General features: G+C 43.5%; 1 long non-coding RNA gene across 1 annotated transcript; it reads right to left on the bottom strand.

The window, feature by feature from the left end:
* Nucleotides 1-41169: 41169 nt before the first annotated feature.
* On the bottom strand, nucleotides 41170-45397 carry LOC143839008 (uncharacterized). The gene is made up of 3 exons (XR_013231520.1): nucleotides 45374-45397; nucleotides 42655-42684; nucleotides 41170-41436 (listed from the first exon to the last, which is right to left on the bottom strand). It is a non-coding gene; the product is annotated as an uncharacterized LOC143839008 (long non-coding RNA).
* Nucleotides 45398-72089: the final 26692 nt, after the last annotated feature.

Below are 72089 nucleotides of genomic sequence, written 5' to 3'. Positions count from 1 at the left end.
CAGCTCTTCCTCCTGATGGATGGCCGCCCTGACTCTCCCCCAGAAGCATTAGCCAGCTGCCTAGAAGTAGTGACGAGATGGCTCAAGCAGAGTCATCTGAAGCTCAATCCTTCAAAGACGAGGTCCTGTGGCTAGGTAAGAAGGGCCCATGCGAGGAAGCACGCCTGCCTACCCTGGATGGCGTGCAGCTCTCTACGGCTCACTCCGCCAGGAACCTAGGCGTGATTCTGGACGCCTCCCTCACAATGGAGGCCCAGATCACAAAGGTAATGTGGCTGGCATTCTACCATCTCCGCCAAGCCAACCTACTAGCGCCCTACCTGGCCCCGGAACACCTAGCCACAGTGATCCATGCGACGGTCACCTCTAGACTGGACTTTTGTAACTCGCTCTACGCAGGCCTGCCCTTAGCCCTGACCCGGAAACTACAACTAGTTCAAAATGCAGCAGCCAGGATCCTCACAGCAACACCATGGAGGTCTCATACCCGTCCTATTCTCCATCAGCTGCAATGGTTACCAGTTGAATTCCGGATCAGACTAAAGGTTCTGGTAATTACCTTCAAGGCCATACGCGGTCAGGGCCCAGTGTACCTAAGGGACCGCCTCCCCGCCTATGCCCCCAATAGAGCTCTGCGCTCTACATCCTCCAATCAGCTAAGGATCCCTGGCCCTAAAGAAGTCCACCTGGTCTCGACCAGGGCCAGAGCATTCTCTGTTCAGGCCCATACCTGGTGGAATGAGCTCCCAGAGGAGATCAGGGCCCTGATGGAGCTTAAACAGTTCCGCAGGGCCTGCAAAAAGGAGCCCCTCCACCAGGCATTTGGCCGAGACCAGACATAATCAATCAGCGACCAAGGGCCCCTGTTCCCCCCTACCCCCCCTCAGAATCCCATCAATAAGCCACCCCCCTCAGAATCCCATCAATAAGCCCTGGACCTGTTTGTATTACTATATTGTTTACTGTTATACTGTGTTGTTATCTGGTTACAATTATTAGTTATCAGTTATACATGTTTTACAGACTGTTTTATTTATTGTTCTCTATTATAATGTAAACCGCCCTGAGCCTCCGGGGAGGGCGGTATAGAAGTATGATAAATAAATAAATAAATAAATAAATAAACAAATAAACAAATAAATAAATAAATAAATAAATAAATAAATAAACAAACAAACAAACAAACAAACAAACAAACAAACAAATAAATACAGTAGATGAGAGGACATGCAGTAATGGGTTTAAACTACAAGTACAACACTATAGGCTAGATATCAGGAAAAAAAATTTCAATGTCAGAGTAGTTCAGCAGTGGAATAGGCTGCCTAAGGAGGTGGTGAGCTCCCCCTCACTGGCAGTCTTCAAGCAAACAAAAATCAAAAGTGACTTATCTAATAAGTCCCCACAAGATAAGTTTCAAGGGAATTGGATCAAGACATTTGAATTTAGAGACCCAGTAAGTATATGGCTGATGTGCCCTATCCAGACTAAGATTGAAAACACAGAAATAAGATATGCAAAAATAATAGAATCATAAAGTTTTGAACTTTTTGGGATAGTAGTATATAAGATCAAATGAAGGATCTCTCTCTGTTAAGAACTCTTCTTCTATTGGTGCTCCTATAAAAACTTGTTTAGTAAATATCCCTTCCTTATATGCATATGTTACAGGAATGTTAGTGTGGTGCTTTTTAGAGTGATGTGATGTGATGGAGAACACTGAACACTCCCCAGATGCAATTGAAAGTACTGAAAATTTAGATTCTCTGTGGTATGCTAAATCTCTATTTCTCAATGGAATACTTTCCCTCTGAATACTGTGTCTTTGCTGAACAATGTTGAACAATGTATATTATTATTGGGCCTTCACCGAAACACATATACCCATATATATTGATGAATGTATACCGCTCATTCTATTTCTAGGATAGGAATTATATAATCTTTCCCCCCATTCATCCACACTGGGATAAATAAGGTGGAGTTGACTTTATGGAGGAACTGTATGGGTATCTTAGCATTATTTGTATTTTTATTCCTCTTATTCCACTTATATTCCAGTTATATTCTATCTTATGGGTATCCTCTAAACCCCAGAGAAATATAGGAAGAAAAATTACAAAGGATTTAAAATACTCACACTCATTACAGGCTAAATATAATGAGAGGGGAAAAATGCATTAGTTCATATATTTTTCACACATATTCATATACCCATGACAGATATTTAAGAAGACACCTGCACTTCTCATTCACCTAAGCTTTTAAAACTTTCATGAACAGTATTAGTAAATGTATTTGTTTCAGACCCTCTAACATAATTTTCCGGGTCTATACTAAGAGGAGAAATAGCGCTGAAGTTTATTTGAATTATCAAGTAAATAATCCAATGCAACTCAACTGAATATATTTGAACACTTTGTTGTTGTTATTGTTGTTATGTGCGAAGTCGTGTCCGACCCATCGCGACCCCATGGACAATGATCCTCCAGGCCTTCCTGTCCTCTACCATTCCCCGGAGTCCATTTAAGTTTGCACCTACTGCTTCAGTGACTCCATCCAGCCACCTCATTCTCTGTCATCCCCTTCTTCTTTTGCCCTCGATCGCTCCCAGCATTAGGCTCTTCTCCAGGGAGTCCTTCCTTCTCATGAGGTGGCCAAAGTATTTGAGTTTCATCTTCAGGATCTGGCCCTCTAAAGAGCAGTCAGGGTTGATCTCCTCTAGGACTGACCGGTTTGTTCGCCTTGCAGTCCAAGGGACTCGCAAGAGTCTTCTCCAGCACCAGAGTTCAAAATTCAATTCTTTGACGCTCGGCCTTCCTTATGGTCCAACTTTCGCAGCCATACATTGTAACTGGGAAGACCATAGCCTTGACTAAACGCACTTTTGTTGGCAGGGTGATGTCTCTGCTTTTTAGGATGCTGTCTAGATTTGCCATAGCTTTCCTCCCCAGGAGCAAGCGTCTTTTAATTTCTTTGCTGCAGTCCCCATCTGCAGTGATCTTGTAGCCCAGGAAAATAAAATCTGTCACTACCTCCATTTCTTCCCCATCTATTTGCCAGGAATTGAGAGGGCCGGATGCCATGATCTTTGTTTTCTTGATGTTGAATTTTAAACCAACTTTTGCACTCTCCTCCTTCACCCGCATCAACAGGCTCTTTAGTTCCTCTTCACTTTCTGCCATTAGAGTGGAACACTTTGTAACCATTTCCTAATATGTGTGAGAGTTTCTACCAAGGGATTCAGCTGATGATGCTTTCCCCATGCAATGAAAACGTGGAACCTGCCTTCCGTACACAATTCTGTTTTGAACTGATATATGCATAAAAAGAATCAAAGAGAAATCCCTCTTTTAAAAGAGGGGGGAAATGAAACAAAAATCAAAAGTGACTTATTAGTTAAGTCCCCACAAGATAAGTTTCAAAGGGAATTGGATCAAGACATTTGAATATAGAGACCCAGAAAGTATATGGCTGATGTACCCTATCCAGACTAAGATCGAAAACACAGAAATAAGATATGCAGAAATCATAGAATCATAAAGTTTTGAACTTTTTGGGATAGTAGTATATAAGATCAAATGAAGGATCTCTCTCTGTTAAGAACTCTCCTTCTATTGGTGCTCCTATAAAAACTTGTTTAGTAAATATCCCTTCCTTATATTTCCCTGTTAGTGTTAGTGTTAAGTACAAATCCTGTTTTTTTTTTCCATTTCTGTAGAGGCTATTGAAAGTATTGACTGATTTTGCTATTTTGACAACTGATTGATTCTGCCATCTAACCATTAGAAACAAAGGAAGGCTCTGACTCACCAGGGCTGTGGTTTGACAGGCAGAGGAGCTGGCACCAAAGTTAGAGCACTGAGGATGACCTGCAGTGGAACGTCAAGCTGGCTTGACACACAGGTGTCAGGCACATGGGTAAGGCAAAGAGGCAGGCCATTAAATATTGCCACTTGCAGTGGCCTGGCCTCTTTTACCCAAAGCTGCAGCGAAAGAGGGATGCCCTCCAAATCGCCTTGTAATTCTGGTTCTATGTCAGCAATATGTTATTCTTCTTTCTGGGTGGTTAAGTGTTTTATTTTGTATCTTACTTGTTTTGCCATTGTCATAGCTTGTGGGACAGCATAGGGGGAGTCAGATTTTCTGGGGAGATCCGGCCTATGTCCCGGAGTCCCAGGATTGGGGGCCTCCTAAGTGATGGCAGGGAGTGACGGGTCCTGGCACTTGGTAGGCAGGCCAGGGACTCACACCACTGGTTTGGCCAAGGTGGGCCAATGAGTATGTGTGCCCCTAGAGGTAGTTTGTGTAGGAAACATACTTTAAAGGTGATCCTAGTTGAAAAGAAACCCATGTTTCTGGCTGGGAGGACAATCCTTTGTGGGGCATTAAGATCTAGGTAGTGGGGAGGGGTGTGGTCCCCTGAACTCTGCTCTATGTCAGAACCAACACTCCTATGTGCAATTAAAAACTGTGGCCTGGTTATGCCAACATAACAAAAAGATACAATACATTTTTTGAATCAATGATGCCCGATTGCCTGTTAAAGTCATCTAGAGTGGGCCATTACTTTTATAGTGTGCTTTAATTGACTTTTTTGTTAATGGTCTAATTCTTGAAAATGCATTAATTTTTAATAGTTCTTTACTAACCTATAATTAATTGAGTGATATAATTATTTACAGTTGATGATTAAATGAACTAGATGATTATGATGGTTGATGAATAAATTAACTAAATCCACTACAGTTGATGATTAAATGAATGAGATTAAAAGAACTAGTTCATTAAATGAACTAGATATTTGAATAGATAACTAGTTGATTGTTGTGAGATAAAATAATAGCATAATATTGAAAACAGAATTAGAAGAATATTTTTAAGGTGCTAAAAATACAATGCATGGTAAAATGATCTAATGATGTTTGAACAGTTGTAACATGATTCTTTCAATGCTTTCCAGATGCTTTTGAGAATGTTATTATTATATGCTTCCTATGTGTAAGTCTGCCATATGCTGAATCTCTCCCTTTTGCCATCATAACTGTATATCTAGTTTGTCTGTCTGTCTAAACATGTTCTCCTGAAAATTGTGCCTCTGCCATGCTTTCACTTTAGGTCTTTATTTGTTGAAGAAATATAGAAGGACACCAGAAGCCGATTCACCATTCCCCTTGGAGCAAGATTTAGAGGGCTCATTGTCTACATTTCAATCATATGCAGGATGGTCAATGTATAAAGAAGATTTACAGTGCTTTGTAATAGGGGAAAAATTTCTTATAAGTTGAATCTTGCCCATCTGCACAAAGTGTTCTTAATGGATATACAGATAGCACATTTCCTCAACAGCCAAATCTTTACTTTTTTATTAATTTGCCATTTTCAGATAAACTAAATTATCTAATCCAGGGTGGGAAATGATTGGACATAAATCTTTCTAAAATGAGGGCAATATCACCAACATATGTGGGGGCTTTTAAAAAGCATTTAAAATACTCACACCTATGACTGGAACTTTCCATATTTAATGAGAGAGGGGGAAATGAATTAATTCCTGCATTTCTCAATTTGACAGCCTTATCCACAAGAAAGATATTTAAGTTCATTTCTAATTCAGTTAAGGTGTTAAATCCCTCATAACGACTGTCCATAAATATATTAGTTTTAGCCCCTCTAACACTATTATTTCCCAGGTCTGTATGAAACAGACTAAATGAAACAAAATCAAGACTATTATCTAAAATATGAAATTTTTAAGATATTCCATCTCCCCCCTCCAAAAATAGTTTTGAGGGAACTGGATAATTTAGAGACCTGGAGGAATTTGACTGAGGTGGCCCTATCCAGACAAAGATCCAATAACTACAATCTGCACATATGGTTTGGTTACTGTTTAAATGGGGTTAAATACCAGGACTAAAGGGAATTAGTGCAGCTCACCAATCTATTGTGCATATGTTACAGGAATGTGAGTGTGGTGCTTTTTAGAGTGTTGTGATGTGATGGAGAACACTGAACACTCCCCAGATGCAATTGAAAGTACTGAAAATTTAGATTCTCTGTGGTATGCTAAATCTCTATTTCTCAATGGAATACTTTCCCCCTGAATACTGTGTCTTTGCTGAACAATGTTGAACAATGTATATTATTATTGGGCCTTCACCGAAACACATATATCCATATATATTGATGAATGTATACCGCTCATTCTATTTCTAGGATAGGAATTATATAATCTTTCCCCCCGTTCACCCACACTGGGACAAATAAGGTGAAGTTGACTTTATGGAGGAACTGTATGGGTATCTTACCATTATTTGTATTTTTATTCCTCTTATTCCACTTATATTCCAGTTATATTCTATCTTATGGGTATCCTCTAAACCCCAGAGAAATATAGGAAGAAAAATTACAAAGGATTTAAAATACTCACACTCATTACAGGCTAAATATAATGAGAGGGGGAAAATGCATTAGTTCATATATTTTTCACACATATTCATATACCCATGACAGATATTTAAGAAGACACCTGCACTTCTCATTCACCTAAGCATTTAAAACTTTCATGAACAGTATTAGTAAATGTATTTGTTTCAGACCCTCTAACATAATTTTCCGGGTCTATGCTAAGAGGAGAAATAGCACTGAGGTTTATTTGAATTATCAAGTAAATAATCCAATGCAACTCAACTGAATATATTTGAACACTTTGTAACCATTTCCTAATGTGTGTGAGAGTTTCTGCCAAGGGATTCCGCTGATGGTGCTTTCCCCATGCAATGAAAACGTGGAACCAGCCTTCCGTACACAATTCTGTTTTGAACTGAGATATGCATAAAAAGAATCAAAGAGAAATCCCTGTTCTAAAAGAGGGGGGAAATGAAACAAAAATCAAAAGTGACTTTTTAGATAAGTCCCCACAAGCTAAGTTTCAAGAGAATTGGATCAAGACATTTGAATTTAGAGACCCAGTAATTATATGGCTGATGTACCCTATCCAGACTAAGATCGAAAACACAGAAATAAGATATGCAAAAATCATAGAATCATAAAGTTTTGAACTTTTTGGGATAGTAGTATATAAGATCAAATGAAGGATCTCTCTCTGTTAAGAACTCTCCTTCTATTGGTGCTCCTATAAAAACTTTAGTAAATATCCCTTCCTTATATTTCCCGGTTAGTGTTAGTGTTAAGTACAAATCCTTGTTTGTTTTTTTTCATTTCTGTAGAGGCTATTGAAAGTATTGATTGATTTTGCTATTTTGGCAACTGATTGATTCTGCCATCTAACCATTGGAAACGAAGGAAGGCTCTGACTCAGCAGGGCTGTGGTTTGACAGGCAGAGGAGCTGGCACCAAAGTTAGAGCACTGAGGATGACCTGCAGTGGAACGTCAAGCTGGCTTGACACACAGGTGTCTGGTGCATGGGTGAGGCGAAGAGGCAGGCCATTAAATATTGCCACCTCTAGTGGTCTGGCCTCTTTCGCCCAAAGCTGCAGCGAAAGAGGGATGCCCTCCAAATCGCCTTGTAATTCTGGTTCTATGTCAGCAATATGTTATTCTTCTTTCTGGGTGGTTAAGTGTTGTATTTTGTATCTAACTTGTTTTGCCATTGTCATAGCTTGTGGGACAGCATAGCGGGAGTCAAATTTTCTGGGGAGATCCGGCCTACATCCCAGACTCCCAGGATTGGGGGCCTCCTAAGAGATGGCAGGGAGTGACTGGTCCTGACACTTGGTAGGCAGGCCGGGGACTCAAACCACTGGTTTGGCCAAGGTGGGCCAATGAGTGTGTGTTCCCCTAGTCGTAGTTTGTGTAGGACACATCTCATGCTTCTGGCTGGGAGGGCAATCTTTTGTGGGACATTAAGATCTAGGTCGTGGGGAGGGGAGTGGTCACCTGACCACTCCAGTAAAACTCTGCTCTGTGTCAGAACCAACACTCCTATGTGTAATTACAAGCTGTGGCCAGGTTATGACAACATAACAAAAATGTAAAATTCATTTTTTGAATCAATGATCCCCAATTGCCTGTCAAAGTCATCCAGAGTGGGCCATTACTTTTATAGTGGGTTTTAATTGATGTTTTTTGTTAATGCTCTAATTCTTGGAAATACATTGGTTTTTAATAGTTCTATAGTAACCTATAATTAATTGAGTGATATAATTTTTTACAGTTGATGTTTAAATGAACATGATTAAATGAAGTAGTTCATTAGGTTGATGATTCAATGAACTAATGGCTTGGTTTAATCCCCACTGCGATGCATGCAACCAGCTGGGGACTCTCTTCGTAGCACTGCACAGATCTTCAGACCGAGCAGTGAGAACAGGGCTTTATTAGTTTCTTCTACACCAAGACACAGCTTGGTTTAGTAATTAAGAGTACAGACTTCTAATCTGGTGAGCCGGGTTTGATTTCCCACTTCCCCACATGCAGCCATCTGGGTGACCTTGGGCTTGCCACAGCACTGAGAATGCTGCTCTGTCAGAGCAGGTATATCAGGGCTCTCTCAGCCTCACCTCCCTCACGGGAAGTGTCTGTGTGGGGAAAGGGATGGAGATTGTAATCCGCTGAAAGAATTCTTCCGTTAGAAAAAAGTAGCATATAAGAGCCAACTCTTCTCCTCTCCTCAACAGGGCATCTGTTTTGGGGAAAGGGAAGGGAAGGGGGGTGGCAAGCTGCTTTGAGACTTTGAGAAGGGTAAAGCGACATATATGAGACCCAACTCTTATCCCCAGAGTCTATTTCGTTCAGACATGGGGAAGGTAACTGAAGCCTTGGGAATATAACTTGCTTCTTGCCCCAGAAAAAAGGACGAGGGGCAAGCATAGAGCCTCTGCCTCAACCCCTGGAGAGCTATGGCCAGCTGGAGCCACAAGGTCGGCATTTAAAGCCGAGGATATCCTTCCAGGGCAACACATCATGGGGACCCCTGGTGAAGTGGAAATGCCAAGCCATGGGAGGACCGTGGGGACAAGGGTAGCAACTGGGCCCTGGGCCTCCGCACTAGGCATGTTTGTTCATCAGTATCCATGCAGGTACATTCATTAACAGTATCCAGGGCAGCTGCCCTCTTTGTACACAGGTAGTTTCCTATAGGACCATGGCAACCTTCAAAGCAAGGCCACTCAGTTCGTGCCAGTTTGGAGCCTAGGAGAGGGGACCCCAAATGGGGAGCTGTAAGTACTGGGAGGCAACATGGTGCCTCATCATCAGGTAGGTGCTCTTGAGATAACGGGAAGGACACAAGCACGGCATGACAGCATTAGCATGCTGACAAGTCAGCCCCCTAATAATAATAATAATAATAATAATAATAATAATAATAATAATAATAATAATAATAATAATAATAATAATAATAATACAAAGTGTCCTGGAAATACAAGCAGCTGGCTCGGTGACTCCAGGACTGGCATACAGCTCTGCAGAGTGGCATGCCTACGGAGGGGGCGGCTCAGCAGCCAGTGTCAGGCTTCATGCCATGGCCAGCTGGGATGGGCATTATTACTTATCACGTCTTAGCTGGCTGGTCCTTTATCCAGTGGTGGTTGGCTCAATCGTGGCCAGCAGGTTTTTCACCCCTCCCCCTTTTTTTGCCACCAGCCGCAGCATTGCCAAGCATGGTGCCCCAATCTTGCTTTCTTCCAAGAGATGGTGAGTCTCCCTGGGGTCAAGCCGAGACCTGGAAAGGGCCAGAACACTTGAGGTCTGAGGACAGGTTAATACAACAGAGGCTGCGTGGTATTGGGGCACCTCCTACCCACCCGGCCATGTGTAGCCGCAAGGGGTTGGGTTTAGTGCAGGCTGAGATCACTTGTCACCTTGTCTGATGGACAGCAACAATCATCAGGGGTGCCAGCTCAACAACAGGACAATAACAGTTCGCCCAAGGCCTCAAGGGGGATGCAGGGCAGCTCGACCAGTCTTGGCATAGTTGGGCATTCCTTTCCCAGCCCACAGACCTGGCACAGGGCCATGGTGAGGGAGGAACCCAGCACACAGGTCTCTGGGGGACACAGGGCATCATGACTACCCACAAGCCTGTGGCACAGTCTTGAACCACATGCCTCAGTTCACAAGCATGTGTTTGAGTCAAGGTGTTTTTCACTTTGACAGTTTTGAGGATATTTCGGTCTTAGTGGCAGCTCTTCCCCCTGTCCGGATGGAAAGAGGGGTTTCACTGCACCTGGGCAGATGGAGTGCTGCTTGATTTCCTTCCTTGCTCCCCAACCTCATTGGCAGATGGCATTCATGGGAACTTGGGTCATATGATTACTGTGTTTCCCTCCACATCCCCTAGCAGTCCAGCGGGCCAGGGGATGGCCTTCACTTAGTATGAAGCTTGTATGCAGGTCTAATCCCTGTGTCTACCTTTTGAACTGTTCTAGGTTGGATGTCAATGATGTCAGTACTGGACGCGCGGGCAGGGTGTCATATTCTGGACGAGCTGTAGATGCTGCAGGCTCAGGCTGTATGCCTCCCCACCGGGGTGTGGGAGATCGCCTTTGCGTCACCTGGTCAGACACCATGGCAAGGCATAGCTCGGATTCTAGGACACCATTAGGAGGAAGGCTACTCATAACAGTGCCCTGTTGATGATTGAATGTACTTGGCTGCAGTTGTTCCCTTGATGTACCTGATAACCCATGGCAGGGCCTCCTGAAACACAGACAGTTGGGCCAAACTGTTGAACATCATGTACAGGGGAGTGCATGTCATCCAGGACAATGCTGCGTGCGGCTGGTGCTGACCATGTAGCAGGATAGAAAGAGGTCATGCACCTGGGTCTTCGAACCAGCATCTAGAAACTTGGCCAGGATATTGTGGCATGGGGTGGCCAGACTCTCTGGCACATTAGAGTCCCAACGCCCGGGCTCCCTGGATTATCTCAGTTCATCTGAGGCTAAGTCTCCCTGGAACGATGGGAGGATAGGAGTCTGATCATCAAAGTGTGCTGTGATCCAAGGGTCAAGATATTTTGCCTGCCCTGCAGGCTGCTTGTTCTCACCAAGTAATGGGGTCCGATTGCCGGACCTGGGAGCATCCAAGGAATGCAGGGGAAGTTCAATGCCCTGCTGTTACGGAAGTGGCTCGGGGAGGGTTGGCAGGAACAGGGCCTGTTTGGCCTCGTTCTGTGGCGGGTTTGCATGGGATGGAGCCTGTTGGCAGGGAGTCCGGTGTGCGATCGGACTCCCTGGGGTTTGGGGCCTCACTACGAGGTGGCGCGTATATGAGCGCGGCTTACCCAGCTGGGAGGCCAGGGGCTCGTTTGACAGGTGGCCTGGGGGCAGTCAAAGTAGGTCGACGCCTGGTGGCTCCCCCGCATAGGTCGCTTCCCTTAGTGGCGGACTTCAGTAGGCAAGGGGATCTGCTCTCCCAGCGGGGAATGGTGCGGGTGCCCAGGGCGCCTCTGGACCCCGTGGGTTGTTGGTGCAGTCTGCTGACTGCTATGTCAGGCTCCCTCTCCCATGCTGTGCCAACCCTCCCGTGGGGAGGTAAATAAAGCTATGGCCTTGTTTATCCCAACATTGGTGTCGCATCTTATTCCAGCACATAATGCCCTCCTGCAAGTCAACGGCAATTATACATGCACCCACAAAATATCTGCATCTTTTTCCTTAGATTATGAAGCCCTTGAGTCAAATGGGGCTGTCCTGTGCAAGGATACATAAGGAGAACACTTGGTGAAATCTGACAGGCAACACACACATGCGAGAACGAAGTACGATGTTTCATGCAGTAAAACAAAAAGCATTTAAAATACTGACACCTACGAGTGGGAGACCTTAAAGTCAATGAGAGGGGGATAATGCATTAATTCCGGCATTTCTCAAAGTGGCAGCTTTATCCGCAAGACAGATATTTTAAAAAGATGCCTGCACTTCTAGTTCAATTGTCAAAACCTTTGTAACGACTGTCCATAAATATATTAGTTTTAGCCCCTCTAACACTATTAATTCCCAGGACTGTATGAAATAAACTAAATGAAGCAAAATCAAGACTCTTATCTAAAATATGAAATTTTTAAGATACTCCATTTCCCCCCTCCAAAAAATAGTTTTGAAGGAACTGGATAATTTAGAGCACAAATGCTTTGGTCACTGTTTCAAAGGGGGAAAATACCAGGACTAAAGGGCCACCAATCTATTATGCCTGTGTTACAGGAATGTGAGTGTGGTGCTTTCTAGAGTGATGTGATGTGATGGAGAACACCGACCGCTCCCCAGATGCAATTGAAAGTACTGAAAATTTAGATTCTCTGTGGTATGCTAAATCTTTATTACTCAATTGAATAATATTTCTGCTCTCTGACAAAGACCCAGAGATAACCATTTTAGTTGCCAGAGTTTTAACTAAGATGCTTTTATAATAAGCTGCCTACCTTGTATTTTATCTTTTATAGTTTATTTAATCATTTTAAGATCTGTTTGGTTATGTAACCCCATCTTACTATTTTGTTGAAATTTTAAACCCTATTTTTATATGTCTTATACATTTTATGCCAATAAAAGGTTACTGACTGACTGACTGACAATTGAATACTTTTCCCCTGAATACTGTGTCTTTGCTGAACAATGTTTTCTGAATTGTTTTGTTTCTTTGTTGAACAATGATATAATTAATTCATATATTTTTCAGGGTTGAAGCCTTATAAGCATGACAGATATTTAAGAATATACCTGCACTTCTCATTCGCTTAAGCTTTTAAAACTTTCATGAAGAGTATTAGTAAACATGTTTGTTTAAGAGCCTCTAACATAATTTCCCAGATCTATACTAAGAGGAGAAATAGTGCTGAAGTTTATTTGAATTTTCAAGTAAATAATCCAATGCAACTCAACTGAATATATTTGAACACTTTGTAACCATGTCCTAATGTGGGGGAGAGAGTTTCTGCCAAGGGATTTAGCTGCTGATGCTTTCCCCATGCAATGAAAGCTTGGAACCAGCCCTTCCCTACACAATTCTGTTCTGAACTAAGATATGCATAAAATGGAATCAAAGAGAAATCTCTCCTTTAAAAGAGGGAGGAAATGAAACAAAGTACGATTTTGAAGTCCCACCTCCAAACCTCCAGGAATATTTCCAACCCAGGGGTAGCCAACCTCCAGGTGGGGCCTGGAGAGCTCCTGGAATTACAGCTCACCTGCAGAGTATAAAGATCAGCTCCCCAGGCAGAGAGGGCTACTTTGGACAAGGTTGTGGTAGAGAAGAAACATTTAAGGCCTCCCACACAGGTTGTTGTTGAATTGAAAGACTTGAGGCCTACTGCACAGGATTGTTGTACACATGAAACAGGAGCCAAAAGAACCAGTTTTGTCTGCAGAATAATGCTGTGCAGTGGCCTCAAATCTGCAGAGAGTTGCAAAGAAGAAAGAAACAGCTCTGTCAGGGTTCTGAGGTAATTTGCAGTTGGACTTGACAGTTAGGACAGCATTGGGGCGAAAAGGGCTGGCACAGCCTCTGTTCTCATTCCCCTTGGCAGCCCTGCTGACCTCCTCTCCGTGCAGTGGTCAGGACCAGACTGGAAACCATGTCTCCAGATTGCCCTGGAACTCCAATCTGTCCTGGTGAGGGCACTTTGCACCTTCCAATTGTCCCCTCCGCTTGTCAGTCCGGGGCCAAGAGGCCAATCCGGGAGTTTTGATCATGGACACAGCCCACCCCAACACCCCTTACTGTTTTATTGTTACTGTTTTATTAAGAGGGAACAGATGCTTCTTATATGTAACTCTGCCATATGCTGAATCTCTCTTTTGCCATCTTATCTCTATCTCTTTGTATCTATCTATCTATCCATCTACCTAAACATGTTCTTCTGAAAATTGTGCATTTGCAATGCTTTCTACATTGGTCTAATTATTTGTTGAAGAAATTATAGGAGGAGAACAGAAGCTGTTCCATAATTCCACATAGATCAAGTTTTGGAGGGCTCAGTGCCTCCATTTCAATCAGATGTTGGATGTTTAACATTTAAATATTTACAGTTATTTGTAACAGTAAATATTTTTCTTGTCATCTGAATCTTTCATCTCTGCACAAAATGTTTTTAATAGATGTACAGAGAGCACATTTCCTCAACAGCTAAATCTTTGCTTTTTAATTACTTTGCCATTTTCAAATGAAAAACCAAATGATCTAATCCAGGGTGGGCAATGATTGGACATGCATCTTTCTAAACTGAGAGCATCACCACCATCGAACGTGGGGGCATTCTGTCTTATGAGCAGGGAGCAGAAAGCTTGGGTTTAAAAAGACTCCAAGACATTTATTTCAATTAGAAGTGCTCCTTAGGGGCTAAATGTCTAACTTTCCTTAAAACAAAAACAATGGCAAATATACATGCACACCTAAATTATCTGTATGTTTTTCCTTGGGTTACGTAGCCCTTGAGTTAGATGGGGCTGTCCTGTGCAAGGATACATAATGAATACACTTGGGGAAATCTGACAGGAAACATATACATGTGCGAGAACAAAGTACGATGATTCATGCAGAAAAACCAAAAGCATTTAAAATACTCACACCTACGAGTGGAACTTTCCAAATTTAATGAGAGAAGGGGAAATCCACTAATTCCTGCATTTCTCAAAGTGGCAGCCTTATCCACAAGACAGATATTAAAGAAGATGCCTTCACTTCTAATTCAGTTAAGGTTTTAAAACCTTCAGAAAGACTGTCCGTAAATATGTTAGTTTTAGCCCCACTAACACTATTATTTCCCAGGTCTGTATGAAACAACCTAAATGAAACAAGTCAAGACTATTATCAAAAATATGGATTTTTTAAGATAATCCATCTCCCCTCCCAAAAGTTTTGAGGGAATTGGATCAAGAAATATGAATTTAGAGACCCTGGAGGTATTTGACTGACGTGGCCCTTTCCAGACTAAGATCCTAACTACCAAAACTACGATCTGCACAAATGCTTTGGTCACTATTTCAATGGGGAAAATACCAGGCCTAAAGGCAATTATAGTGCATCCCACTAAACTATTATGCATGCATTACAAGAATATGAATTTGGTGCTTTCTGGAGTGATGTGATATGATGGGGAACACTGAATTCTCCCCAGATGCAATTGAAAGTACTGAAAATTTAGATTCTCTGCAGTATGCTTTCCCCCTGAATACTGTGTGTTCGCTGTGCATTCTGCATTGTTTTGTTTCTTTGTTGAACAATGTATATTATTATCGGGCCTCCACCTACAAACATTTATCCGTACGTATTGATAGATGTATACCACCCCCTCTATTTCAAGGATAGGAATTTATAATCTTCTCCCTAGGTCACCCAGTTCATCCACGCTGGGACCAATGAAGTGGAGTATACTTTATAGAAGAACTGTATGGGTATCTTACCCCGTTTAATATTTTTATTTTAATAATATTGTATTTTACAGGAATCCTCTGAACCTCAGAGCACAATATATTATGAATCATGAATCAAAAATATGAAAATTTTAAATACTCACATACAACATTTCCTAAATTTAATGAGAGAAAGAAAATGCATTAGTTTATGGATTAGAGATTACTTCCTAGTGCTAAAATGTCCTGACTACACCTCCTTCTATTGGTCAATCAAAAGTATCCATCTAGGTTTTTACATATAATATTACCCTGATCTTGAGGACCTGAATAGATCTTGAAAGGCTACTAAAGAACTTGGATCCTTTTTGTGAACAAGAGGTCCTAACTAGACATGACTTAAAAACTAAGGTCTGTGGGAGAGAGCCAAAAAAATTTCCTGGATCATTCTAGGTAAACCTGTCAAGCAATGCTGCACATCTGAGTCATTCTTTGGACCAAGGATGCCCGACCTTCTGTCAAAGTAATCCAGATTGGAGCATTAATTCTGTTTTGTGCTGTACTTGAAATTTCTTGTTATTGCTTTAATTCTTGGAACTGCATTGGTTTTTAATAGCTCTAACCTATAATTAATTTAGTGATAATTATTTACAGTTGATGATTAAATGAACTAGATTTGGGTAATATGAATAAATAACTAATTGATTTCTGTGAGATAAAGTAATAGCATAATATAGATAACAGAATACAAAGAATATTTTTAAGGTGCTAAATATTCAATGCAGAGTAAAATGGTTTAATTAATGTTTATAAAGTAAAGACATTTTCTATGTTTCTTGCAGTGCTTTTCTGATGCAATGGAGAATGTTATTATATGCTACCTATGTGTAACTCTGCCATAAGCTGAATCTCTCTCTTCGCCATCATCTCTTTGTATCTATCCATCTATTTAAATATGTTTTCTTGAAAACTGTACCTTTGTCATGCCTTCTGCATTGATCTATTTATTTGTTGAAGAAATACTCAGTCCTTCACCAATCTCGGACCCACAAGAAGGGAGGGGGGTGGCTATCATGGTCCGGGAGGTCCTCACCTACAGGGCTGCCCGACGTCGGAAATCAAGGGAGTGGAGTGCGTCAGTATTGGATGGGACTCGGTCGAGAGTGTGGCTATCTGGTTGGTATACCGTCCGCCCAATGCACCGCCAGATGTCCTGCCCTGACTGCTGGAGGCGGCAGCCGCCTGGGCATTGCAGTACCCCAGGCTTTTAATCCTGGGTGACTTCAATGTCCACGCGGAGGCGCCCCCTTCAGTCCATGGTGGAGACCTGGTGTCATCCATAGCGACACTGGGACTTTCACAATTTGTTGCTGGGCCCACCCATCATGCTGGCCACACACTTGACTTGATCTTCGGCGCTGGGATAGAGGTGTATCTGGATACAGCTCTAGCTGTGCCGTGGTCAGACCACTATGCCCTGTGGACCCGGCTTAGGATACCACCCCCCCAATTGGTCGGCGGGCGTATTTTAGCCCACCCGCGGAGACTCATGGATCCAATTGGATTCCGGAATGCTCTGCGGGACCCGATGCCTCCTGGCGACTCACTAGCGGCCTTGGTGGTGGATTGGCAATCCCGCCTGATGGCTGCTATAGATGAGATCGCCCCTAAACGTCCTCTCTGTCCTCGACTCAAACGGGCTCCCTGGTGCACCAGGGAACTTTGGGAGAAGAAAAGGGAAGTGAGACGACTGGATTGAGTGTGGCGGAAGACTCGCGACAAAGCTACGAGAACATCTTATTGCACGCTTATGAGGGCGTATGAGATGGCGGTGAAAGTGGCAAAACGTGAATTTTTTGCCGCAGAAATCGCGTCCGCAAGCTCTTCCCCGGCCCAATTATTTAGGGTAGTTAGATCTCTTACCGCCCTTGAGGGGCGCCAAAATAGTAGCATATTGGAACTAGGCTGTGAGTCATTAGCTAGCTATTTTGTGGACAAAATCTCGTCACTCCGCCGCAATCTTCCTGCCACAGTTAATACAGCAAACGAACTGGAGACCTGTTGGCCACCTTTGGAGGTGACGTTTGATGGCTTCAGATGGCTCTCTTTACCCGAAGTGGACAAGTTGCTAGGTTCAGTTAGGGCGACCACTTGCCCCCTTGATCCCTTTCCGTCATGGCTCCTCAAGGGAGGTGGCCAGAGGATAGGAGGCCAGATCAGGGACATTATCAACCTCTCCCTAGATTCCGGGGAGTTCCCTGAGCAGCTGAAGGGGGCAGTGGTTCAACCTCTCCTGAAAAGATCCATGGAGGACCCGCGGGACCCCATCAGCTACCGCCCAGTGTCGCACTTGGCGTTCCTGGGCAAGGTGGTTGAAAGGGCCGCGGCAGACCAGCTCCTGGCATTCTTGGAAGAAACTTCGGCACTCGATCCATATCAGTCTGGCTTTCGACCTGGCCACGGGGTGGAGATGGTGCTGGTCGCCCTGTTGGATGACCTCCACCGCCAGCTGGATAGGGGTGGGTTGACAGTGCTGGTTCTTCTGGACCTGTCAGCCGCTTTTGACATCGTGAATCACGAACTGCTGGTCCACTGCCTCGCCAGCACGGGGATACAGGGCACAGCTTTACGCTGGATATGCTCCTTTCTCCAGGACTGGACCAAGAGGGTAGCAGTGGGGGATGAGTTTTCACGCTCTTACAGACTCACTTGTGGGGTCCCCCAGGGTGTGGTCCTCTCCCCCACATTGTTTAACATCTTTATGTGCCCTCTGGCCCAGCTGGTGCAGAGTTTTGGGCTGGGTTGCCACCAGTACGCTGATGACACCCAGCTCTCTCTTTATGGACAGCCGCCCAGACTCCCCCCCAGAACCATTTGCCAGATGTTTGGAAACGGTGACGGAATGGTTCGAGCAGAGTCGCCTGAAACTCAACCCCTCCAAAATGGAGGTCCTGTGGCTGGGACGTAGGGGGCAGGACCAGGAAGCGTACTTACCCTGCCAGGGTGGGTAACTTACCATCGTGTCCCAGGCCAGGAATTTGGGTGTGATCATTGACGCCTCCCTGACCTTGGAGGCACAGGTCAAAAAAGTAGCAGCTCAGGCATTTTTCCACCTGCTCCAGGCCCAACTACTAGCGCCCTACCTGTCCCCCGAACACTTAGCCAAAGTGATCCATGCAATGGTCACCTCCAGAATAGATTTCTGTAACACGCTCTATGCGGGCCTTCCCTTGTCCTTGATCCGGAAACTTCAGCTAGTGCAAAACGCAGCTGCTAGGGTCCTCACTGACACACCTTGGAGGGCCCACATCCAGCCAGTGCTGAGGCAGCTGCACTGGTTGCCAATTGCTGCCTGGATCCGGTTCAAGGTTTTGGTTTTAACCTTCAAGGCTTTATGTGAGTTGGGACCCACATACCTGAGGGACCACCTATCACCCTATGCCCCTCGCAGGGCCTTGCACTCTGCGGGGGAAAATCTGTTGGTCGTTCTCGGCCCTAGGGAAGCACGCCTGGCCTCGACTATCAGGGATTGCCAGTCCGCCACCAAGGCTGCTAGTGAGTCGCCAGGAGGCATCGGGTCCCGCAGAGCATTCCGGAATCCAATTGGATCCATGAGTCTCCGCGGGCGGGCTAAAATACGCCCGCTGACCAACTGGGGGGGGTGGTATCCTAAGCCGGGTCCGCAGGCCATAGTGGTCTGATCACGGCACAGCTAGATCTGTATCCAGATACACCTCTATCCCAGCGCCGAAGATCAAGTCGAATGTGTGGCCAGCAACAAATTGTGAAAGTCCCAGTGTCGCCATGGATGGCACCAGGTCTCCACCATGGCCTCCGCGTGGACACTGAAGTCACCCAGGATTAAAAGCCTGGGGTACTGCAATGCCCAGGCGGCTGCCGCCTCCAGCAGGCAGGGCAGGACATCTGGCGGCGCATTGGGCGGACGGTATACCAACCAGATAGCCACACTCTCAACCAAGTCCCATCCAATACTGACGCACTCCACTTCCTTGATTTCTGACGTCGGGACAGCCCTGTAGGTGAGGACCTCCCAGACCACAAACAACATCAGGACCTGAAATAATTACTCCACCCGCCAGTAGTGGGAAGGGGGGGAAGTTGAGTTGCCGATCTTGCCATGTTGATAATGTTGGGAATGAAATTATTGTTTTAATGGAGTTTTAATGGGGATTTTAGGATGTTGTAACCCGCCACGAGCCTCAAGGGAGTGGCGGGGAATAAATCTACTAATAATAATTATAATATAGAAGGAGAACACAAGCTGTTCCATAATTTGGAGGGTTCAGTACCAAATCTTTAATGAGATATAAGATGTTCAACGTAGAATGATTTACATTTATTTGTAACAGTATATTTACAAATATTTACAGAAATAATTTTTTCTTACCAGCTGAATCTTGCATCTCTGCACAAAATGTTTTTAATGGATATACAGAGAACACTTCACTATTTATTGTTTGCCATTTTCAAATGAAAAACCAAATGATCAAATCCAGGGTGGGCAGAGATTGGATATACAACTTTCTAAATTGAGAGCATTACCACCATCAAATGTGGGAGCATTCTGTCTTGTGAGCACGGAGCAGAAAGCATGGGTTTAAAAGGACTCCAGGACATTTAAACCCATTACAAGCGCTCCTAAGGGGCTAACTGTCCTTTAAACAAAGAAATGGTAGATATACATGCATGCACAAAATATCTCTATGCTTTCCCTTGGGTTCGGTAGCCCTTGAGTCAGATAGGGGCGTACTATGCAAGGACACTTAATGAGAATACTTGGTGATATCTGTCAGGCAACATATACATGTGCAAGAACAAAGCACGATGATTCATGCAGCAAAACACAAAAGATTTTAAATATTCAAAATGACGACTGGGAGATCCTAAATTTAATGAGAGGGGAAGATGCATTACTGAATACTGTGTGTTTGCTGTGGTTTCTGCATGGTTGGGTTTCTTTATTTAACAATGTATATTTTTATCAGGCCTCCGCCTAAACACATTTATCCATATGTATTAATGAATGTATACCCCCCCAATCTATTTCGTGGATAGGAATTATATAATCTTCTCACCAGTCCTCCCACATTGGGACCAATGAAGTGGAGTTGACTTTATGGAGGAACTGTATGGATATCTTACAATATTTTGTATTTTTATTCCACTTATATTCCATCTTATGGGTATCATCTAAACCACAGAGAAATATATATTATGAATCAAGAAGAAAAATTACAAAGGATTTGAAATACTCACATTCACTATACCCTAAATATAGTGAGAGGGGGAAAATGCATTAATTCATATATTTTTCAAGGTTCCAGCCTTATACCCATGACATATCTGTGTCTTCTTTAAGAAGACACCTGCACTTCTCATTCACTTAAGCTTTTAAAACATTAATTTTTGTATTTTTTACATTTTATTATGCTTATGAACTTCTACAAATAACAACATCATCACTGAAGAAAAAGAAACCCAACATAAAACACATACAAAAATAACACAAACATCACAATCACAACTTAAAATTTGACTTCCCACCCAGCTCACCTTCCTGGACAAATAAACTCTCCTCCTGCGCTAAGAAAAATTAATTAGAGTTATCTGCTGCTTCACTTTCTTTATGTTTTGTAAAATTTTGCAGAATCTGGAAAGATTTTCTTCATTTAGTTCCAGAAGACTCTTTAGGCCTTCTAACATAATTTCCCATTTCTATAGTAAGAGGAGAAACAGCAATGGAGTTTATATAAATTCTCAAGTAAATAATGTAATGCCATTGAACTGAATTTAATTGAACATTTTGTAACCATTTCCTAAAGTATGTCTGTGAGTTTCTGCTAAGGGATTTAGTTGATGATGCTGTCCCCATGCAATTGAGACTTGGAACCAGACCATCCCTACACAATTCTGTTTTGAACTAAGATATATCTAAAAAGGAAATTAAGAGAAATCTCTCCTTTAAAGGAGGGTGGGGACAGATGAAACAAAGTCAAAAGTGATTTATTAGATGAGTCCCCAGAAAAAAAAGTTTCAAGGAAATATTTCAAGGAAAAGTTTCAAGGATCAAGAAATATAAATTTAGAGACCCAGGAAGTATATGGCTGATGTGTCCTATCCAGACTCAGATCCCAAAACCCTGAAATAAGATCTGCAAAAATGTTAGAATCATAAAGTTTCAATCTAGGTCATTAATGTTTGTGAAGATAGATGCAATCAGTTCTAACCAATATCCATAATCTGATAAACGCCAATGAGAAGCCCAAAGGATTTGACGAACCATGTAAAATATGGAAGACAACTAATAGAATATGAACATGCTTTGTCTTCAGATTCAATGGGGGAAATACTTGAATTCCAAGGCAACTGTGGAGCATCCCACCAAACACATGGAAGTGTTACAGGAATGTGATTGTAGTACTTTCTAGAGTGATGTTGATGGAGTTTGTTCAAGACTCCCCAGATGCAATTGTATTGAAAATTTAGATTTTCTGCCATATGCTAAATCTTTCTCTCTCAATTGAATCTTTCCTCCTAAAAACTATGTGTTTGCTGTACTTTCTGGTTTGTTTCTTTGTTGAACATAGCATATTATTATTTGGCCTTCCCCCTAAATACATTTATCCATAAGTACTGATTGATGTATATTGCCTCCTCTATTTCCATGACAGGAAAAGATAATCTTCTCCTCATCCCCTTGCAGCCAGGAAGGTAAAAGCCATGATGAAGGTAAAAGCCATAATAGATATAGATATAGATATATGAAGAAAGAGAGGGAGAGAGGGATCTGAACCAGGAGGCTCATATTGTGAACTGAACAGTGTTGTTTTGTTTCATGAATAGTAAGGAGGAAGAAGCATGAATTAAAAGGGAGTTAATGGTACTGAAACTAGTTCCAAGAACTTCGAGGTGTTTTATGCAGCTCAAGTCCCTTTAAACCAAAACTATGGCAGATATACATGTACCTACACAACATCTGAATGCTTTCCCTTGGGTTAAGTAGCACTTGAGTTGAATGCAGCTGTCCTGTTTAAGGACACATTGTCAGAACGCTAGGTGAAATCTGACAGGCATCATTTAGACCATCAGGAAAAAATATTATAAATCATGCTGCAAAAACAGAGGTTTAAAACACTCCCCATGCCTGGGATAGACTAAGTTTAATAAGAGAGGGGTAAATGCATTAATGCAAACTTAAAAGGACTCCAGGGAATGGTAGAGGACAGGAAGGCCTGGAGGATCATTGTCCATGGGGTCGCGATGGGTCGGACACGACTTCGCACATAACAACAACAAAAATGCATTAATTTATATATTTTTCAATGTGCCAGCCTTAAAATCATGACAGATATTTAAGAAAATACTTGCACTTCTCATTCACTTAAGCTTTTATTTATTTATTTGTACATTTATTTTAAAGATTCATATAGAGTATTAGCAATTATATTTGTTTAACCCCTCTAACATAACTTCCCAGGTCTGTACTTAGAGCAGAAATAGGGCTGAAGTTTATTTCAGTTCTCAAGTAAATAACTCAATGCAACTCTAACTGAATTCATTGGAACACTATGTAACCATTTCCTAATGTATGAGTGTGTGAGTTTCTGCCAAGAAATTGGAATTTAGGGATGTAGGAAGTTTATGGCTAATGTGCCCTATCCAAACTAAGATTTTCAAATGAAAAACCAAATGATCTAATCCAGGGTGGGCAGGGATTGGACATACATCTTTCTAAATTACCACCATCAAATGTGGGGGCATTCTGTCTTGTGAGCAGGGAGCAGAAAGCATGGGTTTTAAAGGACTCCAAGACATTTAAATCCATTACAAGTGTTCCGAAGGGGCTAACTGTCCTTTAAACAAAACAATGGCAGATATACATGAATGCACAAAAAATGCCATATGCAGAATCACTCCCTTTTGCCATCATAACTGTATATCTATCTCTGTATATCTATACATTGATGAATGTATACCTCCCACTATATTTCAAGGATAGGAATTATATAATCTTCTCCCCATTTAACCCATGCTGTGACCAATGAATGCTCCCCAAATGTCTGTCTGTCTGTCTGTCTGTCTGTCTGTCTGGCTGGCTGGCTGGCTGGCTGGCTGGCTGTCTAAACAAGTTCTCCTGAGAATGGTGCCTCTGCCATATTTTCGCTTTTGGTCTTTATTTGTTGAAGAAATATAGAAGGACACCAGAAGCTGATTCACCATTCTCCATGGAGCAAGATTTGGAAGGCTCAGTGCCTACATTTCAATCAAATGCAGGATGGTCAATGTATAAAGATTTACAGTGCTTTGTAATGGGGGGGGGGAATTTTTCTTATAAGTTGAATCTTTCCCATCTGCACAAAGTGTTCTTAATGGATATACAGATAGCACATTTCCTCAACAGCCAAATCTTTACCTTTTTTTATTAGTTTGCCATTTTCAGATAAAAAACTATATTATCTAAATCTGGGAGGGAAAATTCTTGGACATAAATCTTCCTAAACTGAGGGCATTACCACCACATGTGGGGGCATTCTCTCATGTGAGCAAGGAGAGAAAGCATAAGTCCAAGACATTATAATCCATTGCAAGTGCTCCAAAGGGGGCTAAATGGTCAACAGCCCTTTAAACCACAAACAATGGCAATTATACATGCACCCACAAAATATCTGTATATTTTTCCTTAGATCATGAAGCCGTTGAGTCAAATGGGGCTGTCCTGTGGAAGGACGCATAAGGAGAACACTTGGTGAAATTCGACAGGCAACATACACATGTGGGGGAACACAGTACGATGGTTCAGGCAGTAAAACAAAAAGCATTTAAAATACTCACGTCAGGTTGGAGATCCTAGATTTAAAGAGACAGGGGAAAATGCATTAATTACTGCATTTCTCAAAATGGCAGCCTTATCCACAAGACAGATATTTAAGAAGATGCCTGCACTTCTAATTCAGTTAAGGAGTTAAAACCTTCATAACGACTGTCCATAAATATATTAGTTTTAGCCCCTCTAACACTATTATTTCCCAGGTCTGTATGAAACAAAATAAATGAAACGAATCAAGACTATAGTAAGAGGAGAAACAGCATTGAAGTTTATATAAATTCTCAAGTAAATAATGCAATGCCACTCAACTGAATTTAATTGAACACTTTGTAACCATTTCCTAAAGTGTGTCTGTAAGTTTCTGCTGAAGAGGATGAAGTTAACCAATTCTATGAAGTCCTACAACACCTTCTAGAAGCAACACCAAAAATGATGTGCTTATCATCATTGGGGATTGGAATGCTAAAGTAGGAAGCCAAAAGATAACTGGGATAACAGGCAAGTTTGGCCTTGGAATACAAAATTAAGCAGGGCACAGGATGGTAGAATTTTGTCAAGAGAATACAATAAGCATTTCAACAACCCAAAAGACATTTCTATACATGGACAACACTAGCCGATCAAGACAGAAATCAGATTGACTATGTGCTCTCCAGCCAAAGATAGAAAAAAGAAGAAGAAGAAGAAGAAGAAGAAGAAGAGTTGGTTCTTATATGCTGGTTTTCTCTATCCGAAGGAGGCTCAAAGCGGCTTACAGTCACCTTTTCTTTCCTCTCCCCATAACAGACACCCTGTGGGGTGGGTGATTCAGAGAGAGCCCTGTTATCACTGCTCGGTCAGAACAGTTTTATCAGTGCCATGGCGAGCCCAAGGTCACCCAGCTGGCTGCATGGGAGGAGTGCAGAATTGAACCTGGCATGCCAGATTAGAAATCCGCACTCCTAACCAGTACACCAAACTGGCTCTATACAGACTGGGCATAGCTCACAGAAATTCTATACAGTCAGTAAAAACAAGACCAGGAGCTGATTGTGGTTCAGATCATCAGCTTCTTGCTGCAAAATATAGGCTTAAACTGAAGAAAGTAGGGAAAAGCACTGGGCCACTCAGGTATGAAATAAATCAGATTCCTGACAAATATACAGTAGAGGTGCCAAATAGATTCAAGGAATTAGATCTGATAGACAGAGTGCCTGAAGAACTATGGATGGATGTTCGAACCATTGTACAAGAGGTAGCGAGTAAAACCATTCCAAAGAAAAAGAAATGCAAGAAAGCAAAATGGCTGTCTGAGGAAGCTATACAAATAGCTAAGGAGAGACGAGACGTGAAAGGTAAGGGAGAAAGAGAGAAAGGAAAGGGAGAAAGAGAATTCCAGAGAATAGCTAGAAGAGATAAGAATTAGGGTTGTGTAAGGGGGTCCCAATTTGGTTCGATTCGGGTTCAGATGAACCCAATTCGGACTGAATCGGGCCGATTTGGATCGATCCGAATCGATTCGGATCAATTCAGAACCATCCAAATTGATTCGGATGCAATGTAAGTCAATGGAGCCATTGTCTTGCATGGGAAATTGTTCCCCCATCTTTCTGGGGGCTGGAGGGGAGCGGGTGAAGGTGTTTCCAAATCCGAACTACACATCCCTAATAAAAATACCTTCTTAAAGTAACTGCAAAGCGGGGAGGCGGGGCAAAAGGACGCAAAGGCGTCTGCTCGGCAAGGGTCGGGACGCGCCAGCAGGCATGTCCCGATGATGGGGCAAGGGGCGGGCCTCAGGCGCAGTACTTAAGTGCCACGAGGCTGGGGACTCACCCCTTTGCCTCGGGAAGAGCCGGAGTACAGTTACCCACCCTCCCACCCGGACGTTCAATTTTCGTCACAACTGCGGAAGAGGGGCACGAGGCGGAGTAGTTTGGCCAGTTTTGGTTGCCTTGACTGGGACCAATGAAGTAGAGTTGACTTTGACCCATTATGCACGGGGGAATAACGCACATTCGGGGTGGAATGGCAGCGAATAAAATCACCGATAACGCACGGTGCCGGCTGAAACCGTCTGCAGCTTCGGGGCATGCCGCAAAAAAGCCGTGTTAGCGAAACGCGGAAGAAAGCGCAGCTTTCGGGTGATCGGGGCGCAAACAGAGGCGGCACCGGGATCGCCGCGTGCATAATCGGTTACTCTGGGTTTTGCCACCGTTGCGCCCCGCCCCATGCATAACCGGTATGCATCGCGTCTTCCCCCTCTGCATTTTCGATGTGACCCGAAATCGCCGTTTCGGCGGCCGTGCATAACAAGCCTTTGTGGAGGAACTGTATGGGTATCTTACCCTGTTTCATATTTTTATTCTACTCATATTCTATTTTATCTACATCTTAGCTCAGTGGAGAAAACGGGGGGGGTCAGAAACTTACCTGCTGGTTGATCCATTTATCTGCATCATGAAATAGCACTCTATCCAGTTTGGGAGTAGAAAATACTCATGCAATTCTTTAAGAACACTGAAGACTTGGAATAATTGATAGATAATTTTAATACTTACGATTATGGAATCGGGTGCCTAAATTAAGAAAGTAAGTAGTCAATTATTTGTACTTCCAGATATTAATGTAATTCTTAGTTGGCACCATCTGATTGTTTCCTCCCTTACATTTATTTTTTGAGAGAGACAATAAGAAATAGGTGCACATTTAATATTTGCTACTAGTTGGAAATCATTCCCTTAGTACAGTAGTGCCCTTTTCTCGTTTTATGGTGAGAGAATATATTAAAAAGCACAACAAAAAATAAACCCTGGGAGTTTTGTGAAGGGATATAATTTCTATAGGAAGAAGAGTTTTTGTGTGACTCAAAATTTTCTGTCCTGTCTCTAAATTAACATTCTTAATAAACCTTAATAAAACATATCATATTGTACTGTTCAAAGTAAAAGGGGGTCTTACCTGTTCACTGTCCTGTGGACAAAGGAGAAAGACAAGAAGCACAACGGCAAGAAGTTGAAATTTCATCTTGGCTTCTTTGGGGTCCTCTCAAAGATGAAGTCACTGGGGTGAGAAAGGAAGACCCGCATCAGCTGTATTTATACGGTATCTCACTCCTGGCATAGCAAGGCTGGATGATCAAATACAATGCCTCCTTGATCAAGGGTACCCTTATGATTGCCAATCAGGAAAGATTAAATCCTGTGAAGGATAAATATTGATTGCAAAAGCCAGAAGTCACCTTGATGCCAAAGAGTCAATGTCATTATATGCCATAACTATGTGCAAACAGACAAATGCCAGAGCCAAGGATGGGGAAAAATTACAGTTCCCCTTCAAAGAACATTTGAGGAATATCACGAAGGAAGCTGAATTGAAACTTGGAGGGGAGGGGGTGGAAACTCAAACACATTTTCAAGAGAGTTTTTATGCTTGATTTGAAAAATAGCTGTTTTTTAAAACCCCACTCCAATAAGGAACCGTGTCTTCTGAAGAGAATCAAATACTAACAAGCACTGAGTCATGTCTGACCTTGGGGGTAACGCCCTCTAGCATTTTCATGGCAGACTCAATACAGGGTGGTTTGCCAGTGCCTTACCGTTTACCCCCCAGCAAGCTGGGTACTCATTTTACCAACCTTGGAAGGATGGAAGGCTGAGTCAACTGCTGGGATTGAACTCCCAGCCTCATGGGCAGAGCTTCAGACTGCATGTCTGCTGCCTTACCACTCTGCGCCACAAGAGGCAACAACAATAGTGACATCAATTTGATAGAAGGGGGAGAAAATTAAACTAAATTTCTTTTAGTGGATTTCCTTGTAAAAGGAGTACATTCACTCTTATCTTTCTTACCTGAGCCTTTGAGGAGGACGATATGTAAATTAATCAATCAATCAATCACAGATATTCTTTCAAATCATGAATAGGTGTTCTGCTCCCAATCTAACTACACATCTTGCTGGACCTCATTCTTTAATTTTTGGGGGTTAATTAGAGATACAATCTTGAAGTTTTTGATAAGCTGCACATAAAAATATAAGACTGGGGCTTGGTGGAGTTGGGCAGGTTTATTTAACAATAGCTTTAGACCCCAGGGATAGATTTAAGCCCGATATTTCAGATTTAAATTAATATTTATACCCAACCTCAACATACTATACAATAAGCCTCGGAGGTTATCTGCATATGGGATAATTATTAAATATGATAAATACATAACAAATAATTATAAGGTGCATTTAATTTGCTTGTATTCTGTCTCTTTCCATTTCACGTAAACACCCGGATTTGTACCCGAGTAGTTAGATATTTCAAAAGATGGTTGAGAACATGCAGTTTAGTAGAACTGTGACTTAATTGGGAAGATGAATGCAGCTGAATTGAAGTTAGGTCAACTAATTTGTGCAGTACATGGAGCTGTAAAGCAGGAAGGGTGTGACATATGCAGGCAGCTAAAAAAGAGACATACATCAAACCAAATTTGGGGGAACTCCAGTTATGAGGCCTGCAGCATTTCAGTTTTTGTGTTGCCTGCAGATCAGTCTTTGTGGACATTCAGGTGGTGGCAGAGTCCATGCTGTGAGGAAGGCACACCAATCCAAGGCCATGGCTGGAGGCCTAAAGTCCCCATAAGGTCCTGCATGCCACTCACTGGAGACACATAGGGTCTTAGGGTCATAGCTGGATGGGGCCCTTTAAAGGTGACTGTGGTACTGCCTGCCCCCTCTTTTCTCTCCTCTTGGATGGTCAGGTAGCCTGTCACCCAGCCCACCCTTTCTTTTATGTTTCATTATCATGTTTGTATTGATTGGTCATTTTGTTATATCATCTCAGCTTGCAGACCTCCTCAGTTTATAAAGCCATCATTGCAACAGTGCTTTAAGGTTAGTGGTGGTGCGCTATGAGTGTGAACAAAGATGTGTGGGGACAATCCCATTTAGAGTCCACCACCATTATGGAGGGGCACATTCCTGGAAGGTAATATTATGTTCCCTAACATATCATTCCTCTCCAGCTTCAAGGCTATTGTGTGCTGGAGTTGACCTCAGTAGGTAAGCATGCTCCTGAAGTGACCCCTAAGCCAATGTAATCATCATTCAACCAGCCACATCCAGACTATGAGCCCATCTGTTGCTAGCTGTTAATCAGATCCATTATTCTGAAGAAAAGGTGATGATTTGGACAAAGGTCCACATGGAGAAAGCTGTGGTTTTTCTGAGATACTCATGTGATGTCAGTTTTTCTGATGTTTGCTCAAAGATATCCCTTGTATTTGTTTGATTCTCTTCAGAGTGAAAAAAGAATTGGAAAAGAAAGGCGGAAGAAAAACAAAAATGATGTACGGGGAATATTGGTTTATTTCAAAGTTTTATACCCTGCCACTCACTGTTTGAGTGTTCAAACTGCCTTATGCATACTGTGGAACAAAAACAAGTTTGGTCTTAATGAAGTGGGCTTCCATATGAAGTTCTTTCACCCTCCAACAAACTCTTGCATTATACATGCAGTTTCAGCTTTTTCAGAATCACAGAATCAGACTCACGGAATCATAGAGTTGGAAGGGGCCATACAGGCCATCTAGATCAACCCCCTGCTCAACGCAGGATCAGCCCAAAGCATCCTAAAGTAAAATATAAAATTTTCAGAATCTTATATTCAAAATTCTGTTATATTGTTTATTCAATATCTAATCCTGTTGTTTTTAAATATATATATATATATATATTAAACCTGTTACACATTTATCATATCGACCCACCCTCCCCATCTGAAAATGGCCAACAATGAGTCTGGAGGGGGTGGGAAGGGGAGGTTCCCTAGGTGGAATTGTACAGAGCTATGCTTCCCAACTATATTCTGCACAATTACATCACTTTTGGGGTTTTTTTGAAGCTTGAAGAATATTTCTGGAGTTTTCAGTGGATACAAAAGCTGAGAAAGTGTAGATACAAGATAGAAAACAGATTTAAGAAAATGGTAATAACACAGCTCTCCCAATCATGAATATGTGCATATGAAAGCCATCCAGTACACTTAATAAGTAATAGAATTAAAAACATATAAACAATTAAATCATGAGTGTCCTGCATAATGCAGGAGGTTGGATTAGGTGACCCAGGAGGCCTCTTCCAACTCGATAATTTTTATTCTATTAATCCTATTACTGTTAGCTGAATTGATTCTACCCAAAGGAGTTTGTAAATGGTTCTTCATCTTCTTGTAGAGAAGTGAGGAGTGCCTCAGGGATCTGTCCTGGGCCTTCTGTTGTTCAACATATTCATAAATGTTTTGGATGAAGGAATAGAGGGAGTACTTTGCAGATGACACTGAACTGGGATAGATAGAAAGCAGTGTAGTAAGCGGCCAATAAAGACGCAGCACCTTTATTTGGCATCAAAAAGGCCACAACTTTATTAACTTCCCCAAAACGCAGGGGTTGGCTTGGCACGAGGTGAGGAGTGATCCCCATGCAGCCGTCCGGCTGCTGACATGGGCTCAAGGGGCGCCCTGGGTCCTCCTCCCTCCCAGCCGGGAGGAAGGCTCCCTTGCCCCTTGAATGCCCTCCCCAGGGAGGAGTCCGGTTAATGGTTGTCGGGCGTCCACCGCATACAACCATCCCTGCCTCCTGGCCCCGAGCCCCGAGCCCCTGACCTTCCCTGCCGGGCAAGGCCGCACTCATTGTAGCCGGTCTTTTATTGAGGCCCCCAACCCCAAACTGGTCCCTGGCCAAACTACTCCGCCTCGTGCCCCTCTTCCGCAGTTGTGACGAAAATTGAACGTCCGGGTGGGAGGGTGGGTAACTGTCCTCCAGCTCTTCCCGAGGCAAAGGGGTGAGTCCCCAGCCTCGTGGCGCTTAAGTACTGCGCCTGAGGCCCGCCCCTTGCCCCGTCATCAGGACACGCCTGCCGGCGCGTCCCGACCCTTGCTGGGCAGACGCCTTTGCGTCCTTTTGCCCCGCCTCCCCGCCGTGGCAACCACGGCCGCCACTGACTCGCGGCCGTTCTTTACGGCTTTATTGCGGTCTGGTAAGACCACACTTGGAGTATTGTATTCAGTTTTGGGCACCACAACTAAAGAAAGTGGTAGAGAAACTGTAGCATGTCCACCTCATGAGAAGGAAGGACTCACTAGAGAAGAGCCTAATGCTAGGAGCAATTGAGGGCAAAAGAAGAAGGGGACGACAGAGAATTAGGTGGCTGGATGGAGTCACTGAAGCAGTTGGTACAAATTTAAATGGTCTCCGAGAAATGGTAGAAGGCAGGAAGGCCTGGAGGATCATTGTTCATGGGGTCACGATAGGTTGGACACGACTTTGCACCTAACAACAACAATTCTGAAACAAGAACCATCAGTTGCTCGGCCGCTGCAAGAGAAGAGGCCATCCCTTCCCCCGTGGCGAATTTTATTGACGCCACGTGCCCCCATATCTCTTCTCCTGTTTCAGAGCACCCTTTCCCAATATAAATCCTTCCTCCAGTGTTGCTTGCACTCATCAACACACAATCTTTTTAACACTACCTGTTCCTTAGGAAACCATATTGCTTCCACCAGGGCTCTGCCTTTACCATTGTTGCCCCATTATGGTAGAATGCTTTATTAGAAGAAACTCATGTCTTGAGGGACATATCAAGGTTTTACAGGGGCTTCAAGATGGAACTGAGACAGCAGGTTTTTAGTTACTCCTTTTGTTTTCAGCAGCAATTGGTTTGCCAGATTTTTTTTGTGTGAATTTTTTCTGGGTATATGACACTTCTGATAATGAAATATTTTTTAAACTGTTGTGAGACAGCCCTTCTCCTCCTTTGTAAGAGAAGGGTGGAATATACTCTATGAATGAAGGAAGGAAGGAAGGGGCAAAGGAGCAAAGGAATGAAGGAATGAAGGAAGGAAGGAATAGCAAATGTGGACCTTCAGCTACAATACACACGAATAAGAGAGTTTTGTGTGCATTGACTTACGGCGGTTTAAAAAAATCCAGGACCGACAGAAGTTGAGAGAAATTAGGGGCTTCTCCTTTAAGGCAAGTTTGTCACATGACCACCTGTGGCCAATCATGGGTCCTCTACCATGGAGGAGAGCCCAGATTCAGGAGGAGAGCCTTTAAATATTGAGGGTTAAAAGCACTCTAAGATATCGCACCATAAAGGTAGGGTCACTCCGGATCAATCTTTCTTGCTGCAGAAGGAAATTTTAAATTGCCCCAAATCCAAACGGAAATTGCATTCTGTGTAGAGGGCAGGGACTGAATTGATCTGGGGTTGGAATAAAAGCTCCATGCAGTTTACACCCAGGTGTGGTCTGTCCATTGCAGTATACAGTAAGACTATGACATCATTCGATTTGACATGATGCTTCTGTTGATACAGCCCAAAACTGCATTCACCATCTTTACTGCTGCATCACACTGTCTGCCCAGATTTAGCTTACAGTCCACAAGTACCCCAAGATCTTGTTCACACACCCTGCTACCCAGAGGTGTATCTCCCATTCCACTATGCATGCGTCTATATTTATGTCCCAATTGTAGAACCCTTCATTTCAATTATTTCTTTATTCCATTTATATATCATCCCTTGTTGGCTCAGGACGGTGAACATTGCAACAGTTACAGATAATAAAAACATAAAAACCATCAATTAATTATTCTTATTTATCCTTGTCCTTCTTGAATTGCATGTTGATCTCAGTTGTCCATTTTTCCTGCAGGTTCAGATCTCGTTAAACTCTAACTGTGTGAAAAAGTATTTATTGATTTATTTAGATATTTATACCACCCTTCCCTATGGCTCTGGGTGGTTTACATAAAATATTTTGGAACATTTACATAGAACACTATGCAACCTTCATCCAGTCTAAATCTGCTGGATTATGTGGGTTCAGAACAGGGTAGGCAGTACAATCTTAAACTGATTTACATCCTTCAATTGACTTCAAAGGACATGGAAGGATCTAATTTACTTAGACTGCCACTGAAAACTGCTGAGCATTAATTATGGGCTGAGGGCCCAAACTAGTCAACATTAAAGGTAAAGGTAAAGGTATCCCCTGTGCAAGCACTGGGTCATGTCTGACCCTTGGGGTGACGCCCTCTAGCGTTTTCATGGCAGGCTCAATACGGGGTGGTTTGCCAGTGCCTTCCCCAAGTCAACATTACCACTTAAAAAAAAATGAGTTGTGACGGGGTTCCCAGTAGGCAGCCACTCTGCAGCTGCGTGGAATCAGAAGGAGCCCTTGGAACTCTGCTGGGAAGGGATGGAGATGCAGGGAACATGAAAGGAAACTCAGACCTATCATGCCAAAAAAGAGACCGCATATGATGTACATATGATGACTTTGTGATTTTTCCATAAGAGTACCCTATATACTTGCGTATAAGCCTAATTTTTCATCACTTTTTTCACACTGAAAAAGTCTTTGGCTTATACGCAAGTCAATAAGTTTGCCCGGATTTTATGGTAAAATTAGGACCCTCGGCTTATATGCAGTATATACAGTATTTTCAATCAGACCCCTTGTCTTAATTCTGACTTGCTCCTGGATGCTGCAGCTGAGCAAGCAGAGAGATGAGGCAGCAAGGTAAAGAAACCAGGATTTGTCAAAAATGAACTGGGGTTTGTCCTTGTCTGCAAGGACATTTAGCTATGTTACACCCCTCAAACATCTAGGGGAGCTCAGGGAGGATCTTCCCTGAGACCTCTGAAAGTTTCAAGAAAATTGGCTCAAGGGGTCCAATCCTAGGGGCTCCCAAAGAGGGTACCCCTAGCCACTCCATAGGATATAATGGAGATTCGGATTCTCTAGTCTGAACTTGATTCCCCATTGAAGTCTATGGGGAATGGTGGAACCCTCTTTGGGAGCCCCTAGGATAGGACCCCCTGGTGCAATCTTCTTAAAACTTGCAAGGGGCTCAGGGCAGACCATCCCTGAGCTCCCCTAGAAGTTTGAGGGGTGTAACTTATACCCCTTCCCCCTCTGCCCTTTTCGGTGGGAAAAATATGGGGGGGGAGCAGGAGAGGAAGCAGGAGGCTAGGGAACCTAACAGCTGCCTCTGCTTCAGCCAAACCAATTTGATTCAGCAGCTGAATTGCTGAATCAAAGAGATTTGGCAATTTTTAAATGACAGAAAGCACAATTCATACCGTGTCAGTGTCCCAAATGGCCGAATAGATAACGATTCGGCCGATTCAGACATTTCCAAATCCAAATTGCACATCCCTAATCCCATGTTCACCCCAATTCTGGAGGCTTCCAGTGCAATCCAAAGTAAAGTTACACTCTTCTAATCCTATCAATGTGTGCAGATTTAGGAGGGTCTAACTCTGCTTCAGTCTGTACTGTTACAGTTTCTGATCTATACTTGCGTTGTTTGGCCCCAAACCATTGGATTTTGCCATTTCCGAATGTCAAAGGTGGCAGGGACCTTGTTGGTGAGATCACAGGAAATAAACAAGGGCATTTGTCACTACACAAAATAACTGAGGGGAAAGTTCTCCCCTCACCAAAAAGACATTTAAAAATATACTAAGGGCACAGAAAGATATCATCAGAACTCACACTCAGATCTCGGACTGACTCTGGCAGTGAGTATTTCGAAGGGAGACTGCCAAGGAACTTCAGTGTTGCTATGCAGAACAAGCTGGATTAAGGCAATGAACATCCTCAACACAGCCCAACAAGGGTGCCCCTTTGCCCTTTGACCCCTTAACGGACAAGACATTAAGACTCAACAAGTTCTGAAGGTGAAACAAGAACACTATTAAATAGTGAGAGAGACACAACAACAACAACAACAAGCCTTTAATAGCATATAAAAGTACAATATAAGAAGGGAAAGTGCAAAAGGATCCACTGCTAGTGAGAACAAAGGCAAAGATCATGCTTTAGACATAATACATTCACGATTTCTCATGGCAAGATGTAAAAACTTTGCGACTGGTTCGATTATATCAGGGTTCTGGGATGTCAAAAGAAACTTTCGTTCATCCGAATGCAGTTCTCTTTTACACAGCAGCGAGTTAAGAAATTTGGCTCGGATCGAAGAATAAAATGGACAATGGAAGAAAACGTGTGTCATTGATTCTATACAGCATTGTCCACATGGGCACAACCTAGCTGATCTGTTGAAATCTCCCATATAGAACAGCAGAAGGTAGAGTATTAGTTCTAGTTAAAATGAATGTTCTATGGTGGAAAACTACGAGCAGAAGAGAAATTTGAAACTATGGAGATGGAAAAGGGGATGTCGGAGCTTTGCAGCCTAGATAAGGACACCCTTCCTAAAAAGACATACAGCCACTCCAAAGCAACAGTACACAAGAACCAATCAAAAGATATATGGATCCGCTGTGAAAGTAATCGATTTAAAGGAGCTTCTTCGGGGAAAAAACTGTACTGATATTGGAGCCCAGGAGGTACAACTGCTTCAAGACTCACCGATGTATACTCCGAGGGAAAGACTACAACTGCACTTTCTAAGCCAAAGGCCAACTGGACAGAACATTAGTCAACGGGAACAACAAGATGCAACAAGCCTCGATATGAGATCCCCTTAAGAAGTCTGGGGAACGGAAAGGAGAAACAGTAGTTGAAATTATTTTCCTCCTTTTTCTTTTTTCTGTAGCCACATAGGCAATATAACTAGTTAAGAAGTTAATCTGGGGTCTAAGATCTTCTAAGTAAGCAGAATCTGTATTATTAAATCTAACTTCGCAATGTTTCCCAGCCCAAAATTAAAGCTTAATTAAAAGGAGACACCTAATGGAAGGGGTTTAAGAATAACAGATGAAGACTATACTTTATTGCTCATTGTAAATCCATACTATCATGTAAGTGTGGGGTCTTAGATTTCCTATGTTAGCTGAATTTGAATTATATAACATATCTCTGTAGTGACTCCCAGTTTAAACTTAAAGCATAACTAAAAGGAGGCACCTAATTGAGGAGGTGTAAATGTAACTAACGAAGACTTTATATTACTATTTTTGTATTAACAGCTTATACTTATATAACTTATACTTATCTAACAACTTATATATTTTTTTTCCCCTGCACAACTAAGTAGGCCTCTTTTCTTAAATGTGACGGAAATGTGGATGGCTCTAAGATCGTGTTAAGTACAAATTGTTTTATAGGTGCTAGGGGACATTAAAAATGACTGTTAAAATTGTTAAAAAATATGAGTCTAGGAGGTACGACCGCCTCAAGATTCACCGATGCATACTCTGATTTGGACAGAACGCAAGTCTATGGGAATCTCCGCAGTGACTCCCAGCCTAAACTTAAAGCACAACTAAAAGGAGACATCTAATTGAGGAGGTATAACTAATGAAGACTCTATTTTACCATTTTTATATTAATAACTTGCACTTATATAACTTAACAACCTTAACAACCTATATATTTTTTTTTTCCGTACAACTAAGTAGGCTTTTTTTTTCCTAGTGGAAATGTGGATGGCTCTAAGATTGTGTTAAGAATAAATTGTTTCATTGGTGTTTTGGGACACCAAAAATGACTGTTAAAATTGTTAAAAACTATGCAAACAAATGCTGAAACGATGGTAACAAAGTAGGCTTCTCCTTCTAAATGTGGTAGAAACGTGAAAAAGTTTATAAGCTTTGGGTAAAAGTCCATAATATTGTAGCTATGTGGGGTCTTATATTCTTAAATGAAGAGAAGAGGCTTTTCAAGAACAATGGGGCCCTTATCTGATTTACCTAAGAAAATAAGTTAAAAGGGGATTGAAATGGGGTATTAAGTGTATTAAATGAAGAGCATAGTCTTATTCTTTCTGTATCAATAATGTAGATTACTTGCATTGTACTATCTTTAATCTTGGAAAATAAAATAAAAACTTTGAATAAAAAAAATGAACGCTCTACGCTGTTGTGGGATGATTAGATGGTAGAAGTACGCAACTAGGGGCTGAGAGCTTGGTGAGTTTCCCAAGCTCAATGGCGAGCAAACGTTTCTAGCTTTACTGCTAAGTTCTTGCAGTTCTATGTCTAACAGTTCTTGTATCTGATTGTGAGAGAGACACACGTTCTACAAAACCCTTTATTAATGCACAGGGACACCTAACAACCAGCAACTAATAAACGTACGTGCAACTTAAATAGTCTCAATACAAGGGAACCGTCTGCAAAGCCTTAAAGGGGCAGTTGGCCCAATAAACTCAATAGATTACACCTCCCCCCCCCCATTCATCATAGTCCTTCAAATACTGAGGTCTTGAACGCACCCTTTGTGACCATCTTGGTGGAGGGACCTCATTGTCTGGGGGCTCAGGGGGAATGTCCTGCTCTCCTGAGGCATCACAATTTGGCTTGGCCTCCTCGCTGCCAACACTTGGTGCTGGATCTGGAACCCTTGGTGCTAAATCTGCTCCTGATAGATTGGTTCCCTGGTCAAATGCCAGAGCTTCCTGTCCATTGGCCTCTTCCATAAGAACAGGGCTATCTGTGGGGACCCTTCATCACATTTGGTCAACATGACGCCTATAGACCCTCCCATCTGGTGTTACTGCCCTGTAAGACACTGGACCCGTCACCTCCTGGACTTCCACTGGCAACCACATAGGCCCATTTGCATAATTCCGGATATACACCCTGTCAGATGGGAAAAAAACACCCTTGGTTCCCGATCTCCCAACTTCCCTCCAGGCACCTTGGGTTCCCCCAAATCCGGGTGCAATCTGTCCAGCAATGTTGTCAGGCGGCGGCGCATCAATAATTCCGCCGGGCTATGACTAGCAGGAAACTTGCAAGCCGCTGGCCCCAGTCCCCGTGCACCAGCCATGCCAGTGAGTCCTTAGTTGTCCTCACCATGCATTCTGCTTGGCCATTGGTCTCTGGATGGAAGGGCGCTGGTGTCACATGCTGCACAAGTCCATTTGTCAGGAATGTCTCGAACTCGGCACCCCTAAATTGTGCAGCATTGTCCGAAACTATTACATCCGGGATGCCATGTGATGCAAACAGGCAGCGCAGTTCTTTGCCAACTGTTTGCGCTGTCATTGATGGGACAGCCAACACTTCTAGCCACTTGGAATAGGCATCCACAACAATTAAGAAAATTTGCCCCTTATATGGGCCCGCAAAATCTATATGCAGCCTAGACCAGGGCCCCGTCTCCCATGGATGCACTGGGGCATGGGCTGCAAGCAGCCGGGACTCCTGGTAGGCAGCACACTTCTGCACACACCCCTCAATGTCCATGTCCATTTTTGGTCACCAGACTGGAACCTGTGGGTCTTGTGCAACCAGGATTGATAGGATATAAGGGGCAAATGGTTGCTTTCACTGACCCTAGCAACTTATCCACTTGTTTAATGAGAGCCATCTGAAGCCATCAAACAATCACCCCCTCAACAGCCACAGAGCTTCCAGTTCACAACCTGTATCAATCGTGGCAGGTAGGTCATGGCGGAGCGATAGAACTTTATCTGCAAAATAGCTTGATAAAGCTGCACAGCTCAAACTTCCTTTCCCTGTGAGGCCGTTCCTTGAGGGCAGCAAGAGACCTGATTACTCTAAATAATTGCACTGGGTGAGAGCTTGCGGACACGATTTCTGCGGTGTAGAGATCTCGTTTTGCCACTTTCACTGCATTCTCATATGCCTTCATAAGAGTGCCATGGATGTCCTAGACACATCATCACGAGTTCTCCTCTACATTTGCTCCTGTTGTCTCACTTCCTTGTTCTTATCCCGAAGTTCCTGGGAATACCATGGAGCTTGTTTGAGGCACTTTCTGATATCCTCACTCGTTCCCATTAATATCGTTTCCGATTAGGGGGGGGGGATTTTTGAGAGGCACGCTTTGTGTTACAACTTTGAAAAAAAATTGTTTTATTTCTGGCTTTGCCTGCATGCATATCCGCCTTTTCATCGCTCCATTAAGTTAGCCATTTTTAAAAAGAAATTTCCATCCCCGGGAAAAAGGCAGAGAGAGGCGGGTGCGAGGGCAAGATGAGGCAGGTGAGTTTGAGCCTCCATACCTTCCCTTTGCTGGTTGCCTGCTGGTTGATCTCCGGTAGCTAGTGCTAAATAGGTTGGTGAATCCACTTTGTGATTCCCAAACTCACGCTTTAAAATGGAGGATGATGTGAGCAGTCTGCTGACCAGATGATTGGATGGGGGTGACGTGATGCAGAGCAGCTGGAATCTAACTCCTACATTCAGTTAGGATTATAGTATAGTTATTGGATGAGGAAAAGCCCTAATTTTCAACTGTTCCTCCTCACAGTGTGCTGTAGTATTCTTCAACATTCTCTACATCCCTATAGGTGTTCTGGAGAAAAGATCTGCATCATCTGCATATCACAGATGTGTAGATTATTATTATTAATATCATTATTTATTACATTTATAGTCCACCTTCCTACGAAGACTTACGGCAGTTTAAATAAAAATATATATCTATAAAATCCCGTAAACCCCCCCTAGCCAGTATAACTCCCAAGATACCAAGAGGGCCAGGTCCCTCCTACCACCCAGAGCTGTATAGCACAGCACAAGGGGGAGCATCATTCTTATAGACATGGCCTCAACCATAGACTTGGTGGAACAACTTCATTTTGCCAGTCCTGTGTAAATCTGTCAGCTCCATCAGGGCCCTCAGCTCTTCTAGAACTCATTACTCCAGGTCAGGCACAAAAACATAAGGTCAAGGCCAGGTACCCACAGAGAGAAGGGCCCTGTGGGGGTATAAGCAAATACGGGGTCATTCAGCTAGGCTGGGGCCAAGCCGCAAAGGACCTTAATGGTCAGAACCAAGACCCTGAAATTGATCCTGGCCAAAACTGGCAACCAGTGTTGCTACCTCAGCACTAGCTGTATATGTGTCCTCAAAGATGATTCAGGGAGTAGCCTAGCAGCTGCTTTTGCTGCCACCTGGTTTTCTGGGACAAGGACAAGAATAGGCCAGCATAGAGTGAGGTACAGAAATCAAGTCTAGAGGTGATGTCACATGGATCACTGTGGCCAGACAGTCTGGGGGCTGGTAGGGCACTAGTAGCAGTGCTTGGCAAAGATGATAAATTACCATGTGTGCAACCCCTGTGACCCGTGCCTCCATTGCAAGAGAAGCATCCAGGATCACTCCCAAGTTCCTTGCTATGGGTAAGATGTCAGAATGTTAGATGATTTAGAAGCCAATTTGGGTGGATGAAATTGGGGTCTTTAATATGCTTTACCATTTCATTTTTATAATACAGATAACCATGTCCTCCCCTTGCATGGATATTGCAACAACTCCTGTGACTTGAAAAAATACAGATAGATTCCAGGTTCGGGGGGGGGGAGGGAGAGGGGACAGTCAATGTGATACATCTGCCGCTGGTAGAAGCTTGGAAGTTGCTAGCATGATACACTGATTAACATGGTGAAACCAGAAACTTCCTGCGGTAAGGACTCCTAAGTTTGATAGTGTCAGCTGCCTAGTGTGGCCTCAGAAGTTCAGGATAGATGGGATACACCAGTGATAATGGGCCCGTGTTAGAACCCAGGAAATGGTGGAGAATGCTGGTCTACTGGAAACAACTGGTGGTGGCTTGGAGTGGTGTCGCTGGTGCGGAATCGGCCTCAGTGACCTCACAGGCTTTTGGGCTTGGGGAATGGAAGTCGCTTGGTATAGAGCTTGAATCTGCATGGCAATCACTGTCAGGGGATAGCGTTAAACTGTCAGATTCTTAGAGCACATTGTCATGTGCAGGCTGTGATGCCTGTGGGACAGCTAAGTGACAAAACAGATGTAGGAACCAGTATGGTGCTTCCGAAACCCTGGGATCCTAGTTTAGCAGCGAAGTAGGAATGGAGCAAGTAGTTGCAGTTAAATGTTTGTTAAACTCCAGGTTGACTAATCCTTGTGATCTTCTGTGATACTTTTGGGACATTTGGGCAAGTCCAGAATTTCTCAGCAAAATCAGCAGTAGTTAGAACTGAGCTGAATTTCTTCAAGCAATGATGAAAATATCATTTTCTCCTGTGACCATCCAGGAAATCACACAAACCATTTTCCTGCAGTTGCAGTTTTCTTTTATTTATTTCTTTGCAAAGCTTTCCCCATTCCCCAAGGCTGTAACAGAACAGATCGTATTGTCCTGAGCCATTTGATTTAAGGCAACAAAATCAGTATCTAATCAAGAATTAATCTGGATAACACCACTGTGATTTGCAATGATCTATTGTCATTTGATTGGCTTGAGTGAGCGCAGAGCAGGAAGTAGAGAAGAACGTAAGGCATCGTCATCGTGGTCCGGGGTCTTCACAAAAGTCATGTCCCTTATTAGCGCTACAATGCAAATGATAGATATTAGTACAAACATTCCCAATGAATCAGTGACTACAATAAGAAGCCACGACTTACCGGTGGCTTCAATTGCTGTCGTGGAGAAGTGATCCCGGCAGTTTAAAAAGCAAAGAAGCGTTTTTATGATGCGCCGCCCTGAAGGGCCTTTTGTTCTGAGGCTCTGTGAGGCACACTGTGCCTCTGTAGGGTGGGGGAGGAGTGGGCGTGTCTGACGCCCGTAAAAGGGGCTGAGTCTGTGTGCTCAGCCTCTTTCCTCCCTCGAGCAGCAGTGGAAAGCTTCCCACCCTCTCTCGCTTTCTTTTATTCTGTTCCTTCGCGTTGCGTTCGGTGTTAGACTTTATTGTTAGGTTTTTTTCTTATGTTTATTGTCACAGTGGTGGGTTGGCATGAGGAGAATCCTTTTTGGGGGAACGGGTCTGTGCATCACTTTCCCTCCATCTTCAGGGGTCTCATTAAGAGATCGGCATTTATGTGAGCGGAATGCCAACCCTGCTGGGTGGGCAGGCTCGCATTTCCAGGTGGTTTGGGGAGACAGACAGAGGCTTATGCCCATTGGACCCTCGTTATACCACCTTCCCGGGGTGGGTCTACAGATGGGAAGGAGTCCCACCCTTAGGCTGATACCTAGGATGCCTCTTCAGGGCGCCATCTGAGACCTTGGGGTATTCATGGTGTGCTGACTGCATCATCGCTGGATTCTTCCTCATGCCACGCAAACTCTCCTAAGCCACCTTTCATCTTTATACAGAGAATACTGGGAAAAAGATATCTGAATATATAAAGGTGACTTTCATTTTGCCAATAACCACAATTTCATCCAGCAAGAGAAAGAAAGACATTTCAATGTCCACAAAGATATGCCTCATCTGACCTGCTATCCGCTGGCTACTCTCTTTGAGGAGCCAAGACAGGCAGGAATCTGGGGAAATATGGTTGCTCTCACTGCCCCCTAGCAACTTTGGTTAATGAGAGCAGCCTGAAGCTATCAAATATCACCAGTTGTGCTCTGATCCTCCAACAGTCCCCCCACCAGTCAATAATCCCCCCTCCACTCATTTCCAGATGATCCCATTCAGTTCTATATAATAGGAGCTGGTTATGGGACACAATGTCTCTATCTCTCCCTGTATACCCTTCCTATTTCATGATTTTGAACCCTGCTCATATTTACATGTCCCACCACAATGTATAAATACTCACAGAGCCTCCACCTGCACCACCTTCTGCCTCCTAAAAAGCAACAAGGATAACATGAATGTAAAAATGCTATTTAGGATCCTTGGTCTGTTTCACGAATTAGCACCAATACTTCTCAGAGGCCTGCAACAAAGTCTAGAACACAGTGCTAAAGGCAGGAGACAAAGAGCTCTTGTCCCTTTTTCCCCCTACACCCATGGTTCGATGCCTGTGTCTTTAGATGAACCAGTCACTAAATCCAGAATCTGACATAGATGTAGGCTGTTGTTTTGTAGACCGTTTATGGACTGGTGGTTTCATGCCGGGCTGCAGGCTAGTGTTTTAGCCATGGCTGGTTGCCCCACCTCTTCCTCTACCCACATGGGGGAGCATTTGACCCAGTGCACCTCATCTGCCCCTGATCTGTGTTCCTGCATGGGATCTGGGGCAGTGAATTTCCCAATGCATAAATGGTCGTACACAGGGCCTGATTTTCCTATAGGCTAACTAGGCTTCAGCCTAGGGCCTCAAGGTCAAGAGGGGCCTATATTCAAATTGTTAGCAAAATTGAAATTACACTATTACACCAATCACAACATGTTTCATTTAACATATTGACCTATACCACAGTAATTATGTATTTTATTTCTTTTATTCTGTTCCTACGCGTTGCGTTTGGTGTTAGACTTGCTAATTTTTTTCCTTATGTTTATTGTCACAGTGGTGGGTTGGCATGTGGAGAATCCTTTTGGGGGGAACTGGTCTGTGTATCAGTTTCCCTCCATCTTTGCGGGTCTCATTAAGAGATCAGCATTTATGTGAGCGGAATGCCAACCCTGCTGGGTAGGCAGGCTCGCATTGCCAGGTGGTTTGGAGGGACAGACAAAGGCTTATGCCCATTGGATCCTCATTATACCACCTTCCCAGGGTGGTTTTCAGATGGAAAGGAGTCCCACCTTTAGGCTGATACCTAGGATGGCTCTCCAGGGTGCCATATGAGACCTTGGGGTATTCATGGACTGCTGACTGCATCATCACTTTATTCTTCCTCATGCCAGGCAAACTCTCCTTTGCTAGGAAGGTAATAAAAGCTGTGGCCTTATTATTCCAAAATATCTTGGGTGGTGTCTTTTTATGCAAGCTACACACCTGCACTCCTGCAAAGCAATGCATCAGTGACTACCTTGGTAAACTTCTAAGACCATAATGAATGGCACTAAGGATGTGCCTTTTACAAAATCACTATTTATAATTTGGATTTGGAGAAAACCTTAAATACTAGTATTTTGGGTATTCAAGTTCCGATTCCATTTTGGGATTCAGGTTTCTATTTGGGGGAGAGGATTTTGGAATTGTTTACATTCCATAATTCCCTAGTCGGGATGATTTCAGAAACACTGGAGTGGCTGGGGGTTTTATTATTACTAAAATGACGCCAGAATTACAGCAGCCCTATTGCCCTCTAAGTTTCAGATATGTTGGACAAAGAGATCCAGTTCTGTGGTCTCCTGAACAAGGTGTCAAGCAGTATCCCTTCTTGCCCTCATTGTTCCTTTTGGGAGAAATAGTCGAGGAAGCCAATAGCCAAACGCACATGAGGAAGCAATAAACAAAAGCTACAAATGAACTTTGAACCAGGAAGCCCAACAAAGCCAACATAAAACCAGAGTATCCCAACAGGGCCACAGGCCAATATGAGAAGCACAACACAGCCAGCAAATCCTAGAAGAACTTATTCAAGCAAGGGACACTGGCTGTGTTGGACCTGTAAAATCAAAGAATACCAGCAGAATCCAGGGCCAATAGAAAGCTTGTAAAGTTGAAGAGAAGAAAACAGTCACAGAAGCCTGAAAACACCAGCTATGAATACTTTTGGATATTCCTCAATAGTTCAGCAATATATTTGGTAATCTATATCTAGCCTTCTTGATGATGATGTCATTTACTCAGTCATGTCCGACCCTCAGCGATTCTATAGGAAAGTCTTTCTACCTTCTTCAGGGTCAGTTCTAAAGTTTTAGAATGCAATATCTGGGATATGAACCTCAAGGCACCTTTCATCTTGGAAAAACTTGGGAAAAGATATCTGAATAAATAATGGTGAGTTTTATACCGTGGTCCAGAACAGATTATATCTGGACGTTAAATGTGATAAGTTATAGGACTTTAAAAATAGAATTTGTTCCAGGAATAATTCGGGTCCAACACTTTATTACTTTAAATTACAGGTTTATAAAAAATAATTTAGAAATAAAATGGTCTCTTAATATTTCACTACTCGATCAACGGATCATTAGAGATTGTGAACAAATATTAATTGAATTTTTTGGAAAAGACCTTAGATAATTGAATCATACGGGATCCATGGAAAGCATACATAATAGGTATCTTGTTTGGAAGAAAAAGCATAAAGAAAAATCAAGATTTACACACACACACACACAAACATAAAGATTAAAGAATTGGAAATTTTAAAATGCCCAAATAATGAAATTATAATAGAAAAATAATGTATGGTTTAAAAAGTTCAATTGAGATCATATTAACAGAAGTAAACAAACAATGGATAGACAGTAAACAAGAGTATTTCGAATCGGCAAACAAACCAGGAAGGAGATTAGCTTGGGAATAGAAAGAGCTCAAAACATGTAACACTTTCCATAGGGTCTTTTGAGCCAAGCACGAGTTTTTCATTGATAGAACTGAGACCTCACATGACCAACTGTGATACATAAATACTCACAGGTGCATCCTTGTTCTCACCTCCCTAAAAAGCAAAGAAGAATAACATGGATATTAAAATGCTATTTAGGGTCCTTGGTCTGTTTCACAATGTAGCATCAGTAACACTCGGGGGTCAGCAACAAAGCCTGGGACACAGTGCTAAAGACCGGAGACAAAGAGCGGCTGCGGCTAGACGCGGCCGCAATTGGCAGGCGGGGGAGGAAGGAGTAGGGACGGGAGCGGCAGAACGCAGGCGCGCTCGGAACGTCGGACGGCGCAAGGGGCGGGGGCAAGGCGCTTATAAAAGCCACGTGCTCGGCCCCTCGTCCTCTTGCGCCGCGAGCTCCGAGGAAGACGCCCTCCCATCCTCCCTATATTACGGTTGTACTTTTCGTCACAGCTGCGGAATGGGGGGCACGAGGTGGAGCTTTGGTCCAGGGACCAGTTTGCGACTGGGACCTGAGGTGGGGGTCTCAATAAGAGACCGGCTGATACCGAGCGCGGCCTTACCCGGCTGGGAAGGCGAGGGGCTCGGAGCCAGGAGGTAAGGGTGGTTGTATGAGGTGGACGCCCAACAGCCATGACTGACCTCCTCCCAGGGGAGGGCTTCAAGGAGCAAGGGATCCTTCCTCCCGGCTGGGAGGAACGGGGAACCCAGGGCGCTCCTTGAGCCCATGTCAGCAGCTGGACGGCTGCGCGGGGAGGGCTCCACACCTCGTGCCAGGCCAACCCCTAGTTGTTGTTATTCAATAAAAGCTGTGGCCTTGTTCATGCCAAAGCCGGCTCGCGTATTATTATGACTGAGTTCCCCATGCCAGTCAAAGTCTTTGTCCCTGTCCCTTTGCCCATGAATCTGGCTTGATGAATGTAGTTTGTGTACTTTTATAACTGGTGTTGGGAGGCAGATTGTTCCTATACATGATTGCTCATGGTCAAACACTGCCTGTTTCAAATTGAAATCTGTGTGCAGATTTTGATTCTACTGGTTCAGGGCAGTTATTTTCAAAAGGGAAGTTACTGGCGGGTCTGAGGCAGATACTTATAAAGATAATAGCATCATATTTGTATGATACATATTCTAGAATACACTCAACCTCCCCCCCAATAAATGTTTGTTGTTGTTTCTTGCCATGTTTTCCCTCCCACACCTCTTACCAGGAGGCTCCCAGGTGTACTGAACTGTTTTGTTTTGGTTCATGAAGAATAGGGGGCAGAAAGTATGGTTTTAAAGAGTCCAAGATATATAAACCCTTCCAAGCAATCTGAAGGGGTTTAAATCGCCCCTGAGAAGGGATGTATCTTGGGGGGAGGGAAGCAAAACATGCCAAGAAATAAAAAATGTTCCACTTTGTGGGTCACTGCTAATGATGAGTATGTACCACAAAACATATGCTTCATTTTTTGGTTCATGGCCTAATCACAAACTGAACCGAACCAGGAGGCTTGCAGTGTTACCTGAACTGTGTGGTTTTGGTTCATGAAGAATAGGGAGAAGGAAGCATGAATTTAAAGGGAGTCAAAGACATTTAAACTAGTTCCAAGAACTTGGAGGGGTTTTGTGCAGATCAAGTCCGTTTAAACCAAAACCACGACAGATACACATGCACCCACACAAAAAACGGCTGCGGCTCGGCACTGCTGCAATTGACGCCACGGGGGCGCCCAGTGATGATGCGCCTCCAAGGGTGTCATCAGGCCACGCTGTCGCGCGGCCGGAGAGGGGCGGGGGCGCCCAGCTATATATAGGCTGGGCGCTCGCTCCAAGGCCCTCTTCGTGCCGGACGCCACAGGAACAGTCACCCTCCCACCCTCCCGGTTTTGGTTATTGTTAATTTCGTCACAGCGCGGTCATGCTTGGTGGGGAGCCTGTTGGCAGGGAGGCCCGCTTGCGTGTGTGGCTCCCTGAGGTGGGGGTCTCAGTAAAGCAAAACATAATTGATAGAGAGCTTGTACATGGATTTATAATTTGGGACACATTTCAATGGAGTCCCCAGTCCACCACTGAAATGGGTCCCCCAAGCATGAATCCATAGCGAGCATGTTCCACTGTGAGGGTGGTGGCGGTATTTTGATTTTTCAGGAAGGTGGGATTGCATGGGAATGCAACCCAACTTCCGGCAAAAAAAAATGTAAAGCTCCAGACCACCCTACAACACCACAAAGCCTCTATAGGACAGGGAGGAGCTGGATCTGGAAGGCCCAGCTCATCCCTTCCTCTGAGGCCTGCTAAGGGACAGCCTCCATTTGCCCCCATAGCAGGAAAAGGGAATGCAGATTCACCCATGTTCCCTTGTTGTTGTTGTTGTTAGGTGCGAAGTCGTGTCCGACCCATCACAACCCCATGGACAATGATCCTCCAGGCCTTCCTGTCCTCTACCATTCCCCGGAGTCCATGTTCCCTTAGTTCAGGGCAAATGAGGGCCTGAAGTGCAGCAGGCTCCGGAGGGGCCTGGAATGGTGGCAATGTCATATGGATACAGAGATTAGCCCTATGTCACCCTGTCCTATTCCACCCATGTGGACTAGGCCTGTATGGAGACAAGAAAAAGAATGGAACTGTTGTTTATGTAAAAGAGTGTTGCTAACCTAAACTTTTTTTTCTGAAAAGTATGTCATATATATTGTGTCAGAGGTGGAAATAGACAAAATGAAATTAATAGTAGTGGAGGAATGTGCACCAAATAATGGGAAAGAAAAATTTATAAGGAACTGAAGAGAGAGTTGGAAATTTTTCTTCTACAGAGATGTTATTAATGGGAGAATTTAATAAGATGGAAGATTCCTTGAAAGTTAAGAACTTGAGTGACAGGGGAAAAAGCTGGATTGACTCAGGAGAAAGGGCTTGATTATTGTTGTTGATTAAAAATGTACAGTTGGTAGATGTCTGGAGAGACAAAAAATATACATCAAATACATTTTCCTCTCTTTTTTTGGGCAAGACACTAATCTTGGTCCAAAAGTAGTTATATCTGGACTTCAAATATGATATATACCAGCAATAATTCTGGACCAAGACTTGGTTACTTTAGATTTCAGGTGGATAAAAAATTGTTTAGAAATAAGATGGTCTTTTGATAATATGTTACTACTTCCATAAGGAAGGCTGAGTGTCAAAGAATTGAGGGTTTTGAACTCTGGTGCTGGAAAAGATTGCAAGTCCCTTGGACTGCGAACAAACCAATCAGTCCTAGAGATCTGCCCTGACTGCTTCTTAGAAGGCCAGATCCTGAAGATGAAACTCAAATACTTTGGCCACCTCATGAGAAGGAAGAACTCCCTGGAGAAGAGCCTAATGCTGGGAGTGATTTTTTATTTATTTATTTATTTATTTATTTATTGAGATTTATATACCGCCCTCCCCAAAGGCTCAGGGCAGTTTACATTAAAACTAGTCAACGATACATGAAACAGTCTTCGTTAAAACATACAGTAATTAATAACAGTGGTTGTAACCATATAACAGAATAATGTAACAGTATAACAATATAATAAAATAATATAACGATGGAACGGTGCAATACCACAACAGGTCCAGAGCGCTCTGGTGGAGTTCTGGGAGGAAGGGGGGAGAGGGGGGGAGGGGGAGGAGCGGGGGGGGGAGCGGGGGCCCTTCATTCGCTGTTGGTTGTGCCTGGTCTCAACCAAATGCCTGGCGGAGGAGCTCCTTTTTGCAGGCCCTGCGGAACTGTTTAAGCTCCGTCAGGGCCCTGATCTCCTCCGGGAGCTCGTTCCACCAGGTGGGGGCCAGGACAGAGAATGTTCTGGCCCTGGTCGAGACCAGGCGGACTTCTTTAGGGCCAGGGACCATTAGCCGGTTGGTGGCGGTGGAGCGCAGAGCTCTTTTTGAGGGCAAAAGAAGAAGGGGACGACAGAGAATGAAGTGGCTGGATGGAGTCACTGAAGCAGTAGGTGCAAACTTAAATGGACTCCGGGGAATGGTAGAGGAGGCCTGGAGGATCATTGTTCATGGGGTCGCAATGGGTCGGACACCACTTCGCACCTAACTACACTAGATCAAAGTATCGTTAGAGATTGTGAACAAGAACTAACTGATTTTTTGGGAGAAGACCTTAGATAACAATGCATAATTGAATTGTATGGGATTCAAGCAAAGTGTACATAAGAGGTATCTTGACAATGCATAGTATTTGGAAGGAAAGGAATAAAGAAAAAACAGTATTTACATTATAAAAATTAAGGAATTGGAAATGGAAATGTTAAAAGCCCAAATAATGAAATTATAATGGAAAAATAATGAATGGTTTAAAAAGTTCAATTGAGATCATATTAACAGAAGTAAACAAACAACTGATAGACAATAAACAAGAGTATTTCGAATCGGCAAACAAACCAGGAAGCTTGGAAATAGAAAGAGCTCAAAACATGTAACACTTTCCATAGAGTCTTTTGAGCCAAGCCAAGCATGAGTTTTTCATTGATAGAACTGGGATCTCACATGACCAACTGTGATACATAAATACTCACAGATGCATCCTTGGCTCCACCTCCCTAAAAAGCAAAGAAGAATAACATGGATATTAAAATGCTATTTATGGTCCTTGGTCTGTTTCACAATGTAGCATCAGTAACACTCAGGGGTCAGCAACAAAGCCTGGGACACAGTGCTAAAGACTGGAGACAAAGACTTCCTGTCTTTGTCCCTGTCCCTTTGCCCATGAATCTGGCTTGATGAATGTAGTTTGTGTACTTTTATAACTGGTGTTGGGAGGCAGATTGTTCCTATACATGATTGCTCCTGGTCATGTAGGACACTGCCTGTTTCAAATTGAAATCTGTGTGCAGATTTTGATTCTGCTGGTTCAGGACAGTTATTTTCAAATGGGAAGTTACTGGAGGGTCTGAGGCAGATACTTATAAAGATAATAGCATCATATTTGTATGATACATATTCTAGAATACACTCAACCCCCCCCCCAAGAAACATTTGTTGTTTCTTCCCATGTTTTCCCTCCCACACCTCTTACCAGGAAACTCCCAAGTGAACTGAACTGTTTTGTTTTGGTTCATGAAGAATAGGGAGCTGAAAGTATGGTTTTAAAGAGTCCAAGATATATAAACCCTTCCAAGCAATCTGAAGGGGTTTAAATGGCCCCTGAGAAGGGATGTATCTTGGGGGGGGGAGGGAAGCAAAACATGCCAAGAAACAAAACATGTTCCACTTTCTAGGTCACTGCTAATGATGAGTATGTACCACAAAACATATGCTCCATTTTTTGGTTCATGGCCTAATCACAAACTGAACCGAACCAGGAGGCTTGCAGTGTGAACTGAACTGTGTGGTTTTGGTTCATGAAGAGTAGGGAGAGGAAGCATGAATTTGAAGGGAGTCAAAGACATTTAAACTAGTTCCAAGAACTTGGAGGGGTTTTGTGCAGATCAAGTCCGTTTAATCCAAAACCACGGCAGATATACATGCACCCACATAATATCTATATGCTTTCCCTTTAGTTAAGTAGCACTTGAGTTGAATGCAGCTGTCCAATGCAAGGACACATTGTCTAATCCAGGGGTAGTCAAACTGCGGCCCTCCAGATGTCCATGGACTACAATTCCCAGCAGCCCCTGCCAGCGAATGCTGGCAGGGGCTTCTGGGAATTGTAGTCCATGGACATCTGGAGGGCCGCAGTTTGACTACCCCTGGATAGCTGAAATCTGACAGGCATCATATAGACCCCCCCCCCCCAGTAAAACAGATATTATAAATCATGCTGCAAAAATAGAGATTTGAAACACTTGCCATGCCTGGCATTTTCTAAGTTTAATAAGAGAGGGAAAATGCACTAGGCCATATATCTTTCAATGTGCGAGCCTAAAAGTCACGACATATATTTAAGAAGATACCTGCACTTCTAATACACTTAAGCTTTTATATATTTATTTATTTGTTTATGTATTTTAAAGCTTTCATAAAGAGTATTAGCAAACATATTTGGTTGAGGCCCTCTAACATAATTTCCCAGGTCTGTACATTGAATTTATGGAGGAACTGTACGGGTATCTTAACCTATTTTATATATTTAGTCTACTTATATTCTATTTTAGGGGCATCATCAAAACTCCAGAGAACTATATATTATGAATCATGAAGAAAAAGTATAAAGGATTTAAAATACTTACCATCACACCCTAAATATAATGAGAGGGGAAAAATGCATTAGTTCATATATTTTTCCAGGTGCCAGCCTTATACCCATGACAGATATTTAAGAAGATACTTGCACTTCTCACTCACTTAAGATTTTAAAATTTTCATAAAGAGTATTAGTACATGTATTTGTTTAGACCAGTTAACATAATGTCCAAGGTCTGAACTAAGAGCAAAAATAGCGCTGAAGTTTATTTAAATTCTCATGTAAATAATGCAATGCAACTCAACTGAATTCATTTGAACACTGTAACCATTTCCTAATGTGTGTGTGAGTTTCTGCCAAGGGATTCAGCTGGTGATGCTTTCCCCATGCAATGAAAACGTGGAACCAGCCTTCCGTACACAATCCTGTTTTGAACTGAGATATTCATAAAAAGGAATCAAAGAGAAATCCCTCTTTTAAAAGAGGGGAGAAATGAAACAAAAATCAAAAGTGACTTATTAGATAAGTCCCCACAAAATAAGTTTCAAGGGAAATGGATCAAGACATTTGAATTTAGAGACCCAGGAAATATATGGCTGATGTGCCCTAACCCCCGGCCAGAGCAGTATTGTAAGTGAGGGAGGCTTTTCTGTGGCCTCCCTGTTGGGCAAATGTTTGGCAGAAGGGGAAAGTTCCCCACCCTCAAAAGGAATGCCCTCAGGCTCCCCTGCGTTGCTCGTGGAAATGCCTCCCCTCAGTCAGGGCCTGTCAGAGCCTCCTTTGCAGCAGGACTGAAAGGAGGGACGGGGGAGTGAGCACACTCAACAGCCTCCTGCCAGCTCTGTCAGGGTTCTGAGGTAATTTGCAGTTGGACTTGACAGTTAGGACGGCGTTGGGGCGAAAAGGGCTGGTGCAGCCTCATTCCCCTTGGCAGCCCTGCTGACCTCCTCTCCGTGCAGTGTTCAGGAGCAGACTGGCAACCATTTCTCCAGATTGCCCTGGAACTCTGGTCTGTCCTGGTGAGGGCCCTATCAGAAGGCACTTTGCGCCTTCCAATTGTCCCCTCTGCTTGTCAGTCTGGGGCCAAGGGGCCAATCCGGGAGGTTTGATCACGGACACAGCCCACCCCAACACCCCTTACTCTTTTATTAAGAGGGAACAGATGCTTCCTATGTGTAACTCTTCCATAAGATGAATATCTCTCTTTTGCCATCTTATCTCTATCTCTTTGTATCTATCTGTTTATCTATCCATCTACCTAAACATGTTCTTCTGAAAATTGTGCATTTGCCATGCTTTCTACACTGGTCTATTTATTTGTTAAAGAAATTATAGGAGGAGAACAGAATCTGTTCCATAATTCCATATAGATCAAGTTTTAAAGGGCTCAGTGCCTCCATTTCAATCAGATGTTGGATGTTTAACATTTAAATATTTACAGTTATTTGTAACAGTAAATATTTTTCTTGTCATCTGAATCTTGCATCTCTGCACACAACGTTTTTAATAGATATACAGAGAGCACATTTCCTCAACAGCTAAATCTTTGCTTTTTAATCACTTTGCCATTTTCAAATGAAAAACCAAATGATCTAATCCAGGGTGGACAATGATTGGACATACATCTTTCTTGTGTGTTCGCTGTGCATTCTGCATTGTTTTGTTTCTTTGTTGAACAATGTATATTATTATTGGGCCTCCACCTACAAACATTTATCTGTACGTATCTGTACGTATACCACCCGCTCTATTTCAAGGATAGGAATTTATAAACTTCTCTCTAGGTCGCCCAGTTCTTCCACGCTGGGACCAATGAACTGGAGTATACTTTATAGAGGAACTGTATGGGTATCTCTGTCGTCCCCTTCTTCTTTTGCCCTCGATCGCTCCCAGTATTAGGCTCTTCTCCAGGGAGTCCTTCCTTCTCATGAGGTGGCCAAAGTATTTGAGTTTCATCTTCAGAATCTGGCTTTCTAAAGAGCAGTCAGGGCTGATCTCTAGGACTGATTGGTTTGTTCGCAGTCCAAGGGACTTGCAATCTTTTCCAGCACCAGAGTTCAAAACCCTCAAGTCTTTGACACTCAGCCTTCCTTATGGAAGTAGTAACATATTATCCTCTAGGACTGACCGGTTTGTTTGCCTTGCAGTCCAAGGGACTCACAAGAGTCTTCTCCAGCACCAGAGTTCAAAAGCCTCAATTCTTTGACGCTCGGCCTTCCTTATGGTCCAACTTTCGCAGCCATACATTACAACTGGGAAGAACATAGCCTTGATTAAACGCACTTTTGTTGGCAGGGTGATGTCTCTGCTTTTTAGGATGCTGTCTAGATTCGCCATAGCTTTCCTCCCCAGGAGCAAGTGTCTGCAGTGATCTTGGAGCCCAGGAAAATAAAATCTGTCACTACCTCCATTTCTTCCCAATCTTATTAGATAAGTCCCCACAAAATAAGTTTCAAGGGAAATGGATCAAGACATTTGAATTTAGAGACCCAGGAAGTATATGGCTGATGTGCCCTTTCCAGACTAAGATCGAAAACACAGAAATAAGATCTGCAAAAATCATAGAATCATAAAGTTTCGAACTGATTTGGTATAATCTTAACACCGCCTGTGGCGCCACGGGCACCACGGACTAAATAAAGCTCTAAGACGTTCTGAGGCAGGAGGTGTCTGGGATGAGGAAGGGTCCGGATTGGACCCTTCCTCTGCACAGACAATCGGAGGGACCAATCGGCAGGCGCGAAGCGCCTGCCGATTGGTCCCTCCGATTCCCAGCCATATGCAACTGCGAGCCGCGCGCAACGCGGCTCGCAGTTGCTCCTAGCACCTCCGACGCGTCAGGCCGCCCGATCGCCTTCGCCGGGGCCTGGTGAGCTTTTCCTCAGATCGGGGGGTGGGGAGGAAAAAAGCTCCGCAAACCCCGGGGAAGGCTTGAAGAGCCGCGGATCGCCTTCCCCGGGGCTTGGGGAGTTTTTTCCGAGATGGGGGGGGGAGAAAAAAAGATTTCCAAAGCTTTCCAAAGCTTTCCAAGCGGCGTCTCGGAGCGGAGGAAAATCCAGGCGAGGGAGCGGGGCTGCCTGCCGGCTGATGGCCGAGCTGGGGTCTTCATGCTCCGAGAGAGAGAGGAGGAGGAGGAGGAAGGGGCTGGCTGCTCCGCAGACTTTTGTTGTTGTCGCTAATTTGCCGTGGGCCCTTTAAATCAGGGACCGAGGTGGGTTTTCCTCCCCCCTCCCAAGGTGAAAAAGGAGAAGGGAAGAAAGTGTGCGATTCCCTCCAGCTGATCAGAGAGTCCTCGCAAATATTGTTGGTGGAAATCAAAGGTGGAAATCAAGCCTTTTTGCCCAGCCTGATCTGGAATTCAACCAATCCCAGCTGCCCTTTCCGCCCACAGAAGTTTAGCAAAGCAGCCAGCCAAGCCAGCGAGCGCTGCAATGCCCTTGCACAATGAATGGGAGCCGCAGCAGCCAGCCGAGCAGCGCAGCGTGAGGTTGTGTGATCCAGCGGTCTGGTCCCGCACTTTTATTTCCTCAGCTCCTTTCCGCCACCCCCTTTTCCAAAAAGGCTCTTACGAGCTATCCCCTTCCTGAAGCTGACATGTAGATATGATAATTAACTCCACATTTTTCCCCAGAGAAAAGAAACAGGGAGAGAGAGAGAGAGAGAGAGAGAGAGAGAGAGAGAGAGAGAGAGAGAGAGAGAGAAAGGTTTCATGAAAAGCAAGCAAAAGAGCCCCCAGCGTTCTACCCTTCTCCCCGAGGGCACAGGCGCGTCCACACTCTGGTAAACCCCCACCTCCCCTCTCAATCTCCATTGGGGATTCAAATTTGGCTTTATTTCTGTTTTCTGCTCTCATTTAGGGATGGCCTGAATAGAGATCGGTTGCTTTTGATACAGAACAAAGTGTGAGTCCAGGGGTCCCCTTTGAAAGCTTGTGGCTTGAATAAAACTTTGTTGGTCCTAAAGGTGCCACTGGACTCTAATTTTGTTCTGCATAAAAAGCTGCTTCAAACCAGCAAGGCTACCCACTTGAATCTAGCATTTTATATAGTTTGCACTCCATATGCAAGCAAAAGACCAGGACTCCAGCCAAAAGACCAGGACTCCAGCCGAAACACCAGGACTCGCCAGCCGCTCGCCAGCCGCAAAGGTAGTCCCCCCCCCCATACCCACTCTCACTCCTGGGGGCTGCTAGCGCCCATTGCAGTGACAGAGCCCTGAAAAGGAGGAGGCAGGGAGTGTGAAAGGGTCATCCAGCAACTCTGCTCCCCACCCCTCCAAAAACAAAGTCTCCCCACATTTTAAATGACAAAACACCCCTCCAATATTGGAATGTTGTGCCAACTTTAAGAGCACGGCTCAGTTCTTTCTCTGCCCAGGAAAAACAAGAAAAAAGCTAACACCCCTATCTAATCAAAGCCGAGGTTCTCTAACTGCATTAAAAGTTTTGCTCCTCTTTAAGATCACTGCCACATTCCATTGTGCAAAGGATTTGCAAAATGCAATGCGACTCTTCTTGGTTGTCTCACAGTCTCTCTCTCTCTCTCTCTCTCTTTGACTACAAAAAACAATGACTACAGTCCCCCCCCCCCACTGTGTGTGTGTGTGTTTTGCTTCAGCTACTGCCTCAGACAGAGAAAACACAGACTTTGACTGGCTGGGGCAACATTTTGATATTTTGCCTCCTGGGTTGGGAATGAAATCTGCCCTCACCCCCCCCCCCCCACCGGTTAGTTTCTGCTCACACCTGGAAGGCTTCTGCAGTCCTTTATTTCTTTATCTCTCTCCAGTATGGAAATGAAGCGAACACCATGCCTAATCTTGGCCTCGCCATACTTGGCCAGGAGATGAAGAGGGCACCTTAACCCACTCTTTTCCCTCCCTGCTCCTACTTTTGGGAGATGGGAAGACACCCCTCTCCCCCCTGAACATCTTGCCTCCACCTGGATGGGATATTCTTATCCAGAGAGGAAACATCTGTGTCACCCAACTTCCTTTGCCTTGGCTGTCTTCTTTCCTGAGGCACATCTGACAACTGTTTCAGCCAACAGGTAGAAGCAGACCTTGCAGAGGGACAGAGGAGAGACGGTGGGACAAACAGAGCTCCCTGGGCTCTGCAAAGCCTCGCCTGCACAGGGGAGCTTTATATGTTGTGGACTTTCACCAAATTTGGGGGCTTTATGCCAGTGGGGGGTTTATGCCAGGGGTCCCTCCAGTATTCTGGCCACTGCATCTTTCTCCTCCCACCCTTCAAGCCCAAGATGTCAACGCATTACACTCCACCCTCACACCATTCTAGCGCCCGTTGTATTTCTGCCTACAACGGGCTTAAGCTACTAGTAGTATATATGTTTAAATGAAGGATCTCTCTCTGCTAAGAACTCTCCTTCGATTGGTGCTCCTATAAGAACTTGTTTAATAAATCTCCCTCCCTGTTAGTATTAGTGTTAAGTATAAATCCTTGTATTTTTCATTTCTGTAGAGGCTATTGAAAGTATTGATTTTTTTTTTTTTGCTATTTTGACAGCTGATTGATTCTGCCAGCTAACCATTGGTGTCAGGCACATGGGTGTCAGGCACATGGGTGGGGAGAAGAGGCAGGCCATTAAATATTGCCACTTGCAGTGGTCTGGCCTCTTTCGCCCAAAGCTGCAACGAAAGAGGGATTCCCTCCCAGTCGTCCTATAATTCTGGTTCTTTGTCAGCAATATATTATTTTTCTGTCTGGGTGGTTGTATTTTGTATTTTACTTGTTTTCCCATTGTCATAACTTGTGAGACAGCTTAGGTGGAGTCAAATTTTCTCGAGAGATCCGGCCTACGCCCCAGACTCCCAGGATTGGGGGCCTCCTACGAGATGGCAGGGAGTGACTGGTCCTGGCACTTGGTAGGCAGGCCAGGGACTCACACCAGTGGGTGGCCCAAAGTGGACCAATGGGTGTGTGCACCCCCAGAGGTAGTTTCTGTAGGACACATCCCTTAAAGGGGATCCTAGTTGAAAAGGAACCCATGCTTCTGGCTGGGAGAAGGGAGGGCTATCTTATGAATCATGAAAATCAAGAAGAAAAATTACAAAGGATTTAAAATACTCACCTTCGCCATTTCCTAAATATAGTGAGAGGGGGAAAATGCATTAATTCATATATTATTCATGCCTTATACCCATGACAGATATTTAAGTAGACACCTGCACTTCTCATTCACTTAAGCTTTTAAAACATTATTTTTTGTATTTTTTGCATTTTATTATGCTTATGAACATCTACAAATAACAACATCACCACTGAAGAAAAAGCAACCAACGTAAAACACATACAAAAATAACACAAACATCACAATCACAACTTAAAATTTGACTTCCCACCCAGCTCACCTTCCTGGAAAAATAAACCCTCCCCCTGTGCTAAGAAAAATTAATTAGAGTTATCTGCTGCTTCACTTTCTTTATGTTTTGTAAAATTTTGCAGAATCTGGAAAGATTTTCTTCATGTAGTTCCAGAAGACCCTTTAGACCTTCTAACCCAAGAAACTATTTTCCATGTGTTACCGGACTGTGAGTGTAGTGCTTTCTAGAGTGATATGATGGAGTTCATTGAACAGTCCCCAGATGTTGCTGAGAGTATTGAAAATTTAGATTATCTGCACTGTCAGCAGTTCTAGTTCTTCTGGACCTGTCGGCTACTTTTGACATCATGGATCATGAACTGTTGGTCCACCGCCTCGCCGGCACGGGGATGCGGGACACAGCTCTATGCCAGATATGCTCCTTTCTCCAGGACCGGACCCAGAGGGTAGCAGTGGGGGATGAGTTCTCGCGCTCCTACAGACTTCCTTGTGGGGTCCCCCAGGGCGCGGTCCTCTCCCCCACATTGTTTAACATCTTTATGCACCCTCTGGCACTGCTGGTGCAGAGTTTTGGGCTGGGTTGCCACCAGTACGCTGATGACACCCAGCTCTATCTCCTCATGGACGGCTGCCCAGACTCCCCCCCGGAACCATTTGCCAGATGTTTGGAAGCGGTGACGGAATGTTTACATAATGGATTTTTTTAAGATAACTCCCAAAAGTTTCGAGGGAACTGGATCAAGAAATATGAATTTAGAGACCCTGGAGGTATTTGACTGATGTGGCCCTATCCAGACTAAGATCCTAACTACCAAAACTACGATCTGCACAAATGCTTTGGTCACTATTTCAATGGGGGGAAATACCAGGCCTAAAGGCAATTATAGTGCAGCCCACTAAACTATTATGCATGTGTTACAGGAATGTCAGTTTGGTGCTTTCTAGAGTGATGTGATATGATGTGATGTGATGTGATGTGATGTGATGGGGAACACTGAATGCTCCCCAGATGCAATTGAAAGTACTGAAAATATAGATTCTCTGCAGTATGCTTTCGACCTGAATACTGTGTGTTCGCTGTGCATTCTGCATTGTTCTGTTTCTTTGTTGAGCAATGTATATTATTATCAGGCCTCCACCTACAAACATTTATCTGTACGTATCTGTACGTATACCACCCGCTCTATTTCAAAGATAGGAATTTATAATCTTCTCCCTAGGTCGCCCAGTTCATCCACGCTGGGATCAATGAACTGGAATATACTTTATAGAGGAACTGTATGGGTATCTGACCCCATTTAATATTTTTATTCTAATAATATTGTATTTTACAGGAAACCTCTAAACCCCAGAGCACAATATATTATGAATCATGAATCAAAAACACAAAAATTTTAAATACTCACAGGAACTATTTTTTAAATTTAATGAGAGAAATAAAATGCATTAGTTTATGGATTAGAGATTACTTCCTAGTGCTACATTATCCGACTATATGCCTCCTTCTGTTGGTCAATCAAAAGTATCCATCTTGGTTTTTGCAGATGACATTAGCTTAATTTTGCAGGCCAGAATTGGCCTTGAAAGGCTACTGAACAACTTGGACACTTTTTGTGAGCAAGTGGGCCTAACTAGAAATGACTGAAAAACTCAGGTCTTTAGGAGAGAGCCAAAACAATTTCCTGGATCATTCTAGGAAAACCTGTCAAGCAATGCAGCACATCTGAGTCATTCTTTGAAACAATGATGTCCGACTGCCTGTCAAAGTAATATATAACAGAATATAAAGAATATTTTAAGCTGTTAAATATTCAATGCAGGGTAAACTGGTCTAATTAATGTTTATAAAGTTAAGACACTTTCTGTGTTTCGTGCAATGCTTTCCAGATGCAATAGAGAATGTTATCATTAGATGCTTCCTATGTGTATGGAATATAGTTTATGGATTAGAGATTACTTCCTAGTGCTAAAATTTCCTGACTATACACCTCCTTATATTGGTCAATCAAAAGTATCCATCTTGGTTTATACAGATGATATTACCCTGATCTTGCGGACCTGAATAGATCTTGAAAGGCTACTAAACAACTAAACAACTACTAAACAACTGCTAAGAACTCTCCTTCGATTGGTGCTCCTATAAGAACTTGTTTAATAAATCTCCCTCCCTGTTAGTATTAGTGTTAAGTATAAATCCTTGTATTTTTCATTTCTGTAGAGGCTATTGAAAGTATTGATTTTTTTTTTTTTGCTATTTTGACAGCTGATTGATTCTGCCAGCTAACCATTGTAAACAAAGGAAGGCTCTGACTCAACAGGGGTGTGGTTTGTCAGGAAGAGGAGCTGGCACCAAAGTTAGAACACTGAGGATGACCTGCAGTGGAACGTCAAGCTGGCTTGACACAGGGGTGTCAGGCACATGGGTGGGGAGAAGAGGCAGGCCATTAAATATTGCCACTTGCAGAGGTCTGGCCTCTTTAACCCAAAGCTGCAACAAAAGAGGGATTCCCACCTAATCGTCCTATAATTCTGGTTCTTTGTCAGCAATATATTATTTTTCTGTCTGGGTGGTTGTATTTTGTATTTTACTTGTTTTGTCATTGTCATAGCTTGTGAGACAGCTTAGGGGGAGTCAGATTTTCTGGAGAAATCCGGCCTACGCCCCGGACTCCCAGGATTGGGGGCCTCCTACGAGATGGCAGGGAGTGACTGGTCCTGGTACTTGGTAGGCAGGCCAGGGACTCACACCAGTGGGTGGCCCAAAGTGGACCAATGGGTGTGTGTACCCCCAGAGGTAGTTTCTGTAGGACACATCCCTTAAAGGGGATCCTAGTTGAAAAGGAACCCATGCCTCTGGCTGGGAGAAGGGAGGGCTATCTTTTAATACCTCTATACTAACCTATAATTAATTTAGTGATAATTATTTACAGTTGATGATTAAATGAACTAGATGTGAATAATATGAATAAATAACTAGTTGATTTCTGTGAGATAAAATAATAGCATAATATAGATAACAGAATATAAAGAATATTTTAAAGGTGTTAAATATTCAATGCAGGGTAAACTGGTTTAATTAATGTTTATAAAGTTAAGACATTTCCTATGTTTCTTGCATTGCTTTCCAGATGCAATGGAGAATGTTATTATATACTTCCTATGTGTAACTCTGCCATAAGCTGAATCTCTCTCTTCACCATCATCTCTTTGTATCTATCCATCTATTTAAAGATGTTTTCCTGAAAACTGTACCTTTGTCATGCCTTCTGCATTGATCTATTTATTTGTTGAAGAAATATAGAAGGAGAACACAAGCTGTTCCATAATTTGGAGAGCTCAGTACCAAATCTTTAATGAGATGTAAGATGTTCAACGTAGAATGATTTACAGTTATTTATAACAGTATATTTACAAATATACTGTTTGTATACTTTATAGAAATGTTTGTATACTTTACAGAAATATTTTTTCTTACCAGCTGAATCTTGCATCTCTGCACAAAATGTTTTTAATGGATATACAGAGAACACATTTCCTCAACAGCCAACACTTCACTTTTTATTGTTTGCCATAAATCATGACAGATATATAAGAAGATACTTACACTTCTCATTCACTTAAGCTTTTATTTATTTATTTATTTGTACATTTATTTTAAGGATTCATAAAGAATATTAGCAATTTTATTTGTGTAACCCCTCTAACATAACTTCCCAGGTCTATACTTAGAGCAGAAATAGGGCTGAAGTTTATTTCAGTTCTCAAGTAAATAACGCAATGCAACTCAACTGAATTCATTGGAGCACTTTATAACCATTTCCTAATGTATGTGCGTGTGTGAGTTTCTGCCAAGAGATTCAGCCGATGACACTTTCCCCAAGCAATGAAGACTCCCCTATGCAAATTTGTTTTGAACTAAGATATGCATAAAAAAGAATCAAAGAGAAATCCCTCATTTAAAAGAGGGGGGAAATGTAACAAAAAACAAAAGGGTTTTATTAGATAAGTTCCACAAAAGACGTTTCAAGGGAATTGGATCAAGAAATTTGAATTTAGGGACGTAGGATGTTTATGGTTAATGTGCCCTATCCAAACTAAGATTTTCAAATGAAAAACCAAACGATCTAATCTAGGGTGGGCAGGGATTGGACATACATCTTTCTAAATTGAGAGCATTACCACCATCAAATGTGGGGGCATTTTGTCTTGTGAGCACGGAGCAGAAAGCATGGGTTTAAAAGGACTCCAAGACATTTAAATCCATTACAAGTGCTCCGAAGGAGCTAACTGTCCTTTAAACAAAAAAATGGTAGATATATGCACAAAATATCTCTATGCTTTCCCTTGGGTTGGGTAGTCCTTGAGTCAGGGGTGTACTATGCAAGGACACTTAATGAGAACACTTGGCGATATCTGACCGGCAACATATACATGTGCAAGAATAAAGCACAATGATGATTCATGCAGCAAAACACAAAAGATTTTAAATATTCAAAATGATGACTGGGAGATCCTAAATTTAATGAGAGGGGAAGATGCATTAATTCCTGCATTTCTCAAAGTGACAGCCTTATCTACAAGACAGATATTTAAGAAGATGCCTGCATTTCTAATTCAGTTAAGGTTTTAAAACCTTCATAATTACTGTCCATAAATATATTACTTTCTTCCCCTCTGACACTATTAATTTAGAGACCCTGGAGGAATTTGACTGAGGTGGCCCTATCCAGACTAAGATCCAAACTCCCATAACTACGATCTGCACATATGGTTTGGTCACTGTTTAAATGGGGTTAAATACCAGGACTAAAGGCAATTATAGTGCAGCCCACCAAACTATCATGCATGTGTTACAGGAATGTGAGTGTGGTGCTTTCTGCAGTGATGTGATGGGGAACACTGAATACTCCCCAGATGTAACTGAAAGTATTGAAAATTTAGATTCTCTGCAGTATGCTAAATCTCTCTCTCTCAATTGAATGCTTTCCCCCTGAATACTGTGTGTTTGCTGTGCTTTCTGCATTGTTGGGTTTCTTTGTCGAACAATGTATATTTTTATCAGGCCTCCGCCTAAACACATTTATCCATATGTATTGATGAATGTATACCCCCCCCCCCCAGACTCTATTTCGTGGATAGGAATTATATAATCTTCTCACCAGTTCTCCCACATTGGGACCAATGAAGTGGAGTTGACTTTATAGAGGAACTGTATGGGTATCTTACAATATTTTGTATTTTTATTCCACTTATATTCCATCTTATGGGCATCATCTAAACCCCAGAGAATTATATATTATGAATCAAGAAGAAAAATTACAAAGGATTTGAAATACTCACCATAAACTTATCCTAAATATAGTGAGAGGGGGAAAATGCATTAATTCATATATTTTTCAAGGTTCCAGCCTTATACCCATGACAGATATTTAAGAAGACCCTGCACTTCTCATTCACTTAAGCTTTTAAAACATTTTTTGTATTTTTTACATTTTATTATGCTTATGAACATCTACATTTGTAGATCTACATCTACAAATAGGGTAGCAGAGGGTAGCAGTGGGGGATGAGTTCTCGCGCTCCTACAGACTTCCTTGTGGGGTCCCCCAGGGCACGGTCCTTTCCCCCACATTGTTTAACATCTTTATCCGCCCTCTGGCCCAGCTGGTGCGGAGTTTTGGGCTGCGTTGCCTCCAGTACGCTGATGACACCCAGCTCTATCTCCTCATGGACGGCCATCCAGACTCCCCCCAGAACCATTTGCCAGATGTTTGGAAGCGGTGACGGAATGGTTCGAGCAGAGTCACCTGAAACTCAACCTCTCCAAGACGGAGGTCCTGTAGCTGGGTCGTAGGGGGCGGGACCAGGAAGCGCGCTTACCCACCCTGGCAGGGACGCAACTTACCATCGCGTCCCAGGCCAGGAATTTGAGTGTGATCATTGATGCCTCCCTGACTTTGGCGGTGCAGATCAAAAAGTAGCAGGCCAGGCCTTTTTCCACCTTCGCCAGGCCCGACTACTAGCGCCCTACCTGTCCCCCGAACACTTAGCCACAGTGATCCATGCAACGGTCACCTCCATAATAGATTTCTGTAACTCGCTCTACGCGGGCCTTCCCTTGTCCTTGATCCGGAAACTTCAGCTAGTGCAAAACACAGCTGCTAGGGTCCTCACTGACACACCTTGGAGGGCCCACATCCAGCCAGTGCTGAGGCAGCTGCACTGGTTGCCAATTGCTGCCCAGATTCGGTTCAAGGTTTTGGTTCTAACCTTCAAGGCTTTACGCGAGTTGGGACCCAAATACCTGAGGGACCGCCTATCGCCCTATGCCCCTTGCACGGCCTTGAGCTGTGTGTGTGAAAATCCGCTGGTCATTCCCGGCCCTAAGGAAGCACGCCTGGCTTCGACCAGATAGGGGTGTATTATGCAAGGACACTTAATGAGAACACTTGGCGATATCTGACAGGCAACATATACATGTGCGAGAACAAAGCACAATGATGATTCATGCAGCAAAACACAAAGGATTTTAAATATTCAAAATGATGACTGGGGGATCCTAAATTTAATGAGGGGGGAAGATGAATTAATTCCTGCATTTCTCAAAGTGGCAGCCTTTTCTACAAGACAGATATTTAAGAAGATGCCTGCACTTCTAATTCAGTTAAGGTTTTAAAACCTTCATAATGACTGTCCATAAATATATTACTTTTATCCCCTCTAACACTATTAATTTGTGCTTTTTGCTTTGGTTTGTTTCTTTGTTGAACAAAGCATATTATTATTATTATTATTATTGTTGTTGTTGTTGTTGTTGTTGTGGTTGTTGTGGTTGTTGTTGTTGTTGTTGTTCGATTTATTGCCCGCCACTCCCTTGCGGCTCGTGGCAGGTTACAACAGTCTAAAACCCCATAAAATCCATTAAAAATCCACTTAACACATCTGCAGTTAATGAGCTAACCTGGCAAGAGTGGCTAATCGACTACCGTTTCCCCTACTAGCAGGTGGAGAGGGGATATTGGTGGTACCCGTCTCTAATCCCCATCCACAGGTCCTGGGGGGGGCATAGATGTTAGACCTGGCCTCAACCGTAAATCTGGTGGAAAAGCTCCGTCTTGCAGGCCCTGCGGAATGATGGAAGGTCCCGCAGGGCCCGCAGCTCTCCCGGGAGCTCATTCCACCAGGTCGGGGCCAGGACCAAAAAGGCCCTGGGCCTGGTTGAGGCCAGGTGTGCTTCTCTAGGGCCGGGAATGACCAACAGGTTTTCTCCTGCAGAACGTAAGGCTCTGCAGGGGGCATAGGGCGATAGGCGGTCCCTCAGGTATGTGGGTCCCAACTCGCGTAAAGCCTTGAAGGTTAAAACCAGAACCTTGAACTGGATCCGGGCAGCAATTGGCAACCAGTGCAGCTGCCTCAGCACTGGCTGGATGTGGGCCCTCCAAAGTGTGCCAGTGAGGACCCTAGCAGCTGCATTTTGCACTTGCTGAAGTTTCCGGATCAAGGACAAGGGAAGGCCCGCGTAGAGCGAGTTACAGAAATCTATTCTGGAGGTGACCGTTGCATGGATCACCGTGGCCAGGTGTTCGGGGGACAGGTAGGGCGCTAGTAGTCGGGCCTGGCGAAGCTGGAAAAAGGCCTGGCCTGCTACTCTTTTGATCTGTGCCTCCAAAGTCAGGGAGGCATCAATGATCACACCCAAGTTCCTGGCCTGGGACGCGATGGTAAGATGCGCCCATCCCAGGGTGGGCAAGCGCGCTTCCTGTTCCCGCCCCCTACGTCCCAGCCACAGGACCTCCGTCTTGGAGGGGATGAGTTTCAGGCGACTCTGCTCGAACCATTCTGTCACCGCTTCCAAACATCTGGCAAATGGTTCCGGGGGAGAGTCCGGGCGGCCGTCCATGAGGAGATAGAGCTGGGTGTCATCAGTGTATATTGTTATTGGGCCATCCCCCTAACCACATTTATCCATATGTATTGATGGATGTCTACTGCCCCCTCTGTTTCCAGGATAGGAATTTATAATCTTTTCCCCAGGTTGCCTTGTTTACCCACCCTGGGACCAATGAAGTAGAGTTGACTTTGAGGAGAAACTGTATGGGTATCTTACCCTGTTTCATATTATTATTCTACTTATATTCTATTTTATCTAAATCTTAGCTCAGTGGAGAGAGGGTGGGGTCAGAAACCTGTCGCCTGGTTGATCCATTTATCTGCATCACAAAATAGCACTCTATCCAGTTTGGAAGTAGAAAATACTCATGCAATCCTTTAAGAACACTAAAGACGGAATAATTGATTGATAATTTTTAATACTTACCAGTATGGGATTGGGTGCCTAAATTAAGAAAGTAAGTAGTCAATTATTTGTACTTCCAGATATTAATGTAATTCTTAGTCAGTACAATCTGATTGTTTCCTCCCTTACATTTGTTTTTGAGAGAGACAATGGCCCATTATGCACGGCTGCTGAAACGGCGATTTCGGGTCACATGGAAAACGCGGAGGGGGAAGACGTGACGCACACCGGTTATACATGGGGCAGGGCGCGATGGCGGCAAAACCCAGACTAACCGATTATGCACGCGGCGATCCCGGTACCACGTCCGGTTGCGCCCCGGTCACCCGGAAGCTGCGCTTTCTTCCGCGTTTCGCTGACGCGTCTTTTTCGGCTGCATGCACCGAAGCTGCAGCCGGCTGCAGCCGGCACCGTGCATTATCGGTGATTTTAGTCGCCGCCATTCCACCCCGAATGTGCGCTAAAACCCCCGTGCATAATGGTTCAATAAGAAATAGGTGCACATTTAATATTTGCTACTAGTTGGAAATCATTCCCTTAGTACAGTAGTGCCTTTTTCTCATTTTATGGTGAGAGAATATATTAAAAAGCACAACAAAAAAATAAACCCTGGGAGTTTTGTAAACGGATATAATTTCTATAGAAAGAAGAGTTTTTGTGTGACTCAAAATTTTCTGTCCTGTTTCTAAATTAACATTCTTAATAAACCTTAATAAAACATATCATATTGTACTGTTCAAAGTAAAAGGGGGTCTTACCTGTTCACTGTCCTGTGGACAAAGGAGAAAGACAAGAAGCACAGCGGCAAGAAGTTGAAATTTCATCTTGGCTTCTTTTGGGTACTGTCAAAGATGAAGTCACTGGGGTGAGAAAGGAAGAGCCACATCAGCTGTATTTATACGGTATCTCACTCCTGGCATAGCAAGGTTGGATGATCAAATACAATGCTTCCTTGATCAAGGGTACCCTTATGATTGCCAATCAGGAAAGGTTAAATCCTGTGAAGGATAAATATTGATTGCAAAAGCCAGAAGTCACCTTGATGCCAAAGAGTCAATGTCATTATTTGCCATAACTATGTGCAAACAGACAAATGCCAGAGCCAAGGACGGGGAAAAAATTACAGTTCCCCTTCAAAGAACATTTGAGGAATATCACGAAGGAAGCCAAATTGAAATTTGTAGGGGAGGGGGTGGAAACTCAAACACATTTTCAAGAGAGTTTTTATGCTTGATTTGAAAAAGAGCTGTTTTTTTATACCCCACTCCTATAAGGAACTGTGTCTTCTGTAGAGAATCAAATACTAATAAGGTGTAAATAATCAAAAAGTTTTCTAAGGTTTGAGACAATAGCAAACCAAATAACAATAGTTACATCAATTTGACAGAAGAGGGAGAAAATCAAAGTTTTGGATGGCATTTTGGATTCTTTTAGTGGCTTTCCTTGTAAAAGGAGTACATTCACTCTTATCTTTCTTACCTGAGCCTTTGAGGAGGACGATATGTAAATCAATCAATCAATCAATCACAGATATTCTTTCAAACCATGAATAGGTGTCCCCCCCCCCATCCAACTCCACATCTTGCTGGACCTCATTCTTTAATTTCTGGAGGTTAATTAGAGATGCATTCTTGAAGTTTTTGATAAGCTGCACATAAAAATATAAGACTGGGGCTTGGTGGAGTTGCAGAGGTTTATTTAACAATAGCTTTAGACCCCAGGGATATATTTATGCCCGATATTTCAGATTTAAATTAATATTTATACCCAACCTCAACATACTTAACCATAAGCCTCAGAGGTTATCTGCATATGGGATGATTATTAAATATAATAAATACATAACAAATAATTATAAGGTGCATTTAACTTGCTTGTATTCTGTCTCTCTCCATTTCACAAGTGAACACCCGGATTTGTACCCGCAGTACTTAGATATTTCAAAAGATGGTTGAGAACATGCAGTTTAGTAGAACTGTGACTTAATTGGGAAGATGAATGCAGCTGAATTCAAGTTAGGTCAACTAATTTGTGCAATACATGGAGCTGTAAACCAGGAAGGGTGTGACATATGCAGGCAGCTAAAAAAGAGACATACATCAAACCAAATTTGGGGGAACTCCAGTTATGAGGCCTGCAGCAGTTCAGTATTTCTGTTGCCTTCAGATCAGTCTTTGTGGCCATTCAAACAAAACATTTCCATCTCGACATGGAACACGACTTTTGTATTCCATCGAGGAATCTACCTCATGCTGGGATTAATTTGCTGTCCACCAGCGTAAGCTCTGAAGGAATGCACTTGTATGGTCTCAGCACTTTGTGGTCTCGGTGGCTCTGTGAAACATGGCTGACACTTAGCCTGGTCTCAAGATTGAGGTGGTGGCAGCGTCCATGCTGTGAGGAAGGCACACCAATCCAAGGCCATGGCTGGAGGCCTAAAGTCCCCATAAGGCCCTGCATGCCACTCACTGGAGACACATAGGGTGCATAGCAGGGAAGTGAGGAGGCCAGGCTGGATGGGGCCCTTTAAAGGTGACTGCGGTACAGCCTGCCACTTCTTTTCTCTCCTCTTGGATGGTCAGGTAGTCTCCCACCCAGCCCATCCTTTCTTTTATGTTTCATTATCATGTTCGTACTGATTGGTCATTTTGTTATATCATCTCAGCTGGCAGTTCTGGGCATGTAGGCAGATCCTTTTGGGGGGAGGCTGAGCCTGCATGCCGGCCTCCCCCGTTTGAGGGGGCCTCCCTGAAGAGCTATGTGTGCAGAGCAGTGACCCCCCGGAGGGCCTTGCTAGCCTCAATGGTATAGCTGGACCATCTGAATTTTCTGAAACATCTCCAAGGACATTCCTGAGTAGAAGTCCAGTCTGGAGGAGACCTTGACATGGATCACTCTGGCAAAAGAAGGCCAGGGCAAATAGGGGGTATTTTGCAGGCTTGGTGAAAAAAGGGAAATACTTTCTACCGAAAGTGGACATTGATGGAATTTCCAGTATAAGGCTGTTTCTTCATTCTCTGTCTTATAGACCTCCTCAGTTTATAAAGCCATCATTGCAACAGTGCTTTAAGGCAGTGGTTCCGAACCCCCGGTCCGGGGACCGGTGCCGGTTCGTGGATCAGTCGGTACCGGGCCGCAGCTCCTCGTCCTCCTGCCACTCTGCTGCTGGCTCACCTTTGGTGCTCTCCGGCGGCCGCCATGGCTGGGGCTCCCCCTTGGTGCGGCACTGCGCAGCTACTGCTGGCAATGACCCCCAGCGCGCAGCGAGAAGTCAGGGGCGCTGGCAGGAAAGCAAGTGGAGCAGGGGCTCAGGCAGCAGCAGCGATGTCCCTTGGCAAAAGACTACCCCCCCCCCCCGCCAGGCCTCAGTAAAATTGTCAAGTGTTGACCGGTCCCTGGTGATACAAAGGTTGGGGACCACTGCTTTAAGGTTAGTGGTGGTGCGCTATGAGTGTGAACAAAGATGTGTGGGGACAATCCCATTTAGAGTCCACCACCATTATGGAGGGGCACATTCCTGGAAGGTATTATTATATTCCCTAACATATCGTTCCTCTCCAGCTTCAAGGCTATGGTGTGCTGGGGTTGACCTCAGTAGGTAAGCATGCTCCTGAAGTGACCCCTAAGCCAATGTAATCATCATTCAACCAGCCACATCCAGACTATGAGCCCATCTGTTGCTAGCTGTTAATCAGATCCATTATTCTGAAGAAAAGGTGATGATTTGGACAAAGGTCCACATGGAGAAAGCTGTGGTTTTTCTGAGATACTCATGTGATGTCAGTTTTTCTGATGTTTGCTCAAAGATATCCCTTGTATTTGTTTGATTCTCTTCAGAGTGAAAAAAGAATTGGAAAAGAAAGGAGGAAGAAAAACAAAAATGATGTACGGGGAATATTGGTTTATTTCAAAGTTTTATACCCTGCCACTCACTGGTTGAGTGTTCGAACTGCCTTATGCATACAGTGGAACAAAAACAAGTTTGGTCTTAATTAAGTGGGCTTCCATATGAAGTTCTTTCACCCTCCAACAAACTATATCCTCCCTCTTCTTGTATTATACATGGAGTTTCAGCTTTTTCAGAATCACAGAATCAGAATCACAGAATCTTAGAGTTGGAAGAGGCCATACAGGCCATCTAGTCCAACCCCCTGCTCAACGCAGGATCAGCCCAAAGCATCCTAAGCAAAATATAACATTTTCAGAATTTTATATTCAAAATTCTGTTATATTATTTATTCAAGATCTGATCTTCTGTTGTTTTTAAATATATATATTAAATCTGTTACACATTTAACATATCGACCCACCCTTCCCATCCAAAAATGGCCAACAATGAGTCTGGAGGGGGTGGGAAGGGGAGGTTCCCTAGGTGGGCATGTACACAGCTATGCTTCCCAACTATATTCTGCACAATTACATCACTTTGGGGTTTTTTTGAAGCTTGAAGAATATTTCTGGAGTTTTCAGTGGATACAAAAGCTGAGAAAGACTGGTGTAGATAGAAGATAGACAACAGATAGGCATAAACATTTAAGAAAATTGTAATAACACAGCTCTCCCAATCATGAATATCTGCATATGAAAGCCATCCAGTATACTTAATAAGTAATAGACTTAAAAACATATAAACAATTAAATCATGAGTGTCCTGCATAATGCATGGGGTTGGACTAGGTGACCCAGGAGGCCTCTTCCAACTCGATAATTCTGATTCCATGAATCCTATTACTGTTAGGTGAATGGATTCTACCCAAAGGAGTTTGTAAATGGTTCTTCATCTTCTTGGAGAGAAGTGAGAAGTGGAGGCCTCAGGGATCTGTCCTGGGCCTTCTGTTGTTCAACATATCCATAAATGTTTTGGATGAAGGAATAGAGGGAGTACTTACTAAATTTGCAGATGACACTAAACAGGGATAGATAGAAAACATATCAGAAGACAGATTTAGAATACAAGATTATCTTGACAGGCTAGGAAACAGACGAAAACAAATAAAAACAATTTGAATAGTGATTACATTCTTCATTTATGTAGGGAAAATCATACGCAACACTATAGGGTGGGCAAGACTTAGCTTGGTAGTAGCAAATGTGAAAAGGATCTTACACTGAACATGAGTCAGCAGTGTGACTTGGTAGCTAAATTAGAAAATGGGATTTTGGGCTTTATTAAAACAAGTATATTGTCCAGTACACGTGAAGTGGTGTTTATTCCGGTCTGGTAAGATCACACTTGGAGTACTGTGTTCAGTTTTGGGCACCACAACTAAAGAAAGTTGTAGAGAAACTGTAGCATGTCCACCTCATGAGAAGGAAGGACTCCCTAGGGAAGATCCTAATGCTGGGACCGATTGAGGGCAAAAGAAGAAGGGGACGACAGAGAATGAGGTGGCTGGATGGAGTCACTGAAGCAGTCGGTGCAAGCTTAAATGGACTCCGGGGAATGGTAGAAAGCAGGAAGGCCTGGAGGATCATTGTTCATGGGGTCACGATAGGTCGGACATGACTTCGCACCTAACAACCACAATTCTGAAACAAGAACCATCAATTGCTCGTCTGCTGCAGGAGAAAAGGCTGTCCCTTCCCACATGGCGCATTTTATGGATGCCACGTGCTCCCATGCCCCTTCTCCTGTGTCAGAGCACACGCCCCCCATCTTCCTGCCCCCCCCAATGCTCTGTAGAAGAGCTGCTTCTTCGTTGCTCATCCACCGCCGTATCAGTGGTGGCCACCAGGTTAGTCACAGCTGCTCTTTACAGGAGGAGGGAATGCATAGTTTGTTGGAGGGTGAAAGAACTGCATATGGAATCCCACCTCATTAAGACCAAACTTGTTTTTGTTCCACAGTATTCATAAGGCAGTTTAAACACCCAAAGGGTGAGTGGCAGGGTATAAAACTTTGAAATAAGCCAATGTTCCTTGCACATCATCTTTGTTTTTCCTCCTTCTTTCTTTGCCAACTTTTTTTTTAATTCTGAAGAGAATCAAAGAAATACAAGGGGTATC

Source organism: Paroedura picta, chromosome 5, assembly GCF_049243985.1.
Source record: "Paroedura picta isolate Pp20150507F chromosome 5, Ppicta_v3.0, whole genome shotgun sequence".
Classification (NCBI taxonomy): domain Eukaryota; kingdom Metazoa; phylum Chordata; class Lepidosauria; order Squamata; family Gekkonidae; genus Paroedura; species Paroedura picta.
This window is presented reverse-complemented; position numbering and strand designations above follow the sequence as displayed.